The sequence below is a fragment of the Bos indicus x Bos taurus genome, chromosome 8 (assembly GCF_003369695.1).
Source record: "Bos indicus x Bos taurus breed Angus x Brahman F1 hybrid chromosome 8, Bos_hybrid_MaternalHap_v2.0, whole genome shotgun sequence".
In the NCBI taxonomy this organism is placed as follows: Eukaryota; Metazoa; Chordata; class Mammalia; order Artiodactyla; family Bovidae; genus Bos; species Bos indicus x Bos taurus.
In genome coordinates, this window is record NC_040083.1 from 108,224,648 (window position 1) to 108,296,736 (window position 72,089).

Here is a 72,089-nt window from a genome sequence, read left to right on the forward strand (position 1 = left end):
TAAGACAAAGTTACTTGCTTGAACTCTCAATACTTGGCAAATCTGAACCTAAAATGCATTTTTCTTCACGTGTTAGTTAATTTTCTCTTTTTTTCCCCACACCAGCAGTGCTGATCATAAAAAGTCAATATGCCTGTATGGCTCTGTTTATTATAACTAGCACTTCGAATCTCATTGTCTCATTTATGCATACTGTCTATACAAATGTAATAAGTGTTTGCTGTGTGTGTTATACAAGTTGCTAACATTAAGTAGTCTTGGGTAAATCTGTCTAAGAGCAAAAGAGAACCTATGCCTGGGCTCTGATATAAGAATCAAGTCCAACGTAGGTCCCGTACCACCAACAGAGACATTGATAGCAAAAGATGACTTTTTCCCTCTGAGTTCAGACTCAGCTCTTAGACTCAGCAAAAGAGAAAAGGGAATGAAATGATTCCGTAGCACCTTTTGAAAGAGGAGCAGTATTTCTCTCTTTGGATTTTTTGAAGCATCGAAAGAATTCTTAGACACATAGGGGTGACAGGGTCGGCCTGTGGAAGTCCCACGATTGCTTCAGTCTTCTGCACATCTCATAAGTAGAGTTTCTCTCAGAAACCAAGTAGAATGCAAAACAAGCTCAGCAGTCCAGTAAGCTGTCACTAGAGGTGAATTGGCTTCATCCTCATGGACCAGAGCCTGGGGAGGCTACTGGCTCAGCCAGTAAAGAATCTGCCTGCAAAGCAGGAGATGGAAGAGGCATGGGTTCGATCCCTGGGTTGGGAAGGTCCCCTTGAGAAGGAAGTGGCAACCCACTCTAGTAATCTTGCTTGGAGAATCCCATGGACAGAAGAGCCCGATGGGCTACAGTGCACGGGGTCAGAAAAGTCGGACAGAACTGAACGACTAAGCACACACAGTGAGGAAAGCTGAGGGTCAGGACATCTGGATGGTTTCCATATTCTAACACAGTCTTCTCAAAAGGTGTTTTGTACCTTGGATGTCTTGTAATTCACATTTCTGAATTCACCTACTCACTAAGATTTATTTGCAACCCCAAAATCCAGAATTGCAGCATTTTTGCAGTCCTTTGTGGACATGTGCCGAATGGTGTGAAAAAATTGAGTCACCCCACATGGACGTTCCCAGCTGAGCTTGAACACGGGGACACTCTGCCTTCCTGTCTCAGATGTCATAGTGCAAACACATGTACTTTATCATGGTCTATTCAGTGACACATTTTTCTCATTATTGTGGTGTGTGGGGGGGGGTTGGTTAGTGATTTTTGTGTTTAAAATGGCCCCTAAGCATAGTGGTCATGAAGATCTTTTTTGTACAGTTCTTCTGTGTATTCTTGCCACCTCTTCTTAGTATCTTCTGCTTCTATTAGGTCCATACCATTTTTGTCCTTTATTGAGCCCACCTTTGCATGAAATGTTCCCTTGGTATCTCTAATTTTCTTGAAGAGGTCTCTAGTATTTCTCATTGTGTTTTCCTCTATTTCTGTGCATTGATTGCTGAGGAAGGCTTTCTTATCTCTCCTTGCTATTCTTTGGAACTCTGCATTCAGATGCTTATATCTTTCCTTTTCTCCTTTGCTTTTCGCTTCTCTTCTTTTCACAGCTATTTGTAAGGCCTCCCCAGACAGCCATTTTGCTTTTTGCATTTCTTTTCCAGGGGGATGGTCTTGATCCCTGTCTCCTGTACATTGTCATGAACCTCCGTCCATAGTTCATTAGGCACTCTAACTATCAGATCTAGTCCCTTAAATCTATTTCTCACTTCCATTGTATAATCATAAGGGATTTGATTTAGGTCATACCTGAATGGTCTAGTGGTTTTCCCTACTTTCTTCAATGTAAGTCTGAATTTGACAATAAGGAGTTCATGATCTGAGCCACAGTCAGCTCCCAGTCTTGTTTTTGCTGGCTGTATAGAGTTTCTCCATCTTTGGCTGAAAAGAATATAATCAATATGATTTTGGTGTTGACCATTTCGTGATGTCCATGAAAGAGGAGAGTGAAAAACTTGGCTTAAAGCTCAACATTCAGAAAACTAACATCATGGCATCTGGTCCCAATGCTTCATGGGAAATAGATGAGGAAAGAGTGGAAACAGTGTCAGACTTTATTTTTTTGGGATCCAAAATCACCGTGGATGGTGATTGCAGCCATGCAATTAAAAGACAGTTACTCCTTGGAAGGACAGTTATGACCAACCTAGATAGCATATTCAAAAGCAGAGACATTACTTTGCCAACAAAGGTCTGTCTAGTCAAGGCTATGGTTTTTCCAGTGGTCATGTATGGATGTGAGAGTTGGACTGTGAAGAAAGCTGAGTGCTGAAGAATTGATGCTTTTGAACTGTGGTGTTGGAGAAGACTCTTGAGAGTCCCTTGGACTGCAAGGACATCCAACCAGTCCATTCTAAAGGAGATCAGTCCTGGGTGTTCTTTGGAAGGACTGATGCTAAAACTGAAACTCCAGTACTTTGGCTACCTCATGAGAAGAGTTGACTCATTGGAAAAGACCCTGATGCTGGGAGGGATGGGGGCAGGAGGAGAAGAGGATAACAGAGGATGAGATGGCTGGATGGCATCACCGACTCGATGGACATGAGTTTGGGTGAACTCTGGGCTAGCGTTTCTAAGGCATAAGAACGTGCATGTGTTAGATAAGCTTCATTCAGCGTGAGTTACGGTGTTATTATCTGTGAATTCATCAGTAATGAACCAATAATATGTATTAAATCAAGTACACAAGCTACCTAAGATGTCTTTAAATAGAAACACACATATGCAAAGGTTATACATTGATTGATTGATGAAAATGTGTGACCAGGGCTCTCGGGAACCTAACCCTGCGTTTCCCTTAGGTGCAATGGTTCATTATTTGCTAGTCTGTGCTTGTGGAGACTATAGAACATTACTGCCATGGGTAATGAGATCCGTTATGCTACTGTTTTAGGCAAGGGATTTGAACCTTCCTTCTATGATGGTGCTATTTAAAGAATCCTTTAAAATAAATTTAAGTTAGAAAGCATCCTGTTAAAAATAAATAGTACAGATTGTTTGCTATTACAACCAAACTTGAACTCCCTGAAGGAAAAGCTGAAGTTTTTGCATCACCATTCTGCTTTTTTGGGTAACTTGCCCACATATTGAATTAATCACTGAGTCTCCACATACTTTTCTCTAAAGTGACACTACTCACATAGTGAAGTGTTTCTGAGGCAACAAACAGAGGAGCACTTTGAAGGGTATAAGGGCTTCCCTGGTGGCTCAGATGGTGAAGAATCCACCTGCAGTGTGGGATACCTTGGTTTGATCCCTGGGTTGGGACAATCCCCTAGAGAACAGCATGGCAGCCCACTCATGTATTTGCCTGGAGAATCCCATGGACAGACGAACCTGGCAGCCTACTATTGTGGAGTTGCAAAGAGTCGGACACGATTGAGCAACTTTCATATTGAAGCCTATAAACAACCTTCCCAATATGAATGAGGCATCCTCACAATCATTGTTACTGCCTGTTGCTGACAAATTGTGAGGGTTACCTCTGCTACTGCAGTTGCATCTGTCAGAAGAGACAGAGAGAGAGAAAAATGTATTTGATATGCCCCCCACCTTCATTACCCACTAATAATGAAAAAATAATGACCTCTTTCCCCGCGTTGGTGAATATTTTTCCTGTCAACTCTGATATGCTCATAATGTGGGCAGACAGATTATTTATGACCAGGGAAATTAAATATTATTTCATTTCTCCTAATACAATCTGTGGCGTCTCCCAGCTCCCAATTCCTTCCCATTAAGGTTATTGTCTTTTCTGCTCCAATTGGCCGCGTGCTGTTGGGTTGTAACAGCACTGGCAGGATGCTCAGAGCATAATGGAGGTGGAAGAAATGGTGTAATTTGCAAGACTGCCTTTCCCGTCTCTCCTAAATGAAGACATTTGGTCCCTGCGAGTCAAAACCCATTTTGATGAGTCTAGATGCATTTGGACTAATGGGAAAGGACAGTGACGACTGTAATGGGTTTCCTGAACTGGGTTTTCTTACTCAGAATCACAGATTTCAGAATCGGGAGGGTCATTTAAGGCCATCTGTTTCAAGTCTCTAATTTTGCATATGAGGAAGCTGAGAGCTGGGGGCTTACATAATGAAGTCTCTGGTGAGAGAGCACATTTTTCATTGCCAAACCCCATTCCAGTAATTATTCTGGATTTTGATGTATATGTGTTTCAGGGGCCCATGCTTTTTCTAAGCACTGGGAGATACGATTACATTGTGTAAGGCCCAGAGACTGGAATGTTTTCTTCGTGACTGTGTGCCTTTGCTTATTCCATTCCTTCAGGCAGTTCATGGATGGGCTGGGGTTTTGTTGGGTTTGCATGAAAGCTCAACTTTTCCCTCTGCTTGATCTGGCTTCCCTCCCCCACTTTCAAAAGTGTTTACCCTACTCAGTGCCTGCTCCAGGAGAATTTCACCTGTGGCCCAGATGAGGTGAAATGTAAGGTCCTTCCTTCCTTATTCTTATATTTATTTCACACCTCAATGTTCCAAAGTAGATGAAGGCCTAGTATATAAGATACAGTCCCTGCCAGCTTAGAGATCACAGCGTGATAATAAAGATGGACAAGTGGGAACAATGTCGTTAAGCCACAGTTTAATCCAGACTACTCTTATCTTTTGACTGGACTATGCAGTATGGCCTTTGCTTGATTCCATTTCTCATCTTGCTCCCATTTTTCACCCAAATCAAAACCCGAATCTGATTATGTCACTCTCTGGCTTAAGGTCTCTCAGTCAAGCACCACTGCAGCCCAACAAAGCTCTGGTGTCTTATTTAGCCCTGCCTATTTCCCCAATATGGTTTCTTTCTAATTTATTATTCCTTAGTAACACTGAACTGTTTTCATTTTCTCAAAACTATATATTATCCCCCCTCTCAAAGTCTCCATACCTGCTTTTTCTTCCATCTAGGACATTCTTCCTCTGCCTTCTCTGAGAGGCTGACACACTCTCATCCTTGACAGCTTTATTTATTTGCCATCTCCTTAAGGTTTCCAATTGAGTTTTTTAGGTTCTATACTACAAACCCTGGACTTCTCTGGCGGCCCAGAGGTAAAGAATCCACCTGACAATGCAGGAGATGTGAGTTAATCCCTGGATCTGAAAGTGAAGTGAAGTTGCTCAGTCGTGTCTGACTCTGTAGCCCACCAGGCTTCTCCGTCCATGGGATTTTCTAGGCAAGAGTACTGGAGTGGGTTGCCATTTTCTTCTCCAGGAGATCTTCCCGACCCAGGGATTGAACCCGGGACTCCTGCATTGTAGGCAGACGCTTTACTGTCTGAGCCACCACTGGCATCTGGATCTGAAAAGGAAATGGCAATGAACTCTAGTATTCCTGCCTGGGGAATCCCATGGACAGAGGAATCTGGCAGGGTACAGTCCATGAGGTCACAAAGAGTCAGACACAATTTAGCAACTAAACAACAAGAAAAACATACTACAAACCCTAGGTGATGCTGATCACATTGCTAGTCATTATTTATTTGTATATTTATTATAATTATTAAATGGGATTTTTCAATAAAGAACGTGAGCAGGGAATGGCTTTTTCTAATTTACACAGAGGTCCCAGATAGTCTTTGGGAATGCAGAGGGAGTTGCCCTCCTCGACTACCTTCTTTGACCACTGGCTATAACTCAATCCCTTCATAGTGCATATTATCATTTAGTTGTTTATTTACTTGCTTTTTTACTTTCTTGTTTGTCCACTGTATTATATTATAAGCACTTCATGGTTTAAAAGATAATTTTTTTCATCCACAAGTATACTGTCTGCCTTGCAGAGTGCCTGCCAGATAAAAGTACTCAACAAATTTTGCTGCAAAAAATTATTATTGAGTAAGTTAAGGAAAATGAATGGGGGCTGGCATTTGGGCTGAATTGTGAAGTAAGCATAGGATTTAAATACTGCTCCAAAGAGAAGCATTTTTGGTGGTGACAGAGAAAAATCCCTTATCTGTGAAATGGGACAAAAACACCTATGTTAAAGGAATATACTCACGAATGTAAAGTGCTAGCGAAATATTTGACATGGCAACACTCAAAAGCGCTTCTGTTTGCATTGTTCTCTCCTATGGTAAATGTATTAGAAAAGATCCCAATGCTGGGAAAGATTGAAGGCAGAAGGAGAAGGGGCTGACAGAGGATGAGATGGTTGGATGGTATTACCGACTCGATGGACATGAGTTTGAGCAAGCTCCAGGAGTTAGTGATGGACAGGGAAGCCTGATGTGCGGCAGTCCATGGGGTCGCAAAGAGTTGGACACGACTGAGTGACTGAAATGACTGATGGTTAATGTACCATGGAGGTACTGCTTTCATTGATTGCTTTAAAGGTACACAAATAAAAAATACAAAAGTCAGAAGTCTATAATTAGCTTGTCTGGTTTGGGGACTTCTCTGGAATAATTTAGATCTTACAACTTTTGGGTTATCTAGACACCTGGTGATTTGTATTTATATTAAAGCGGTGAAGAAATGGACTTTACAGAAAACTGCACATATTCCATAGCCCAGGATTCTGGGAGGGTGACTGAAAATAGTACCAGTGTTTTTCTTACTTGAAGAATTTTGCTGTCCACACCACTGCCATGATCTGCTAAACAAATGCCCCTGGGAGGCCAAAGGAAGTTGGACAAATTCTACATCACCAACATCAGTGCTCTCTTTAAACTGCACAACTAAAGGAAGAATGTTCAATGGCAAGTTTTCAGCGATTCCCTTTTACATCTCCAGACCTAGGAAGGCATTGGTACCTCAAAAACACTTTTGAAACATCCTCTGTGTTAAGAAGAAAAACATTACCGACTTTAAAATTCTCAAGCTCATGGTGAGGACTAAGTTGAGGTCACTTGTTATTTTCTTCAAAATAACTGATTACCCTTCTATTTCTCACTCTTTTTTTAGGTCAGTGGATTTCTTTTCATATTAAATATATTCTCTTTAAAGAGTGTGGCTTCCAAAGAACAAAAAACACACACACAAAAGAAAAATCACCGAACATCTTAACATCTTCCATCTTTCCATAAGAAAAGAAAATGCTATTGGCAAAGCTTTGGGTTGCAAATGATTTTGGTATTAGAGAAAATGTGGGTGGCAGAATGAAAAACAAACAGAAATTTAAAAGTTATTAGATCACCTCCCCCTTGAATCAGATGGTATTTAGCCTTTTATTTTCATATGATCAGGCCAAATCTCATTTTAAAAGGTTGAAACATAAGAATTTTACTTTTTTACTAAGGCAAAATTTCGTGACATGGTTGAATAAGCCTTTTCCCATAGGTAACTTTCTATCTTAGCTTTCTGGCGGATCTTCAGGGTCCTAACAAATCATTCCGCCTGGAGGCATAGTGCTGTCTGCAGCAACACGGTACTATGAAGTTATAAGTGCCAATTAGGATGTTATTTTCCTTATGACCCAAATTGTCTTCTTCCAGAGGCCACACAGTGAGCCTAATTCACCTACTAAATGGGTAAGGGAGACATAATGAAAAGCAGTCAATTTTTAAATTCAAAATCCCAAGAATTTAATGACCCATCCTGCCTTCTTCCATGGGATAAAGTACAAGGAACCCTAACCAAACCTCTCTGGAGGAGCTATCCCTAGAACTCTAGAAACTATTGAGGTCCATGTATTTTTCAGTTTATTGTACCCACTGACATTGCATGTCTCTTATGGTGACAAAGTGGTTCCTGCTACTTCCTCCTCATCACATCTTATTAGCATAATGTCATCAATGTGATACCAATAGCAATGGCCCCTGTAGTTCTTGTTGTTGTTTAGTCACTAAATTGTGTCTCTTTGTGACCCCATGGACTGCAGCATGCCATGCTTCCCTGTCCTTCACTATCTTCTGAAGTTTGCTCAGATTCATGTCCATTGAGTCAGTGATGCCATCCAACCATCTCATCCTATGCCACAAACTTCTCCTTTTGCCTTCAATCTTTCCAAGCATCAGGGTCTTTTCCAATGAGTTGGCTTTTTGCCTCAGGCGGCCAAAGTATTGGAGTTTCAGCTTCAGCATCAGCTCTTCCAATGAATATTCAGGGTTAATTTCCTTTAGGATTGACTGTTTTGCTGTCCAAGGGACTCTCAAGGGTCTTCTGCAGCACCACAGTTCTAAAGCATCAATTCTTTGGCACTCAGCCTTCTTTACAGTCCAACTGTCACATCCATACATGACTACTGGAAAAACCATAGTTTTGACTATACGGACCTTTGTTAACAAAGTGGTATCATCAATGTGATAACAATAGCAATGGCCACTGTAGCTCTAGCTACTATCTATTGAGTGATAATTACCATGTTCCAGGTTCTGTTCTAATATCTAAAGTATACTAACTAATTTAGAAGTCTCTATAACTAAATGTGTGTATGCTCAGTCACTAAGCTGTATTTGATTCTTTGCAACTCCAAGGATTGTAGCCCACCAGGCTCCTCTGTTCGTGGAATTTTCCAGGCAAGAATATGAAACAGGTTGCCATTTCCTATTCCAGGAGCTCTTTTCAACCTAGGGATTGACCAACACAGGCCTATTCTTTACCACTGAGCCACCTGGTTAGCCCATGACTCCATGAGGTAGATACTATTATCATTCCAACTTTGCAGATGAGGAAATGGAGGCAAAGGATATTAAGGTACTTGCTCAAATTTGCACACTCATTACATGATGAAGTTGAGATATGAAGGCAGATAGTCTGGCTCCAAAGCCTGTATTCCCAAGCTCCTTCCTGTCCCTCTTGCCCAAGATAAGAGGGCAAGTAAGAACAGAGACCGTTTAAAACAACGCAGTGCCTAGTTTTCACATACGAGAACTGTAAAGGTGTTAATTCCGATGTAAATTAACCTCACATCACATTGGCTACTTGGTTGTCATTGACTTTAGTTTTACAGCTACAGAAGAGCAAAGGCTTCTTTGTTTTGCTTTTGCTTTTTGTTTCTATTCATGAAAACCCTTAGATTTCACTCCATGTTTTGAACTGAGAACTTGGAGATCTGCACACTCCTTTAGGTTTCTTTATGGTTTAAAAGCACAATCAAGTGTGGATGCCTCGCCTGCTGCTCCAGCCCTTCACATCCTTTCATGCCCATTACAGCGCAGTTCCCAAGGCGTTGGCTTTGTTTTTTTTTTTTTTTTTAATTGTATACTTCATTCTGGGGACACATAGATGATACTTTAATTAGCTGTTCCAGTGCTTCCTGCCACGGGCCTCCAAGCTCCCTTTTCTGAATTCTAGCAGAACTATGTCTGCCTTCAGCTCAAACTAGGTAAAGTAATCTATCATAAATTTCTCCTTTCTTCTTGGGACCATTGCCCATAATCCACTCCCTGGCACTTATCTCTGTATTAGTCATGGTTTTCTTTGCTGCTAACAGCAGAAAGAGAATGGATACTTTAGGGATAAAAAAAATTTATTGGAAAGATATTGGGTAGCTAATGAAATTAACAATACAGTAATTAATCAGGCTTCTAAAATATGCAGAAACAAAGAGAAAGTAGGCAGCAAGAAATGCAACTGTGGGCTGCACACACTAGAAACTCTGTGCTGCAGCCATTGGAGGGACAGAGATGCTGCCATTTGCTCCTGGATTCTCAGCACACTGCTGTCACAGGATTCTTGGTACTGCTGCCAACATGAATAATCCCTTTGCCATCCCTGCATCTCTGTATCAGTCCCTGAAGAGTCAAAGTCGTGGGAGGGACCATCTGATTTACCCACCCTAAGGGTAGGGGCTGGAGAAGGCAATGGCACCCCACTCCAGTACTCTTGCCTGGAAAATCCCATGGATGGAGGAGCCTGGTAGGCTGCAGTCCATGGAGTTGCTAAGAGTCAGACACAACTGAGCGATTTCGCTTCACTTTTCACTTTCATGCATTGGAGAAGGAAATGGCAACCCACTCCAGTGTTCTTGCCTGGAGAATCCCAGGGAGGGGGGAGCCTGGTGGCTGCTGTCTATGGGGTCACACAGAGTCAGACATGACTGAAGTGACTTAGCATAGCATAAGGGCAGGGGCAGGGGGCCTCGCCCCTTCATTTTTCCATAAAATGACCAATAGACTTGAATGTGGGAGAGTTAAATAAATGGAAAATTTTAGTGGTAAAAAGTAATAAATAAATTTCAAAACTTGTCCACATCAAGAGAAAAATTAGAGTTGAGTAAAAGAAGTTCTTTTAAGAGATGAAGTTAATAAAGATATTAAGGCAACCATCCCACAAAACTCTGCACAATAATTTCTCACAATCCATCATAAACCACAGTCATATCCAAGATGGGACTTTCATTCATTCATTGCAAAAGTACTTACTAAGGCCCCCTTTCTAAGCAACACCATGTTGGGCACCATGGGCGCGGACCTTCACCTCAAGAAACTGACCACATAGCTTATTGGTTTTTGGTGACAGAACAAAATGAAGTCATTGACTGCCTTCAGTTTTATATACATGAAATTGAAACTCATTATGTCTTTTTCTGCTTATAATGCTGGAAAGGGAAATTTATTCATTCTGTACACTTAAATACCAATAGGAAAGACTTTGAGCAAGAAATGCAAGCCCCAAAAGTGGAATATTGATATTGGGTGTGAAGTTAGAGATTTGGGTGTTAGATCTCTTAAAGGGCTACCCTTGTGCTCAGCTGATAAGAATCTGCCTGGAATGCGGGAGACTTGGGTTCTATCCCTGGGTTGGGAAGATCCCCTGGAGAAGGGAAAGGCTACCCACTCTAGTATTCTGGCCTAGAGAACGCAATGTAGTGTGTAGTCCATGGGGTCACAAAGAGTCAGACATGGCTGAGAGACTTTCACTTTTTATCTTTTCTGTTCTTAGACCATGGAAAGTCCTTCAGTAGGTTTGTGAAGCTCAGCTTTACCCTCTTGATATGTTAAATGGGATAACATCTGAGCTTACTTATCTGTTTGACAAAATAAGGTAGGATTCTGCCTCAGTTCAATTCAGTCACTCAGTTGTGCCCAACTCATCACAAAGAGTTGGATTCTGCCTGGTCTGGGCTTAATTTTGGCCCTTCATAATAAACAGACATATTTTAAGAGCAGCAGGTGACAGATATGACAAAATATTTCACAATCAAACTTCTTTCTCTACCCCAAACTATCAGAAAATATCTAGATATCACTTCACTTGTTCAAGTGGTTTCACCTTCTAAAATAAAAATCCAAGTCATTCTTACTGTCTACACACACATTTTTTTAAGTCTTAAGTGGTCAGTCATAAAGATTCTGTTGTAATTGGATACTTGAATGGTTGAAAGTTGAGTTTTCCCTCCTATTATCTCTTTTGTGGGTAATGAATAGTGAGTTCTGATAAGAGCCAACTTTATTATAATTTTCTGTGCTAAGGAAGAATACAAATCCCCTATTCCTCATACTCTCATATAAAAGAAAATTTTCTTTTCCCAGGAAGCAAAATTTGGAAATGTTTCTGATTTCTCTGGACCCTTCCTCTCTCATTATCAAGAGAAGGAGATTTCCTAATTGACAGAATTGAGAGAAGAAATGCAGTGTGATCAGTTCAGAACCTTTGTGAATATCCCTATTCAGAATGTCAAGACAAAGGCTTTATTCACTTGAGTCCTGAACTTATAGGATATGCTAGATCCTGAACTTCTAAGGGGCTGGTATACATTTTAGAGACTAAATAATCAGAAAATTTAGCTGTGGTCACAGATGAGTTTACCAATTCTAATACAACTTTATCTCTAATATTATTAACATTTTGCTGTCCATTTGATTTCTTTGTCTATTTCTTAATGTGGTCACACTCAGGAAATAATAGGATGTTATTTATGGAACCTCTGAAAACTCTGAATGTATTCCTTCTGTGGCAGCAGTTTCATTGCGCAAGTCCTAATCTACTCTGATAGCTTTATTATCAGCACATGCTAAGCATAATTTCTAGAGAGGCAGAGTTCTCACAGGAACATGGAGACTCGTGTATAAGCATTTACTTGTAATGAAAACATTACAGAGTATTTGTTTTTAAATATATGCAATTCATTGTTTTAGTACACACAAATCATTCTCACTTCTTGATAAATATGTTTTGTTCATCTTCTTTTTTTCCTCTAAAGAGAGAAAACCAGCTTTAGCTGTATGTATGACAAATATTAGTGAGTTGACACCACCCTTATGGCAGAAAGTGAAAAGGAACTCAAAAGCCTCTTGATGAAAGTGAAAGTGGAGAGTGAAAAAGTTGGCTTAAAGCTCAACATTCAGAAAACGAAGATCATGGCATCCAGTCCCACCACTTCATGGGAAATAGATGGGGAAACAGTGGAAACAGTGTCAGACTTTATTTTTTCTGGGCTCCAAAATCACTACAGATGGTGACTGCAGCCATGAAATTAAAAGACACTTACTCCTTGGAAGGAAAGTTATGACCAACCTAGATAGCATATTCAAAAGCAGAGACATTACTTTGCCAACAAAGGTTCGTCTAGTCAAGGCTATGGTTTTTCCTGTGGTCATGTATGGATGTGAGAGTTGGACTGTGAAGAAGGCTGAGCACCGAAGAATTGATGCTTTTGAACTCTAGTGTTGGAGAAGACTCTTGAGAGTCCCTTGGACTGCAAGGAGATCCAACCAGTCCATTCTAAAGGAGATCAGTCCTGGGATTTCTTTGGAAGGAATGATGCTAAAGCTGAAACTCCAGTACTTTGGCCACCTCATGCGAAGAGTTGACTCATTGGAAAAGCCTCTGATGCTGGGAGGGATTGGGGGCAGGAGGAGAAGGGGACGACAGAGAATGAGATGGCTGGATGGCATCACTGACTCGATGGATGTGAGTCTCAGTGAACTCCGGGAGTTGGTGATGGACAGGGAGGCCTGGTGTGCTGCGATTCATGGGGTCGCAAAGAGTCGGACACAACTGAGCGACTGATCTGATCTGATCTGATCTTTTAGGGGAGACATATAGAAGATTTAACTAAAATTCCCTCAGAACCCAATATTTGGGGTTGTTTGAGGAGTAAGTTAGACACACTGAAATACCAGATTATGTTGAAAGAGATCCCCAGGATAGTCCATGTTCTGTGGTCTGTCCAATCAAACAATACATTGAAAGGAAGTTTTTTCTTCTACAGTGATTAGATGATATCCTAACATATATTCAACCTATAGACACAAGATTATACACAATATGATGTGATTTTACCATAGTACTATAGTTTAGGTTTCACTGAGTGTGCTGTGCCTGAATAATAAGAGGGAAATTGGTTTTTAGTGATGTTACTTAAGAAGATTGACGGATTATTTGTACATGGGCAGACTAGTCCTTTAATCCCAGGTCATTCTTGGTAAGAACCCAAACCATATCAAATTAACCTCATCCATTCATTCATTTCTTTATTATCCATCCATCCATTTATTCATTTAAAAGCAATACTGTCGGCTAACTGATTTCAGACATTTTTTTTTTTTTCTAGGTACTAGAAATATACAGGCCAACAAAACAGACAGGAATGTACAATACTAGTAGGAAAGACTGGAAGTAAACAAAATGCCGAAGTCAATTTCAGAGAGAAAAACAAAAAAGAAAGAGGTGTATCCGATGATCAGGGGCAGAAAAGTGGTTTTCATCAGAGTGGTCAGGGCCATATTGAGAAAGCATCTGAACAAAGCCTGGAAAAGAAAAGAAGGGAGGCCATGCATATGTGCAGGAAAGGGCATTCCAAAGAAGCAAAACAGACTCTAAGGTTCAGCCTGGAGCACTTCTGCAGTCAAAGAAAGAGTCAGAGGCTGACTTGATTGGAGTCAAGGGAGAGAGAAGGAAGAAGTCAAGTCAGAGAGACAATGAGAGGCCAAGCTATGTGGGACTGTAGGGCCATTATCTTTGAAATTACACAGCTGACATGGAAAGGTACTATTGATTTGAGGCTTGTCCTCTGCTTGATGTGACAGAACAGACTGAGAGGCCTGGGTTCAATCAAGGATAGAAATGGGGAGACCCCTTAGGAAGCTAATGCAATAATGCAAATATGTTGGCTTGAAGCAGATTGGTACCAGTAGATTAGAACCAGATATGGTAAAATGCATCTGGATATACTTGAAATGTCAAGACAACAAAGTTTTCTAAAAAGAATAAAATGGAGGCATGTTTGGATTGGAAAATTTGGTCTAAGCATGAATTAGAGATATCAAATATACAGTTGACTATAGAATGTTTGATTTCAGGAAAAAAATGTATAGGCTGTGGAAACATGCTTGGGTGTATCCAGCCTATAAGTGGGATTAAAACCAAGATACTGCATGTGATCACCCAGTGAGTGAGTTTAGATAGAAGAAAGCCAAGGATATTGTCTGGGGGTACTGGAAGATTAAGAGGTCACAGAGATAAGGAAATGAAACTGAGAAGAAAAAGCCTGTAGTATAAGAGAAAAGACATCTGGAGAGTGTGCTTGCTTAGAGTTAAAGCAGCTAAGGACATTGGGAGAAAATGGAGTATGTCACACAGCGCTCATGGGCCAGCTGAGATGAGTTCTGAGACCGGGCACTGGATTTAGAGATGTGGAAGTTGCTGGTGACTTGACAGGAGCAGTTTTGCTGGAGTTGTCTGTGAAAGGCTTATCAGATTGGGCACAACAGAGAACAGAGGTAGATAAATTGGAGACCATGACTCTATGGCTCCCTCAGGCCCCCTTTCCTTGAAAGTTTGATGTTCCAGTAGTAGGCATCAGTGCTACTCAACAGTGCTACCCAATAAACTTGACGAAATCCCCCTTCAAGCACCCAGGAGAATCACCTCTCCTCCCTGTCTTGAAATTAGGTAAGACTGTTTGTTTTACTTTGGCAAATGAATTGTCAGCAGAAGTGACATGTTTCCATTCTGAGCAGAACCACTAAGATCCAATGTGTGATTATCCATCTCTTTCTCTCTGCTGCCGCCGCCAGTGATGTTCAGTAAAAAAGAGACTTCATCAGCATTAGTCAAATATGAACAGAAACGCTTCACAAGAGTGTGATGTTCATATGTGGGTAACTGAAACATATACTGTGTTGTTTGAAACCACTGAACTTTGGGGGGGTCAATGGTTACTGCAACCTGATCTGCCCAATGTGAATAAGAAGGCAGCATGTGCTTCAGCTCTGCCTCTGCTGTGCTCGATGAAACTGTTCCTAGACTGACCTACTCAACACTTACTGGCAACTCACGAGCTCTCAAAGGATGAGTAGTGTCTGTGTTTCCAATCAGATTAGCAAACTTGGAATAGTAAGAATTAGTCCTTATCCTACCCTAGAGGTAGGAGCCTCCTCTTCTCTGCAGTGAGGTGGTGGGAGATGGCAGCAAAGTGTGCTTTACTTCAGTGTAGCTGCGGGAATAATAAGATGGGACCTGCACATTCCATCTAAGAGTCCACTGAACCTGCTTTCACTTCACATTGGAATTTGGAAATTAATTTTATGCAGAAGAAGAGCAGTCATAAATAATGTTTGATGATTGTTAGCTGTTATTTTAGTTGCAACTATTATTCTAATGTTGCTGTTATTGTTGCTTTTATTGTTATATATCTAGATGGGCATGATGACACTGCATGTCAAAGTAAATTTTACTTAACACAAAATTTTACATTCTACCATTTCATATATACCAGGGTATGCATGGGAAAGCAAACCTGAATTTATTGAATATTTGTTAAATGTCTGTTGCATACTGGGCTTATACTCAGAAGACTGATGCTGGCCAAGCCATGTTGAGGTTCATTCTTCTACTTCAGCTCCTTGAGGCATGGAGTCATTCACATAAGAAAGGAAAGTTCTCCATTAACCCCATTTATCTTTAGAGAGGAATGCAATAGAAGGCCATATTTCCCATTTCAACACACTGATGGTGCTTTTCCTGTAAGATTATGGCTCCCCAACCACGAACCTGCAAGTTGGAAAATTGGACTCCATTGGATTAGGTGATTTGTAAAGGCTGAAGCATTGAGAAATAGAGAGAGAGGTAGACAGATACAGAGAGACAGAGTGAGCAGAGAAAAACAGAAGAAAATTAATACCTATCTTTAAAAGAATAAGTTTATTCCTCTGAAGTATTTTTTCATGGTCCAAGAGAATGTATGTTGCTTATAATACATTGAATTTAAACAATGGCAGTAATACAAGGAAACTGTGGCTGGTGGAAACCCTGAACAGTATGCCAAATGACTCTGCATTCATTCTTGTCCACCTTTTCCTTCCATAAACTGCACCCAGACAGACCATTCAATTCCACAAGCCATTGAGGACTGTGAGATATGACATCATTATACTGCTGTATATATAATTCATCCACCATGTCAGTAAAATGATGATAAATGCTGGACTCACTCACAAGGATCATATTACATATTTCATTTCAAGCCTTTTTTTTAATAATTTTTATTTTTCAAATTTCCATTATAACTTCCATCAGCTGATCAGACTCATAATCATCAAAAATTACTCAGCTTCCCAAATTAAAGTGGCATAGTAAAATCTGGTTGAGACTGGTGCCCAGACTCGGGCTTGTGAGGTTTGTTAATGTACTAATAGAAAAAGGGTTAGTGGAACCAGCATTTATGGAGCCTTAGATTCTTCATCTACAAATTGAGAATAGCAAACTTCCCATACAAGGTGTCTAAAGGATGAGTTCTTTAAAAAAAATAAATTAATAAATAAAATATTTTATTTCCAAAATTCGGTCTCACTAGATACATGAGGCTGGCAGAGATTTTATTTTTTAATCGACAAGCATACATTGAAGAACTATATGCCATAATCTGACCTCTAAGAGTTTTTTCAACCCAACGCAGGAGACAACCAAGAAAATTACAACTAAACATTTCAGTGTGAGCTCTGGAACTGAGGTCAGAAAACTTACTCTGAGAATATCAGGAAAAGAGAACAAATCTGGTCTGAGGCTCTCCTAGAAGGTTTCTCTGAAGGTGGTGGTTTACCTACTGGTTCCTGAAATATGTTTAGAGGATTTCAGTGTCTTCACAAAGGGAGCAGCTTATTCAAAGTCATGGATCTTTGAAAGGGACTGCATTAATTTCCTAGGGTTGCTGTAAAACAACAAAAATCATTGTGTCATAGGTCAGGAAGCTAGAAATCCAAAATTAAGGTTTTGTCAGAGCTCTATTCTTTCCAAAAACTTGAGAGAGATTCTTCCTTCACCTCTTCCAGCTTCTGAAAGTCCCAGGTACTCCTTGGCTTGTGGCAGTATCCCTCTAATCTTGGCCTCCATTTTCACACCTCTCTCTTCACTTGGCATTCTCTTCTGTATGTCTGTCTGTGTCCAAGTTTTCCTCATCATACAAGGACATCAGTCCTATTAAATCAGGGTCCATGGTCATGACCTCATCTTGACTTGATTACATCAACAAAGACCCTAATTACTGACCACATTTACAGGCACCAGGGGTTAGGACTTCAGTTTCTTCTTTTGGACAGGGACATAAATCAACACATTGTATTCATGGAAAGTTTAGTGTGGGATATAGGGAGCATGTTGGGAAAGGAGTGGAAAAGGCTGAAGCCAGATGGTGAGGAATCCAAAATGCCATGTGGAGGAGCCCTTAGGCATGTTTCAGCAGGAGAGTGGATAAGGCAGCTTTCCCTTTGTGAAGATAACTCTTAGGGCATTGAAAAAGTGGATCAAATGGGAAGTGACAGCGTTGCATAAAGGCCATTGAGGTTGTCCAGATGAATAGTAGGGAAGCAAAAGAGAGGCCACAGCTAAGAGGAGTTTCTGGGTGAGGTGACAATTGATCCTATGTGGGAGAATCAAGAGAGGAAGAAATAAAGAATGAGTCTGAGGTTTCCAGCTTTGGGTACTGGGTTGTTGGAGAAGCTACGTTAACCAAGAGATGAACTGTATTCAGTAAACCTGATTTGGAATCAGAATAAGGAGGCAGCAGAACAGTTTAATTTAGTACATGTTGAGTTGACCTGGAACCTGGAAAAAAATAAGCAAAATTTTGAGGAATACAAATGATGAGTTAATTTTGCATTCTTCTATATTTCAAAACTTTGAAGAAATTGCATTCTTATTTATTAATTTAAATTGAAATACAGTTCATTTACAATATTATATTAGTTATGGATGTACAACATAGTGATTCAGAATTCAAAATTTTATAGATTATACTCCATTCTATACTCTTATAGAATATTGACTATACTTCCCTGTTCTATATAGTATATTCTTGTCGCTTATGTATTTTTTGGCTCTTCTAATAGTGAGATCACAGGGTGACAAATCCAAAGTATATGAGTTTTCTATTGCTGCATACTAAATTACCACAAAAACAATACAACTTAGAACACATTTACCGTCTCACAGCTTATGTGGTTCATAAGTCTGGGCATGAATTAGCTAATCCTCTGTTCAGGATCTACCAAGCTAAAATCAAGTCAGGACTGTTATCTCATCCTAATCTCAGTATCCTATTCTATGTTTACTAATTATTGGCAGAATTCAGTTGCTTCTGGTTGTAGGACTGAAGCTCTCAGTTTCTTGAGGCTGCTCACAATTCCATGGCTTGTGGCCTGCTCCACTACAGGCCATTTTGCTACTCTGAAACCAGAAGGAGAACACCTATGCTGCTGTGGATCTCTCCAACTTCTTGATCATCTTTTAAAGTACTCAACTGGTTAGACTGAGTCCACCAAGAATAACCTCCCTTTGATTAATTTGGCCGCTTACAGGTGCTGACTGCATCTGAAACTTCCCTTCACCTTTGTCGTATAATGCAACCTAATCATGGGAATGATATCTCATCATCACAGTTCAGTCAATTCAGTTGCTCAGTCATGTAGCATACCAGGCCTCCCTGTCCATTGCCAACTCCCGAAGTTTACTCAAACTCACGTCCATTGAGTCAGTGATGCCATCCAACCATCTCATCCTCTGTCGTCCCCTTCTCCTCCTGCCTTCAATCTTTCCCAGGGTCTTTTAAAATGAGTCAGCTCTTCACATCAGGGGGCCAAAGTATTGGAGTTTCAGCTTCAACATCAGTCCTTCCAATGAATATTCAGGACTAATTTCCTTTAGGATGGACTGGTTGGATCTCCTTGTAGTCCAAGGGACTCTCAAGAGTCTTCTCCAGCACCACAGTTCAAAAGCATCAATTCTTTGGCATTCATCATCATCACAAGTCCCTCCTAATCACAGGAAAGAAAGGACTTACACAGAGTGTGTATACTTCCTGATGGAAATCTTGAGAGCCATCCTAGAATTCTGCATATAACACAAGGCAACACAGTGAAGAGTTGGTAGAACAAAGACTATAATTTCTATCTTCTGGCTTCAATTTTAATATTATTTTCTAATTTGCTATTTTGCCCCTAGTGATGGCAAATATCTGATTCTCTTTGGGTAATGAAATGTTTATGTAGGGCGATGGTGGTTCTGGACTCACCAACTCTCATCTATATTATTGTACAAAACTTATGGACACGCTTAACCATGACCATGAGTTTTTGTCACATGTTTGCCACCAGAAATAAAGAATCATTTTGTACCACCAAGAATAACCTAACAAAACAAGAAAGTTGACAAATATTTTAGAAATATTTAATGAATTTAAATTGTCTAGGTGTCCTTGATACCTCTCAGTCAATCCCACAACTACAGTCATTAATAATAATGGTGATGATGATGATAATGATTGCTCATAATTTACATTCATCCATTTTCTCGTCAGCCTCATTAACAACCCTGTGGCTTCTATTTAATAATCACAAAATTATTCTCAACTCTGTGTAGGCTCTGTGTGTGTAAAAATCAGTTAATTACAATGTTTATTTTGATCTAGCTCAAAGTCTCCTGGATAGGGATAGGCTACCCATTCCAATGTGCTTGGACTTCCCTGGGGGCTCAGCAGGTAAAGTATCTGCTTGAAATTTGAGAGACCAGGATTTGATCCCTGGGTTGAGAAGATCCCCTGGAGGAGGGCATGGCAACCACTCCAGTATAATTGCCTGGAGAATCCCCATGGACAGAAGAGCCTGGTGGACTATAGGTCTTGGGGTTGCAAAGAGTTGAACACAACTGAGCGACTAAGCACAGCACAGTACAGCTCGAAGTCTAGTTGGTTGAAATATATAGGTCATGCTATTTCATTTAAGAAAAGAAACAAGATTTATAAAGGGAAATTACTGAGTAGAAGCCATACAGGTTATTCAGGAGAAAAGATCACTTATTCTAACTTACAGCCAGCATGCTTCCTCCTGCCTCTTAGCACTGTTTTCGTGATATAGTATTCAAATACATCTATTTATCTTTTAGAATAACACTTTTAGGTAGACATACGTAGTGAAAAGAGAGATAACATTGAATAAAAAATGCACTGATTTCTTCATCGACGCTGCTTTCAGACACTGTGCCTGAAACTCAACACACCCGAGCAAGGAAATGACTGACTTTGTCCAGGATGTTGTGTGGCTCTCTTAGCTATCTCAGTCTGTCTGCAGCAATTTCTGACAATGAAACAAGAGCGACCTTCTCTTTATCTCCATGGACTGGATTGCTCCTGAAGGTCAGAAGAGATTTCCCAGGGAGTAACAGCTGGAAAGAGGACATGATTACCTAACTGCTTTGCAGAGGGAAAACAAACACATTCTGGAATCAGTGAAAGAGAAGTGCTTTTGAGGCCAGGGCAATCAGAGTAGAAATCCAGATGCTTCAGGGAAATCTCCTGAAGAATGACAATACTACCTAAACAGATGCTGCAGAAAGAGCTAAATTGTTTTCAAAATTGCTTACCTCATATTCAGAGGAGAAAACAATACTCAGAAGTGAATAAAATAGCTTTGTGCCAAAAACAACTGCATTGTTCTAGATAAGCTCCTTGGTACTCCTTATTTAGAACATCTTTAAAAATTCCCATGAATCCCATTGTATTTTTATGTCTGACTTCTGATTGGCTTGGGCTTCTGTCATCTGGGTCCCCCATCACAGTAAGCTGGGAAGGTTAAAAAAAAAAAAGAAAAAAAGGCTGAAGTTTTCTATTCTATTATACACAGCATTTGAGAAAGTTTCTTTTTTTTTTTTTCTTTTCATCAAGTTATTCAACTTTGCTAATGATTAGTCACAGGGAGTAAATTGTTGGCTAATTAAATTTGCAGATGGTATTCAACAGTGAACATATAAGAGGATAAAGGAATAATGTAAGAGGCCTCAAAAGCTTTGCATTCTATACGTGAGAGAATGAAAGGGCATGAGTCAGTGTGTGCTATTACAGCTGTCAGATTAAAAAAAGAAAAATCAGAAGGGAGGCTACTTAGAAAAAGAGCTGTTCTACAGCAGTGAGAAGACATTAGTAGGAGGAGCAAGAGGTGGACTGTCAGCTGTGAGATACAGTGAACTATGATTCCTGTTCAGGTTAGTGCCTGGATTCCTTTACAGGAGAATTTCCATGTGTATAATCCTAGAGAGAAAAAACCCCAAACATCATCCCCAAAAGAGTTTCTGCTACTTGGCAGACCACCAAGTCCACATCCTATCTCTGGCCACAACATGGCTTCTGAGTTGGCCATTGGGGTTTCCTTCATTCTTGGAGTAGAAGAAGCTTATTGGCCAATAGTATGTGGCCATCTGCCAGGAAGTGTGCAAAGCTAGGTGATACGGACAGCGTGTATTTCTTCATTATTCATTTTGCTCATGGCAACTAAGGGACACTTGCTTCATGTTAAAATATATACGACTATGGTACAGAACAGAGCATTTGCATGGACTTGGAGCTGGAATGCAGTCAGAGATTTATGCCGGTTTGACCTACATCTCCAGGTCTTCCAGGGTCACTGTTCTTCAATGTTACACATACTTAGGTAGAAAAAGTTAAGAAACTCAATATATTCAAACATGTGCATATCATGATATGAAACATTTATTTTAAAATAGATTACTGTATTAAGTGTTTTTAAAAATTTATTTTATTCAAGTATAGTTGATTTATAATGTTATATTAATTCCAGCTATATGGCAAAGTGATTCAGTTATACATATATATTCTCTTTCATATTCTTTTGCATTATAGTTTATCACAGGATATGAATATAGTTCCTTGTGCTATACAGTAAGACCTCATTATTTATCCATCCTATATATAAAATAGTTTACATGTACTAATTCCAAACTCCTAGTCCCTCCCTCTCTCAACTGCCTCCCCTTGACAACCACATGTATGAAGCATTAATGGAGACCCTGCTCTGTACCACACAGTTCTATTCGGATGGAAAGAGGTACACTAGTGTACAAACAAGTCCCTACTCTCAGGAACTTGTGTTCAAAGTCTGTATTGTATTCATGAAGTCCTTCCCTCATAGCTCAGTTGGTAAAGAATCCAACTGAAATACAGGAGACCCCAGGTTGATGGAAGATCCGCTGCAGAAGGGATAGGCTACCCACTGCAGTATTCTGGCATGGAGAATTCCATGGACTCTATAGTCCGTGGGGTCCCAAAGAGTCAGACACGACTGAGTGACTTTCACTTCACCTATAGTAATTTAACATAATCATATATAATGCATTATTAGTTGCTATTCATTTGTTAGTTTACTTTGCACACATTTAGGGGGTATTCCATATGTTAAACACTATTTAGGCATTAGAACTACAGAAGCAAATATTTGAGACCTGTTCTTTGCCCTACAGTAGCATTAATTCTAACAAGGAAGACTATCAATTAAGCAATCAATTCTAATGCTATGTGGTCATTTTATGCAGGAGAAGTAGAATGTAGTAAGCGATGTTTTGGCAAAGGTTTTCATCTGCCTTGGGATACATAAAAGTCCTCTTGAAGGAAAGACATTTAAGCCTACACTGAACACAAGGACTGTATTTCAGGTAGAGGAATAGCATGAGAGAGGCTGAAATGTGATCAGGAACAGCACTTACGCTAGGGGTACATAATGGCTAGCATGCACCATGAGGAGCAGAAAAGATGAGACTGCAGGCGTAGATCTGATCACGGAGATGCTCTCAGGCCACACCAATGAGGAGGGTCCAAGGCAAGGAGGTAGAAGGTAACTTCTGGTCTGGAGTGGATAATGATTTGCTTGCAGGTTGCCACTGTACTATGGGGAAGAGAAGGATATGATTGTCGTGGGATATTTTGTGAATTCACTTGAAACATCTAAGTGGAGATAATAAGAGAGACAAAAAGGAGCCTGGAAAGCAGGAACAGACTAGACCTTGACCTTTTCGAACAGGGTCTTGTTGATTTTAGACGGTAACTCCCATGGTTGGCAAAGTAATACCCTATTATACTCTGCCCACTGGGCTAGGTTTCCTATTAGGAACTGACATTGAAAGTCTCCCCATTACACCAGGGTGGGGCCGGAGTCTACTCTGTTGTGTCATTAGAGAATCAATCCAACCTTGTCCTGACATTTCTCTGAAGCGCGTTGTTTGTACAAAGGCTTGTGGCCCACTGATGGAAGACCGGAGACTTGAGGCTGGGTCTGCGCACTGTGAACCTAGCGTCCTTTTCTTAACCCAGCCACCCGGCCAAACACGAAAGCCCACCCCATCCTCAGAGTCTGTGGTGAGTGCTACGCTTTATTCTACCTTCAACCGTTAAGAGTGCCCACGTTTTCTCCCCTCTGGGTAATGATGCAAATCCCCATGTGGGAGTTCCTTCTCCCTGCTGAAGGAAGCCAAAGGCCTCCTTGGACAAGAGCCCAGTTTCTCCGCTCCCAAGCATCACTGTCACAAACTGACCAGCCCGGCGGCGCTGCCAGCTCAGAGTGGACAGGCTGACTGACAGGAAGCGCAGATCTGCCGCTCACACCTGTCTATGCAGGCTAGGGGTGGAAAACAGGTGTGCTGGGCCTGTCTGGCACTGACATCTGCTGCCACACCAACATTTCAATCCGCAGCACGTTCCGCCAGCCCTTGTGGCACTCAGACAGTAGGGCAGCCCAGGCTCCAGGGGTGGCTTCCCGGGAGCCAACGGAGACCAGGGGCTGCTGCAGGCAGAGGGGTTCCCAGGTCCATTGCAGCATCTGCCACACCTCCTTCTCTTGCCAGATAATTAGGACACAGTCCAGTTGGGTGACTTTATCCTGCCTGAGGAAGTGACAACTCATACGGGGCTGGCAGAGGAGAGCATTCCATGGTTCATAATGACTATCCAAATCAGCAGAAGCTGTCTGGAGCATCCAAGAAAAGTTGAGTTTCGTGTATTCTTTTCGAGGGAGAGGTGGATGAACAGCAAGGCCAGGTGTGCTTTGAAATGCCAATCTAACTACATAGGCACATGTACACTCATTCAGAGGGATAAGCACACTCATGCAAGCAACTAGACACAAACCTGCCTATTCATATATGGGTTAACTTTGCACAGACCACAAGCACACAGATATATGTGCATTCAAAACATTCATGCTAATATGCACGCTTATAAACGCAGTTATGCAAACTTGCATTAGGATGAACACATGAAAAACACAAATGCATAAATGCATTTTCTACACATGTAGGTGCACACAGACATTGACGTACAAATGCACGTGTGCAGTGCATGCAGGCTGAATTCATAAACACAGGCAAATACAGATACGAATGTATGTGAAAGGACACTTGTACAAACACATGGACTTGCACACATACCCAAATGCACTGTTATTGCAAGGAAGAATTTAAAAAGAAAAGGAGAAAGGATGAAGAACATTTATGTATTGGATTTTTTACCTGTCATCACTCAAATCGCTTTCAAGTGTGTAAAACAGAAGAGAGAGAAAAAAAAATCAATTCTTGATAGGAGAGGTTCAAGGAGCTGTGAAATCAATTATATTTTATTTTCAAATATCATTCAGAGAAGTTTACACTCTTTCAGAAAAGTCTGGTCTCACCAGGGGGCAAAGAACCAGCTGGAAATGGTAATATGAAAGGCACGGCAAAGTTCAAGGCAAAGGCCAGTGCGGAGGTCAGAAATGACACTTTCATCTTTGCTGGCAGGAGAGGGAGGTTGAGAGGGTTTCAAGTGCCCTGATTCAAATAATGGCCACAAGGGCTATCTGATGTGACATCAGTCACCTCATTGATTGCAAAGTTTGACTTGGTCAATTCACATTAAAAAATAAAATTTCATGAGATCTGAAGGGTGTATTGGGAAGCTCTTTTTTTTTTCTTTTTCTTTTTTAATACAAAGAGACAAAATGGCTAGAAGTGAACACATAGCTTGCCCAAAATCATCCTGGAAGAAGGCTCAGGATCTGGGACTGAACCTAGTCAGGTGATTTCCTGGCTCTAAACTTCCTGCTCCTCTCATCAGACATCTGCCTTCAGTGCACCCTCCTTACCAGGCAGAACTTGGATTTCTCAGAGACCTTTATATACTTGCAACAAATTAGCTCATGTAGTGTTGGGGGCATTGAACTACAGACACCGGGCTGAGGGCTGGCAGCTGGCCAGAGATATCAGTAGGGCCTGGCCCAGGTGGCATGTGCCTACGACTAGCACAGTCTGAGCTGGGTGTTTGTGTTTTTTTGTTTGTTTGTTTGTTTGTTTTTTTAAATGAATAGTTTCCTGCCTATGGGATCACCTTTATTCCTAAAATATTCTAAAGTTGCATGGGCCTCTATGACCAGGGCTGGGTTCCAGAATACACTGAGGAATGGTGGGGTGAAAAATATTAAATTAAAAGACCCAGCACATTTTGTAATACAGAAACCATGATAAGCAAATCAGTTCAGCAAAAAGGGAAAGGATTAGGGGGAATGTGGCAGAGAAGGGGACATTGACAAAGTCAGATGTTACCTTCGTAAGTTTCAGTTTTCTCCTGGAAGCTGAACAAAACACTAAATCTGTGTTGCCAGGGGGCTGAAATTAGTGAACGTATCTGAAAATGCCTTGTGAAAGTATAGAACAAATGCCAAGTATGTTACCGTCTGCGCTCTCAGTGAAGGTAAACCTTACCCCAGAGCCTTGCTCTACGTTGTTGCCCCCACTGCGAACGACCTTGCTGTTCACTGAATTGGATTTGAGTTGTCCTTTAAAGATGGGCCAAGTGAGCTGACCTGAGCTGCCGTCTCTCAGAACCATGATTTCCAGCATTTTCCACGCTGCTTCTGGGACACATGAAGGGAGGTTACTCGGTGCCATGAAACAGCAGGTTTTATAATAAAATAAATTTATGAAATTCTACAAAAGGATTTTCCTCTGGTAGAGTCACAAAACACAGAAGTATCGTCAAAAGCATCTTCAGAGTTCTGAGAGGTCTTTTGGGAAACAAACCTGCTCAACTTGGTTAAACATATTTCTGAAATGTTTGTAAATGTTTTCATCTTGGGCCATCCCTGCCTCCCTCACAGTTTTTCTATTACTGTCCTAAAGAGGGATTTTACACAGAACACAAATCTGGGATATGCTCATCCAGTTCAGCGTTCTCATTTTAGAGAGGAAGCATGTGATGAGGGAAGTAGGTTGACCAAGATTGTGTAGCAGATAAAGGATAGAGCTATCATCCCTGATGTTCTTAGTCTTCTCAGAATCCATATTGGGTATAATTTAGTACCTGGCTATATGGTTTCTAATAGTCACATACGGATGTGAGAGTTGGACCATAAAGAAAGCTGAACACTGAAGAAATGATGCTTTTGAACTGTGGTGTTGGAGAAGACTCTTGAGAGTCCCTTGGACAAGGAGATCAAAGCAATCAATCCTAAAGGAAATCGGTCCTGAATATTCATTGGAAGGACTGATGCTGAAGCAGAAGCTCCAATACTTTGGCCACCTGAGGCAAAGAACTGACTCAGTGGAAAAGACCTTGATGCTGGGAAAGATTGAAGGCAGGAGGAGAAGGGGATGACAGAGGATGAGATGGTTGGATGGTATCACCGACTCGATGGACATGAGTTTGAGCAAGCTCCGGGAGTTTTGGTGATGGAAAGGGAATCCTGGCATGCTGCAGTCCACAGCGTCACAAAAAGTCATACACGACTGAGTGACTGAACTGAACAGATACACTGTCTTATTGTGTTGTCCTTTATTTATAAATATGTGTGCATTTTTAAATGATATATGTATAAAATCATTCATCATAGTTCCTGGAACACAATGACTCAGTGAATGTGGGCTCTGTATATATTTGTATGTGTGACTTTCCCAATTAGATCATGAGCTCCTGGGAGTCACAGTGCTTCCACATTTCTGCAAATTTCCATGGCTCATGCAATCCTTCTACACACACCTGAGCTGCCCCGTAACTGCTTTCTCACCTACTGATTGAAAATCAGAGGCAGCCCCAGTTTTACGCCCATTGGAGGAAAGGGGAAAGCCTGACATTAAAGCAATAAAATGAACCATTTCCCCTACAGAGTTAGTCTAACATTAATAAAAGCTTCATGTTGCACTATTATCCTCTCCTCTTATTATTTTCGTGTATTTCATGCTGGATATAAATGTCAGAACACTTTATCTGTCTGAATTTCCATGGGATTTACTGCCACTGAAGGAACACATGCGGTGACTTCTGGCAAGGGAAGCCTTGTCCTTGATGGCCTTCTCTCCCCAGCCCCGTCCAAGGTCCCTCAGTGACTGCAGAGCTGTAGAAACTGGGCAGGGAGCATCGTGTCTGTTGCCATTATTCAGGATGCAAAGCCACTTTTCCTGTTTTCCAATTCTGAGGCATGGGGCAACTTGCTGTTACTCTCTGGACTTCCCTATTGGGAACCATGATTGTACTATATTCAGATCTCTGTTCATTCTTCTCAGGGTCATACAATGCATGGGAGGTTATGCTTAGCCCAGAACCAGGGACATATTCTGGTTCATCTGAACCAGTGATATTTCAATCTGCCATGCACCACAATCATCTGGAAGGCTTTTAAAAACACAAATTGCTGGGCTTCAGCCACAGAGTTTCTCATCACATAGGCCTGGGGAGGGACTGTGAAATGTGCATTTCTAGTAAGTTCCCAGTTGAGGCTGATAGCTGCTGGTGTAAAGCCCTTGCTTTCTCTCTCTCTTTCAGTTCAGTTCAGTTGCTCAGTCATGTTTGACTCTGTGACCCCATGAATTTCAGCATGCCAGGCCTCCCTGTCCATCACCAACTCCCAGAGCTCACTCAAACTCATGTCCATTGAGTCAGTGATGCCATACAGCCATCTCATACTCTGTCATCCCTTTCTCCTCCTGCCCCCAATCCCTCCCAGCATCAGTCTTTTCCAATGAGTCAACTCTTCACATGAGGTGGCCAAAGTACTGGAGTTTCAGCTTTAGCATCATTCCTTCCAAAGAACACCCAGGGCTGATCTCCTCTAGAATGGACTGGTTGGATCTCCTTGCAGTCCAAGGGACTCTCAAGAGTCTTCTCCAACACCACAGTTCAAAAGCATGAATTCTTTGGCGCTCAGCTTTCTTCACAGTCCAAATCTCACATCCATACATGACTACTGGAAAAACCATAGACTTGACGAGACGGACCTTTGTTGGCAAAGTAATGTCTCTGCTACTGCTGGGTTAATTGTATAAATGGTACCAAACAGTATTACTGTTTAAAGCATTAACTCGTTGTTGGATCTGGGCTTTTCTATTACCCATTGCTGAAACACCTGCTGTGCTGATTCCTTGAAATGCCACTAAACACCCTTGCTACTTGGCTTCCCTGTTGGCTCAGATGGTAAAGAATCTGCCTCTAATGTAGGAGACCTGGGTTCAATCCCTGGGTTGGGAAGATCCCCTGGAGGAGGGCATGCAACCCATTCCAGTATTCTTGCCTGGACATTCCCATGGACAGAGGAGCCTGGCAGGCTGCAGTCCATGGGGTCACTCAGAGTTGGACACGACCGAGCAACTAAGTACAGCACAGCACATCCTTGCTACTTAGGGTAGTCTGAGAGTTGGAAGCATCACTGGAGACTAGAATTTCAGGTTCTACTCAGACCACTGAATCAGGATTTGCATTTAACCAGGTCTCCAGGTAATAGATGTGCATATTAAAGTATCAGAAGCCCTGCTTTACAGAGCTGATGATGATTAAAAGAGCTGATGGACAGAAATCAGAATTCCCCATGTTGAATTTGGTTATTGTGTTATACTGACTTTCACATCTCCTTCTAGTAATTTTTTAAATCATTCCTTATTTTAAAATAAAGATTATATCAACCTATGCAAATGTATACAAATGTGAGTTTTTGTTGCTGGTTAACTAGTCTAGAAGGTAATTTTTAACACAGGAGTTAGTCTTCCTAAATATTAATGAGAAGTTAAAGTTCCATTCTGAAAACAGAAGACATTGTGAGTTGAGTGTGAGTGGAGGGAGGTGAGGGACGAATGAGTACACAGGTAAAACGATTATATTTGGAGATTCCTTCACAGGCGTGTACTTTTCTAAGCCTGGCACGTGGCAAGTCGAATGAAAGTAAACCAGCTCGCATCAGGGTGACCCTCATACACAAATGAGTCATTTACTGGAAAAAAGAAATCAAGCAAACAGCACGTGTTGTTATCATTTTAGAAGGGCTTGAAATGCGACTTTGGTTGGAAATAGCATAAAGCATCATTTCTTAGACTGCACTCTTCAGAATCTTATGGAGTAAACTTGGTATCACTTGATTCTGTGGTCAGATGAATTTGGAAAATGTTGGAACATGATGATAAAGACGTAGGCAACTTGTGTACCAGACTGTTTATTACAGTAGGTCCATTTTCAAAAGGCTGTTTCCCCTCCTCTAGAACTTCGCCAAGATGTTCCTAACAAGTTTGTGTGTTTGTACTTTTATCCCCCACTCCCTAAATATTGTCTCCAGGAAGCAGCCACAGTTCTGTTTTCAAAATGCTAATGAATTTGGGTCATTCTCCCACTTAATATGCATCGATGCAGTTTATCTTCATATGTGTATTTTTCTTTCCTCTAACATTGCCAACAAATTCCTTTTTAGCTCTTGTGTATTTTTCTCAGGGTCATGGCTGACAACCTCTCTCATTCTTTCATCTTGTTGAATATGCCAGGATGTTTCTTATCTGGGCTTCCTTACATATTTAAATATCATTTCCTAGATGGGTCATTTCTTAGGCTCCCGCCTTCTCTTAAAACACCCTGTAAATTTCTTTAGGAACAACTTATGATTCATAGTAATCTTTCTATTAGAATAGTTATTTAATATTTATCTCTTCCTCTAGAACAAAACTTTTAAGAGACTGATTTCACTGTCCTATCTTTGTGCCTGGCACACTGTCTGATGCATAGGGGACAATAAATGAATATTTATTTAATAACTGAATAAATTGTGAATCACTAACAGTCATGCATGCAGTTTTTCAGATACATTTGAATGTGGGGACAATTTTTTTGTCTTTCCCAGCCTAGAAGTAATATTCATGGAATATATTTTGAGAAATCCTTTAATGAAGTCAATTTTACTCTTCCTAAGTATGAAAGGGAAACATAAGTTATAACTACATTTCAAGCTCTGACTAGCTGGGTGACCATGGGCAAAGTCAAGCTTGAGACTCACTTGTGGAATGATGAGACTGGATGAAGTAATCTCTACAGTCCTTTAAAGCTCCTGGATTCTGAAGCTCTAATCACACAGAAGGAACACCGCTTTCACTTTGGTCAAGGTGTGAGCTCTCCACGAGTCAGTCAGATCAGACTGACCTCATTTCACTCCAGAATATTTATAGCTTTAGGATGGAAGAACAGGGAAGGGAGTCGATACAGCGTATCTGGCTTTCCACAAGTCATTTCACAAAGTCTTCCTTGATGTCTTTGTAGAAAGGAGTGAGGAATGGGGGGTTGATGGAGATGCGATGGACTGGATTTGTAGCTGGTTGAAAGGTGATCCCCAGGAGTGTTAATTAATGGATCAGTGCAAGCCTTGAGGACAGGGACTGGCGTCCTGCCCTGTTCAACATTTCTATCAATGTCTTGGATGAAGAGTGAGAGCTTGTGATCATCAAATATGTAGGTGATATGATGGTGGGAGTAGGTTAGATGACAGAATCAGAATTCACAGTGGTCTGATCACAGAGAAATGATCTGTATCTAACATAGGGGAAATATAGAAATATGAAAACATAGTCCTAGAAAAGGAAACAAGGACAAAAATTTATTATTAAAAAAATGTGTGTATGAGCATGTATGTATATGTGTGTGTGTGTATACGGGTGTTGTGTGTATATGTGCCTGGTAAACTTTTGGGCATTTAATTAATGATAAAATCAAAATAATAGCTAGACTTATCTCACTGGTGATCATTTTGCAAACATTGTACCATTATATTGTATACCTGAAACTAACATAATGTTATATGCCAATTATAATTCAATGAAAATTAATTTAAAAATCATAATAATAAAATAATGAAAGATGACCACTCAACCTGAATGTCTGCTATAAACTGAAACTTCTCAATTGTAAATCTAGCATATAAAGTGTCAGTTGATAAATATCCCTTATTCATATGGGTTTCTGGGCTTCCTTGGTGGCTCAGATGGTAAGAAGTCCACCTGCAATGCAGGAGACCTGGGTTTAATCCCTGGGTCAGGAAGATCCCCTGGAGAAGGGAATGGCAACCCACTTCAGTATTTTTGCCTGGAGAATCCCATGGTCAGAGAAGTCTGGCAGGCTACAGTCCTATGGTCGCAAAGAGTCAAACACGACTGAGCGATTAACACCTTCAGATGCGGCTCACAGTACTACTTACAATTTTTAAGAAGAAAAGACAAATTAGAACATGATCACAGAAGAGTGATTAAGGTAGTGAGAGAAAGCACTGATGGAATTGAGATTTAGTCAGAAGAAGAGACAACATAATTTGGAGACCAGGGTTATGCTACCTTCCCCTCTGTGATATAAATTTTCAGTACCTGAAACTCTCTCATCATGCACTCATCAAACTGTTTTCATTGCTTGCATCTGCCCTTCATGATGCCCAAGTTTCTGTAAGGGCAGAGTTTGGATCTGTTTGTGAGAGTGTGCTCAGCTGTGTCCGACTGTCTGCGACCTCATGGACTGTAACCTCATGGACTGTAATTCCTCTGTCTGTGGAATTTTCCAGGCAAGAATACTGGAAAGGGATGCCATTTCCTACTCCAGGCAATCTTCCCCACCCAGGGGTCCAGCCTGGGTCTCCTGCATTGGCAGTGGACTCTTTACCACTGCGCCAGCACCACCAAACACCCAGAATCTAGAGCACGAAATCAATGAGTTAATGAATAGGCAGTAATTTTTCTTAAATATCTTTCATATTGTAAGGAAGAACCATTTATGTTTATGCGCTGTAGCTCAATGAAAGAGCAAAGGTTTCAAGTTCAGGTAAAATGTCATCCCATGTAATAATTGTAGGTTTCCAAATACGCCATGAATTATTGGGACAAATAGTGTCCTACCACTGGTGGCCATCAAACTAAATATGGAATTTGAAGGACCATTTGACTGGAACTGCTAGAACCAGGACTCAAATCACACTTTAATGCGGGTGACTTTTAGGTCTCTTAAAACTTATTTTGATTCAGAAATTTGTTGTTCCAGAAAATTTGTTCTGATCCAACAGAATGACAAATTATTTTCTAAATGACCAAGACTAATCCCTTCCTCCTCTTCATTTCTGTAGAACAACCACTCTTCTCTTACATTCTGATCATTTTCTGCTGTATAGAGGTAGTTGCCAATTTGACTTACGACCAGTTCAAATAGAGGGACATTTCCATGTTCAGGAAAATTTATATACCCATCAGTAAAAGGATTTCCTTCTGTGCCACATTTCTGTTAAAACATCTTAGTGAAAATGGCAAGATTAGATGAGACCCTCAGATCTTTTAGATATGCATTTTTTCCCCTGCTTATGAGTAACAGAACTCCTCCTGGTATTTTTTTTTTTCTTACTATACAGATATGTGTAGAAACAAGTGTCAGACCTGTTTTCCTTTTCTGTGCTATTAGAGACTGAAATTTACTTACCCTCAGGGTGTTGTTGAAATAGGGGTGAAAAAACAAAACAGGCACAGGAAAGAAAAGAAAAAGAGGGGAAGTGATTGAAATACACATTAAGACTCCAGAGTGGCAGAAGGAAATCAGGATGACAGTATCTGTCACTGTCACTTCGTCAGGGTTGACAAGTTTGTTTACCAACATGCATCTTCTTGTCTGGCAGAGAAAAAAAAAAAAAGCTCTTCAAGAAATTCTGTTGTTATTCTTTCATATTTCTCTTTGGCATCAGATAGTTTCATCCAGTAATCCTTGGATGATTTAAGAGTAAATGAAAAGCATATGGATTGAAGTCCCCTTGGAATGTTCTTTGATTTTAGACAAGAGGGCAAAAGCTCCTAGTGGAAGGCTCTGCCAAAATTGTGCTTGATTTGCAAAGATTAGACATCATCTATGAATCTCTCTTACTGCGGTTCCACCTCCCCCATAATCCCATCACTGGCTCTGTTTTAATTTAACAATGTTTGGTAGTGATTACTTTGCCTACAGCACTGACCTTTGTGCCACATTGAACCAGATGGACTTCCTATCCTTAGAAAGTAGTATTTATTAAATATCATTAATAAAAGTCAGTACTCTAAGCCCTTTGTAGGTACCACTGTATTTAATGTTTACAATGACCTGATGAGAAAGGTGCCATGATATTCTCAGCTGTGCCATGATAGTCCCATTTCCCCTCATGATATTCCTGTTTTTCCGATGAAGAAACTGAGGCAGAGAGGAATTGATTCAACTTTAGAGAGCTGGGAAACATGTCAATTTGGGAATTGAACCCTGGCAATCTGGCTCCAGCATTCTTCCATGTAACATCTATACATCTCTGTTTCTCTACAGGACACTCCAGACCCTTACTCTCAGCCCAGAGCCAGCACGCTGCCTTGTATTCTCAAGGCTGCCCTGTAAGGATGTTCTTCCAGCAGTTTTATAGGTGATACAGCTGGTCTCAGAGGCAGTTTGGAAAGCATGTATCAAATTCACAGACCTCATGAATGGCAGGACTCAGGATTTGAATTCAGATTTCATCTAACACCTGCCTCAGGCTATTCTGTGCAACAAGTGGCCCCAGAATTAACCACATCAGAATTGCCTGCGGTGGGGAGGTGGGGCTGTGTTGGTTAAAAAAAAAAAAAAGTCCAGATTTCAAATGATCTTTGTAACTATTGAATGAGTATCTCTGAAGTAGGGCTTCCGAATCTTTATTTTTAAAAAGTGATCAGGTAATTTTTGACCCACAAATTTGAATTCCTCATGCAGCCACTAAAAGTCTCTTGTAACCAGTGTTATTGGGCAATTTAAAAGGAGACAGAAGATGAACAGGTATTGAGTGTGAACTGACAGAGAAATGAAACAACTTCAAAAATACAAATTAGAAAATCAGGTGATTCTGTAAACAGTCCATTTCTAGATTCACTGCAGAGCTGTGGTTGGTTATTGATTCTGGAGGCTTCTAGGGGCTTGGGGGCACGGGAAGCAGGAGATAGGTCAGCGTGGTAGGAACAAAGAGCACGACGCTGGGGTCAGTCCCTGCCTGTCACTCTTGTGTGTCCTTGACTCTGGGTGGGTTATGTGTTCTCTCTACATTTTAAATACTCTGTAAAATTTTGCCTCCTTGATTATTTCATATGAGAATTAAGTGAGCTACACATCTAAAGCAGCTGACATACAGTAGGTATTCAGTGGTCTCTCATTTATTTTCTGTCTTATGATACTTCAAAACCAGTCATATTTGTGAGACAGATTCAATTGTTACTTTCTTTCTACCCACTCCTGCATTAAACTAGCCGTAATGAATTTCCAGTTTGTCAATTACTTCCATTCCTCTAGACCATAAAACTGTCTCTTTAGGGAAGCATTGATTTGTTAAGGTGAAGTTCATTGTAAATGGTAGTGATGACTTACCAGACACATGCACTTTCACTGGAGAAAGATGAAGGCATACAGGATCATACCAAAGGAATGAATGTCTAATGGAAAAAAAAATTCTGAGAAATTTGCAGTAGGAATGTTTGGGGACAGAATTTCTTCAAGAATATCATTTAAATTCTAAATTCTGTTGTATGTGCTTAGTCACTTAGTTGTGACCAACTCTTTCTGACCCTTTGAACTATAGACAGCCAGGCTCCTCTGTCCACACGGTTTTCCAGGTAAGAATACTGGAGTGGGTTGCTATTTCCTTCTTCAGGGGATCTTCCCCACCCAGGGACTGAGCCTACATGTCCTGTTTCTCCTGCATTGCAGGCGGATTCTTTACCTGCTGAACCACCAGTTCAGTTCAGTTCAGTCACTCAGTCGTGTCTGACTCTTTGCAACCCCATCGACTGCAGCACACCAGGCTTCCTGTCCAACACCAACTCCCGGAGTTTACTCAAACTAACATCCACTGCGTTGGTGATGCCATCCAACCATCTGATCCTCTGTCATCCCCTTCTCCTCCCACCTTCAATCTTTCCCAGCATCAGAGTCTTTTCCAATGAGTTGGTTCTTTGCATCAGGTGGCCAAAGTATTGGAGTTTCAGGTTCAGCATCAGTCCTTCCAATGAACACCCAAGACTGTTCGGATGGACTATTAGGATGGACTGGTTTGATCTCCTTGCAGTCCAAGGGACTCTCAAGAGTCTTCTCCAATATCACAGTTCAAAAACATCAATTCTCAGTGCTCAGCTTTCTTAACAGTCCAACTCTCACATCCATACCATCAGACACTACTATATTCTGTTACCTAGTCTATTTGAAATACCAGTTCATAAATCATATCTTCTTTTTTTTTTTTTTTTTGGTGGAAACATAAAATTGTCAAGTTACAAATTTAGAGGTCATTTGGAACAACTCTCAGGCAATGCTTCTCCCTGGAGGAAAGACAGCAACATGTTCATGTTACATAGTATACTACAGCGCTCATCTGTTACTCAGTAAACACAATGTGATAGAAAGCCAAACACCATTTTGCAGATGAGAAAAGTAAGGTTCAGAGAGACACTTGCCAAGGTTGCTCAAATCACCCAAGACAAGGACTTGAATCTAAATGCTAAACTCTTTCTCCTTTATTCCCCTCCCTAAGCTATAGTACTTCCCAATTCCAGGCAGGCAAATGATTACGGATGAATTCCTTTCTCTATCTTTTTCAATCTCTCTTTTTAGAAACTTTTAATTAGTCCCCGGCTCTCTGCCATTATTAGTATTTGTTATTAAGTATTAAGAGCCATCCTTGTTCCCTTCTCCTCTCCTGTTCCCCTCCCCAAGCTTCCTACTCTGAGGCCTCTGGTTTTAATTGTTACATTTTTTCACCAGTGATCAGTGGAGCTTCCCTAATGATCTCAACTCATTTGGAGGGTTTACAGCTCCAGCACAGAACTCCAATAAAAGGAAAAGAGAAGCTTCGCTGGGATCCCCCGAGGCTTTGCTTCTGCCAAGAACAAAATCCTTTGCTGCTAGCTACTCCTCCCCTACCCCAAGGCTTCACTCTGGGTGGCAGGACTTCCCTCTCCTACTTGGTGGAGCTGTTCCTCTTTCCATACTCCCATCCTTGATCCCACCTCCTCCTCACTTTCCCAAGGTATCAGTTTGAGATGTGTGCACATAGTAGGCAGGCACCTGATTACTATTTGTTGAAAGATGCAAGAAGGAAGGATGAAAGTTTGATTTATGGGCCACTAAACCGTGCCAGAAAATACGCAAAGTTCTTAAAGAACACTGGTGCTCACAACCATGTGGAAGTAGTTTTATACTTAAGGAGACAGGCACAGAGTGCTGCTAAAATACTCTCTGTGGTCAGACACATAGCGGGACTCGTTCAGTCATTCAGTTGTGTCCGACTTTTTGCAACCCCATGGACTGCAGCACACTAGGCTTCCCTGTCCTTCACTATCTCCCAGAGTTTTCTCAGATTCATGTACATTGAGTTGGTGATGCCATCCAACCATCTCATCCTCTCTTAACAACTGACATTACTGAGCCTTTCAGTTCAGCTCAGTTCAGTCACTCAGTCGTGTCCGACTTTTTGCAACCCCATGAATTGCAGCACGCCAGGCCTCCCTGTCCATCACCAACTGCTGGAGTTTACTCAAACTCATGTCCATCAAGTCAGTGATGCCATCCAGCCATCTCATCCTCTTGTCCACTTCTCCTCCTGCCCCCAATCCCTCCCAGCATCAGGGTCTTCCCCAACGAGTCAACTCTTCTTATACCAAGCATATAAATATAAATATTCCTATAAATATCAATGCAACCCTGTCATGCACTTGCTCTTATTATCCTCATTTTTCAGATGGGAACATAAGTGGGCAAGCCAGGGTTCTAACCTAGGTGCTCCAGCTCCAGAGGGTGGGTCCTTGATCTTCACATCATAGTACTGTGATATTAGGATATATCTCCCAAGAGCTAAGCTTGATTGTTAAGCATTTAAACCCTCAAAGGTTTTGTCAACCTTGTATCTAATTTAATCTTTATAAAAACAATTGATGATATGGGAGAAAATAATACTCTTATTCATCTTGGATTTGGGGAAGAATTGAGGACAAGAGGGAATTATAGCCCTTCCTTCTAAATCCCTCCAAGGATAGATGCAGGTCAAAACTCAAGCCCATTATGGCGAAAGGTGATGGACCAAGTGACTGCAGAGTTTACTTACATCCTTCTACCCTGGCAGTGCCACGTGCTAGTGATTTTACAAGGTTTAGGCTGTTTAGTATCTCTGAGCCCTGGTATTTATTTTCTGCAAAACAAAGATGAGAATGCCTGTGCCACAGGATTTGCGTCTGAATATTATTAGATATTTTGTTGCTAAAATATGGCAGACATATTATGCAGTTGGCTTTCCTTCCCAGGCTCATCATAGATATTTTGTGTCAAGGTGAGCCCCTCCAACAACCTGGGCATGGAGGTCCCCAGCTCATATACCTGAGACTGGCCCTTCTTATCTTACTGTTTCATGTTGCTCATCCACCAAGGAGAGAGATGAGAAAAGCCATCATGCATGAACTGACTTCTCTATGCTGACACATGGCTGTCCTGCCTCTCTTACTCCTGGATAAAAGCCAAACTGTGGCACCTATCGAGACAGTGACCCCAATCATTCAGACCCCTTAGAAGCTCAAAGTTGGGAAGAGCTAAGATTTAAATCCCTTGTCTTAAAGAGAAGGGAAAACAGATGCATGCAAGGGAGAAGAATCACTCATGTTCACATTGTTTGAAATGGCAAAACTGGGACTAAAACTCAACTCTGAACGAAATCATATGTTTTTATCTTAGGCTACTGCAAAGAGTCAGACATGACTGAGCGACTGAACTGAACTGAACTGCAGTGATTACTTGGAGAATAGATACTGGTTTCTAAGTCAGGGAGACCTAAACAAGGAACTTTGAAGGTGTTGTTATACCTCCCCAGTAAAATTGTTCACACCAGGAACAGGGGCTTCCAAAACTGGCCAGGGGGTCGCACCAGCTGACAGTGATAGAGCCCATCAGTGCCCTGTCTGATTAATGAAGAACATCTAATAAACACGAGGAGAAAGGCCAAGGATTCTAATGTTTAATTATCTGCCCGATGATTGAAAGTCTAATTTCATTTGCTTGTGCTTGTTTGTCGAGGTGCCTATATTTGCCAGCAAGGAAAGAGCTTCGGAGTGCAGGGACTTAATGCAGATGAATTCATTAAGGCGCTTATTAATCTTCACATCCTAGTAGCTTAATATTCAATCAGTTATCAACTTCTTTCAATTCCAGACATGGAACCAGGAAACCAGGAGAACAGTATTATGCATTTGTCATTTCAGTCCAAACTTAACTATGTATTTATTGATCATCAATTATAATCCAAAGGATTCATTAATTTACTTTATTTTATTTTGGAATTGGACACAGTTGTCTATAGTTCATATGGATGTGCAAAAGGCCAAAGGCATATATTTTTAGCAATATGGCAGACTAGAGGGCAACAAAAGTCTCAGTACACAAAATTTAGTCAACTAAATTTAAATAAAAAAGCAAATATTAATGTTTAATGTTTTAAGTGCCTTAAAAAAATCAGAGAAAATAAATGAGGTCAAAGACTGTATGAAAGTATGGGCACAAATAGATAAACGAGAGCATCCCACACAAGTTTCGGCTGAGCGCTCCTGCCAGTTACTGGGGGGGCCTCCATCCAGAGTTGTAAGGGCACTTTTGAAACAAAGGAAAGGAGAAAGCCCGGAGACTAGACTGTGAGGTCAGGCAGATCAACTACATTAAGCCAAGACCCCAAATGGCAACGCTATCACTGAATGAACTGAATGAGGAAAAATGCCCACAAGGGTGAAGTGAGGTTCGGAGACATGAGACCTATATTGATGTCTGAATTCTGTTCATCAAAGCTCATAAATCAGAAGGGATGTGACCACAGTTAAGTTTTATAAATGTGCTTCAGGGGATTTATTTTTTATGGAGAGGTGAATAGGTTAATTCATTTTATATTAACTTAAATAGGCATATGTTATCATTTCTCAGCTAATCATTAAAAGACCAGTAGAGTATACAGCTTCCAAATTAGTGAAGAAGAAATACTAACTCATTACAAAAGATAGAAGAAAAGAAACAGAAAGCTGGAATAGAAAGAAAGCACACAATAAAAATGTTACAAAGCCACCCATATCAGTAATCATAATCAATGCAAAGAGATTACTTTCTGCATTTAAAAGATGAACCTGTGGCGGATTCATTTTGATATTTGGCAAAACTAATACAATTATGTAAAGTTTAAAAATAAAATAAAATAAAAAAAAAAAAAAGATGAAAGTGTATAAAAAAGTAACGTCTACCCACAGACAATTTACCAGAGAAAACCTAAAACACAAATGTACAGCTTGAAAAAAAAAATAGAAAAATATAATAGGAAAATGCCAGTCTTAGAGTTGGCATCTCTATTCAATTTTCAGATAATCTGAAGACTAACATTAAAAAACGATCTTTAGAAGAGGTAAAGAGGGTTGTACTATAGAGAAAATAAATTCAACTTGTTAAAATTATGTTAAAATTTTAAACTTGTATTAACTTAATAATACAGTTTCTAACTATGTGAAAAAAAATATGGATCAAGCAAAAAATGACAAATTCACATCACAGTGAGAAATTGTAATATCTTTCTCAATAATTAAGAGAGAATATAGTTGACTCAAATGATATAAGTAGCAAGACTGATTAGTGGAATACTGCTCCAACAATATTTTGTGGACAATTTTAGTGGGTTGTGGATAACTTTCTTCATCAAAAACATTTCTCAATAAGTTTCACAAAATTAACATTTTACTAAACTTTCCAACCAAAATAAAATTGTTAGATGTCAATGTAAAACAGATAACAGAAGTAAATATAATTAGATGAATATATATGGATGCATACTCATACATACACATCAGGAAAAATCAGGTTTATATACATATTCAGAATTTTAGGATGACTCTCTAAGTTACTTATAGATCAAGTGAGAAATTATAATGGACATTAGGAAATATTTAGATCAATACTACTATGAAAATATCAAAGTTTGTGTTATAACTGAAATGATACCTCAAAGGAGTTTACAGGTTCAAATTTTTATATTCAAAAGCAAAAGAAGCAAAAGGTAATTAAAAATTTAGTAAAAGAACAGCAGGAAAATCTAAAGTGTTCAGGATTTAGTAATAAAGGCAAAGGTGAGTATGTGTGATGTGTGTCTGTGTGTGAGAGAGAGGGAATGGGAGAAAAAAGCATAGATCACACTGTTAAAAAAGGAGACATAACTATGGTTTCAAAAATGATTAATAGAAATAATAGGCGTAGTAAACAAACATTCTAATAAATGGAAAATTATTTACGTATACAAAACGCTCAAAAATACAGATTACTAAATCTTGCACAATAAAAGGTAGAAAACCTGAATGATCTTTCTAAACATGAATGACATTGAAGCAACCCTTTTATCTATGCCCATAAACAGAACAACTGGATGAGTTGATTTTCAAGTAAATTGTATAAAGTGTCTAAGAAACCAATAATTCCAACCTATAAAATATCTTTGAGAAAATAAAATAAAGGGGGAGATTACTTTCCAACCTTTTTTGGAGGATCATACAACCTCATAACCAAAACCGCACAAAAGGATATATAATAAGAACTCTAGTAAGAAAAGAATAAGTATATAATAGACCACTGCTATTCATGAGCACGTAAAAGTTCTAAATAAAATTTTAGTAAACAGCATTCAACAATGAATAAAAATACCAATGCATCATGGTTAATATGAGATTGTTCTAGGTATGATTAATGTTGGGAAATCTATCAATGCATTTAATTGTATTAATTGGCCAAGTACGGAATTTAAATTTGAATCATACAATAAAAACTTTTTCAATAAAACTTGGCAACCATTTATAACAAAAACCTGTACTGAACTATGATTAAGCAAGAACTTTCTTAACTGCATAAAGGAGAGCTTAAAGAAGTCTACCAGAGAAACAGAATAACAAGAAAAATACACATATAAGGAAATGTAGTATATTGGAAAAGGAAAAAAAAAAAGACTGGCAAAGAAGATTAGTAGAAAAATTATAGTCTATTTAATAAGTGGTGCTGCTGTCTAAAGCAGTTCTCCCCATGGGAAAAAATAAAAAGGGAATTTCATCCTGCATCAAAAACAAAAATAATTTCCAAGTAATTTAAATACTTAAGTATGATAACTAAATCAATAAAACTTTTCAAAAATAAGGATAATATTTTTATGTCAACAGATGCGGGTTCTAAAACAACCCACCAAAGAACAAAGCATAAATAAAATCAGCAATTTGACTTCTGTTCAATTCAGTTCACTTGTTCAGTCGTGTCTGACTCTTTGCAATCCCATAGACTGCAGCACACCAGGGTTTCCTGTCCATCATCAACTCCCACGGCTTACTCAAACTCATGTCCATTGAGTCCGTGATACCATCCAAACATCTCATCCTCTGTCGTCCCCTTCTCCTCCCGCCTTCAGTTTTTCTCAACATCAAGGTCTTTTCAAATGGGTCAGTTCTTCCCATCAGGTGGCCAAAGTATTGGGGTTTCAGCTACAGCATCAGTCCTTGTAATGAATATTCAGGACTGTTTCCTTTAGGATGACCTGGTTGGATCTCCTTGCCATTCAAGGGACTCTCAAGAGTCTTCTCAAACACCACAGTTCAAAAGAACCAGTTCTATGGGGCTCAGTTTTCTTTATAGTCCAACTCTCACATCTATACATGACTACTGGAAAAACCATAGCCTTGAGTAGATGGACCTTTGTTGGCAAAGTAATGTCTCTACTTTAAACATGCGTCTAGGTTGGCGTAGCTTTTCTTCCAAGGAGGAAACTTCTTTTAATTTCATGGCTTCAGTCACCATCTGCAGTGATTTTGGAGCCCCCCAAAATAAAGTCTCTCACTCTTTCCACTGTTCCCCATCTATTTGCCTTGAAGTGATGGGACCAGATGCCATGGTCTTAGTTTTAAGCCAACTTTTTCACTCTCCTCTTTCAATTTCATCAAGAGGCTCTTTAGTTCTTCTTCACTTTCTGCCATAAGGGTGGTGTCATCTGCATACTTGAGGTTATTGGTATTTCTCCTGGCAATCTTGATTCCAGCTTGTGCTTCATCCAGTCCAGCATTTCTCATGATGTACTCTGCATATAAGTTAATTAAGCAGGGTGACAATATGCAGCCTTGACATACTCGTTTCCTGATTTGGAATCCATCTGTTGTTCCATGTCCAGTTCTAACTGTTGCTTCTTGACTTGCAAACAGGTTTCTCAGGAAGCAGGTCAGGTGGTCTGGTATTCCCATCTCTTTCGGAATTTTCCACAGCTTCTTGTGATCCACACAGTCAAAGGTTTTGGCATAGTCAATAAAGCAGAAGTAGATTTTTTTCTGGAACTCTCTTCCTTTTTTTCGATGATCCAGCAGATCTTGGCAATTTGATCTCTGGTTCCTCTGCCTTTTATAAATCCAGCTTGAACATCTGAAATTTCATGGCTCATGTACTGTTGAAGCCTGGCTTTGAGAATTTTGAGCATTATTTTACTAGTGTGTGAGATGAGTGCAATTGTGTGGTAATGTCAACATTCTTTGGCATTGTATTTCTTTGAGATGAAATGAAAACGGACCTTTTCCAGTCCTGTGGCCACTGCTGAGTTTTCCAAATATGCTGGCATATTGAGTGCAGCACTTTCACAGCATCATCTTTCAGGATTTGAAATAGCTCAACTGGAATTCCATCACCTCTATTAGCTTTGTTTGTAGTGATGCTTTCTAAGGCCCACTTGACTTCACATTCCAGGATGTCTGGCTCTAGGTGAGTGATCACACCATCATGGTTATCTGGGTCATGAAGATCTTTTTTGTGCAGTTCTTCTGTGTATTCTTGCCACCTCTTCTTAATATCTTCTGCTTCTGTTAGGCCCATACCATTTCTGTCCTTTATTGTGCATGAAATGTCCCCTTGGCAACTCTAATTTTTATGAAGAGATCTCTAGTTTTTCCCATTCTATTGTTTTCCTATATTTCTTTGCATTGACCACTCAGGAAGGCTTTCTTATCTCTCCTTGCTATTCTTTGGAACTCTGCATTCAAATAAGCCTATCTTTTCTTTTTTCCTTTGCCTTTCATGTCTTTTTCTTTTCTCAGCTATTTGTAAGTCCTCCTCAGAAAACCATTTTGCCTTTTTGCATTTCTTTTTCTTGGGGATGGTCTTGATCACTGCCTCCTGTACAATGTTATGAACCTCTGTCCATATTTTTCAGGCATTCCATCAGATCCAATCCCTTGAATCTATTTGTTACTTCCACTGTATAATCATAAGAGATTTTATTTAGGTCATACTTGAATTGTCCAGTGGTTTTCCCTACTTTCTTCAATTTGAGTCTGAATTTGGCAATAAGAAGTTCATGATCTGAGCTGCACAGTGCTGAAGCAGTGGCTGTGTAGCACTGGAGTGACTTTGAGAAAATAAACCACTTCCGGTGGCAATGGAAAAACCTCAGCAAGATGGTAGGAGGGGCAAAATCACATTTAGAATCTAACCCCATACCCGCCAGAAATGCTCAGAAGGCTCAAACAAACCTATGCACACTACGACCCAGAGACCCCACATAGACTGGGACAAAACTGTGTTTGAGTGTCTCCCGTGGAGGTATGGGTCAGTAGTGGACTGTTGCAGGGGTAGGAGCTCTGGGTGCAGTAGACCTGGATATGGCATAAGCCCTCTTGGAGGAGGTCACCATGAATCCCACCATAGAGCCACCAGAACTTCCACAGGACTGGGGAAACAGACTCTAGAATGGCACAAACAAAACCTTGTGTGCACCAGGACCCAGGAGAAAGGAGCAGTGACCCCACAAGATACTGACCCAGACTTGCCCAAGAGTGTCCAGGAGTTGTGGCAGAGCTGTGGGTCAGTGGTCACCTGCTGCAGGGTTGAGGGTGCTGAGTGCAGCAGTGTGTGCATAGGACCTTTCGATGGAGGTCGCTGTTATCTTCATTATCTCCACCATAGTTTGGCCTCAAGTCAAATAACAGGGAGGGAACACAGCCCCACCCATCAACAGAAAATTGGAATAAAGATTTACTGAGCATAGCTCTGCCTTCTCAGGACAAGATCCAGTTTCCCCCTTAGTTGGTCTCTCCCATCAGGAAGCTTCCATAAGCCTTTTATCCTTCTCCATCAGAGGGCAGACAGACTGAAAACCATGATCTCAGAAAACTAACCAATGATCACATGGACCACAGCCTTGTCTAACTCAGTGAAACTATGAGCCATGCCATATAGGGCCACTCAATATGGACATGTCATGGTGGAGACTTCTGACAAAACGATGTCCACTGGAGAAGGGAATGGCAAACCACTTTAGTATTCTTGCCTTGAAAGCCCCATGAACAGTATGAAAAGGCAAAAAGATAGGCCATTGAAAGGTGAACTCCCCAGGTCGGTAGGTGCCCAATATGTTACTGGAGATCAGTGGAGAAATAACTACAGAAAGAATGAAAAGATGGAGCCAAAGCAAAAACAGCCCACATGTGGATATGACTGCTGGTGGAAGCAAAGTTTGATGCTGTAAAGAGCAATAATGCATAGGAACCTGAAATGTTAGGTCCATCAGTTCAGTTCAGTCACTCAGTCATGTCTGACTCTTTGCAACCCCATGAATTGCAGCACGCCAGGCCTCCCTGTCCATCACCAACTCCCGGAGTTCACCCAAACTCATGTCCATCGAGTCAGTGATGCCATTCAGCCATCTCATCCTCTGTCGTCCCCTTCTCCTCCTGCCCCCAATCCCTCCCAGAATCAGGGTCTTTTCCAATGAGTCAGCTCTTTGCATCAGGTGGCCAAAGTATTGGAGTTTCAGCTTTAGCATCAGTCCTTCCAAAGAACACCCAGGACTGATCTCCTCTAGAATGGACTGGTTGGATGTCCTTGCAGTCCAAGGGACTCTCAAGAGTCTTCTCCAACACCACAGTTCAAAAGCATGAATTCTTTGGCGCTCAGCTTTCTTCACAGTCCAACTCTCACATCCATACATGACCACTGGAAAAACCATAGACTTGACTAGATGGACCTTTGTTGGTAAAGTAATGTCTCTGCTTTTTAATATGCTATCTAGGTTAGTCATAACTTTCCTTCCAAGGAGTAAGCATCTTTTAATTTCATGGCTGCAATCACCATCTGCAGTGATTTTGGAGCCCCAAAAAATAAAGTCTGACACTGTTTCCACTGTTTAGTGGATCTATTTCCTATGAAGTGATGGGACCAGATGCCACCATCTTAGTTTTCTGAATGTTGAGCTTTAAGCCAACTTTTTCACTCTCCTCTTTCACTTTCATCAGGAGGCTTTTTAGTTCCTCTTCACGTTCTGCCATAAGAGTGGTGCCATCTGCATATCTGAGGTTATTGATATTTCTCTTGGCAGTCTTGATTCCAGCTTGTGCTTCTTCCAGCAAATTGGAAGTGGTCAAACAGGAGGTGGCAAGAGTGAACACCGACATTTTAGGAATCAGCAAACTAATATGGACTGGAATGGGTTAATTTAAATCAGATGACCATTTTATCTACTACTGTGGGCAAGAATCCCTTAGAAGAAATGGAGTAGCCATCATAGTCAACAAAAGAGTCCGAAATGCAGTACTTGGATGCAATCTCAAAAACAACAGAATGATCTCTGTTTGTTTCCAAGGCAAACCATTCAATATCACGGTAATCCAAGTCTATGTTATGACCAGTAACGCTGAAGAAGCTGAAGTTGAACATTTCTATGAATCCTACAAGACCTTCTAGAACTAATACCCCCAAAAAGTATCCTTTTCATTATAGGGGACTGGAATGCAAAAGTAGGAAGTCAGGAAACACCTGGAGTAACAGGTAAATTTGGCCTTGGAGTACAGAATGAAGTAGGGCAAAGGCTAGTAGAGTTTTGCCAAGAGAATGCACTGGTCATAGCAAACACCCTCTTCCAATAACACAAGAGAAGACTCTACACATGGACATCACCAGATGGCCAACACTGAAATTATATTGATTGTATTCTTTGCAGCCAATGATTGAAAACTGCTATACAGTCAGCAAAAACAAGGCTGGGACTTGACTCTGGCTCAGATAATGACTTTTGTTATATTACATCTATTCGTTGTTAGACCCAATAAAGAGATGAAAAGACAAGCCACAAACTGAGAGAAAACATTTGTGACCATGTAAGTGACAGAAATTTAACTTGCAGAATGGATAAATATTTTTAATAAAACAATAACAAGTCCCAGCACAATTGAAAAAGGGAAAAATGTAGAAAGACATGATCTTGCTTTTCAGTACAAAGGAAAATGTCACTGCCCCTTGACATTTGAAAAGATATTGACCATATAAGGAATAAAATGTAGATGCAATGAGCTGTTTTTTCATAGCTACAAGTTTAACAAAATCTAAGTTTATCAGGAGACCTGGGTTTGATCCCTGGGTTTGGAAGATTCCCCTGAGGAGGGAATCGCAGCCCTCTCCAGTATTCTTTCATGGAGAATCCCTATGGACAGAGGACCCTGGTGGTCAACAGTCCTTGGAGTCACAAAGAGTCAGACATGACAGAGTGACTAAGCACAGCATACAGCTCAAGAAATTTATCAATACCAAAAGTTACCAAGGATGCAAAACGGAAATAGTTCTCATGCTCATTAGATGCCTGTATCTATGGCATTTTATGAAAGCAACACAGAAGCAGTATTAAAAATATACTTAACTTTTCACCCAAAATGTCTTACATGGGGTCTTTCCCACAAAAATAAAGACTTAGGATCAAGATATCTATGGAAACAGATATTTACTGGAGCATTATTCAAAAGGGCAGAAAGGAGTTAACAAAGTGACAAATAGGGGAAATGATGAAATAAATTATAGTACATTTATACCAAGGGACTCTTTTATAGCTATTAAAAATAATGGATTAGAACTATGCTACCTGATAAAGAGAATTATATAAGGTATAATTGATTAGAAAACTTGAAGTGGGAAATATGTATAATAAGAAAAATAATCTGTAAGATAAGTTCCCATTTTGTAAGGTAAAATTGGCAAAAATCCCCATTTGTTCTTGCATACACACAGACACAGTGTATATTAGCATGTGTATACTGTGTCCTGTATGTAAGCATGAGCAAAACGTGAAGGCTATCTCACATGTTGTTATGTATGCTGCCTTGTCAGAGGGAATGAGGTGGTGGTGAGGGGGGAACAGGGCTAGACAAATGAAGAAAGACTGCACAAAAATGATGTAACTGATTTATGTAAAATAATACCTGCTTGTATATACAGATGAAGTACTTTTAAAAACCCCACAAGTAGTATAAATCTATATTGAGTAACTTGTACCATTTTGTGATGGATTCCAAAGTTGAGGTGGGTGGAATCAAGTTGCAGACTAACATATAATAGCATTCTGTGTGTGAAGGAAATTTCCATATATGTATATATATATACATATATATAATACATGTATTTCAAGGAGAAAGGCATGTAAGAATATATCAGTTCAGTTTAGTCACTCAGTCATGTCTGACTCTTTGCGATCCCATGGACCGCAGCATGCCAGGCTTCCCTGTGCATCACCAACTCCCAGAGCTGGCTCAAACTCATGTCCACCTAGTCGGTGATGCAATCCAACCATCTGTAAATGTTGATTACTTGGCATGGTAGAGGTGACAATGGTGGTGAAGAGTAGAGATGAGTAGAAGGGCAATGACTCCATCTGTCTTTATGCATCTATGCACTGCATTGCATCACTTCTCACAATAAGGATTTATGTATCCATTACCTACTACTGTGTAACAAACCACCCCAAACTAAGTGGTTTAAAAGAAAAGAACACTTATTCTTTTTATGATTCTGTGGGTTTGCTGGTAAGTCTTCTGCTCTGGACTGGTTTAGGTGGCTCAACTAGGCAATCTCATGTGTCTGAAGAGTTGGTTTGGTATTGATGTGATGGAGATCAATTGACCACGTGTGGATCACCACTTGGCAAGCTAGCTTAGATCAACATCATCATAGTCATGGGGCTCCCAAGAGCAACAACAATGCAAGCTCCAGTAAGGAAGCACTTCATAAGCCTCTGCTCTTGACATATATTAATATTATGTTGCCAAAGCAAGTCACAGAGTCCAAAAAGGAGTCCTAACAAGGGCACAGATAGAAAAATAATTTGTAGGCACTTTTACAACCTATCACAATGTATTTGCAAACTTATTGTCACTATCATTTTATTCATTTCAGTTCTCTCCCATTGAAAGCACGCTGATTAAGGCACTCGCTATCTTTCTTTTTTTCCCCCTGCATCATATTGCTTATCTGATCTTAGTTATTTACACCCTTGCCAGTGAAAGGGCTGGAGTGAAACCACTGGACCACCAAACAATTCCCAAGGCACTCATTATCTTTTAAGCATAGACTTTCTGACAAGGATCCTTCATGAATTATTTCTTATTCTCTTCTGTGCCACCCTACATTGCTCATTTTCTATATTCTCTATTCACCATTGGAGTGTGGTCAAGGAATCTATAATTCCTAGTTTCCATAGATAATCCTGGTTTATGCTTGTTTCCTTATCAGGTTTAGAATTTGGTGTGGATCTTTAAGAATTTTCTAACAAAATAGTATTACTTATTGTTTCATTTAAACAAGCCAGAATAGGTTTGGGAGACATCCAGGACTTTGCACTTCTTGTTTCTGTTCGGGTCTTATCTAAAAACCTGTGAGATGCTTGTATAGTGAACCAGATATTCACCTTGGGTGTGTGTGTGCTCGGTGGCTCAGTCACATCCGACAGTTTGTGATCCCTTGGCTGTAGTCTGCCAGGCTCCTCTGTTCATGGGATTTTCCAGGCGAGAATACTGGAGTGGCATTGCCATTCCCTTCTCTGGGGATCTTGCTGACTCAGGGATTGAACCCGAGTCTTTTCCGTCTCCTGCACTAGCAGAGAGATTCTTTACCACTTGAGTCACCTTAACAACTGCCTATACATGGAAAATGACCAGAAATAACCCGTCCCTCTTTTTCAGATCATTTCTAGGTGTCATATGTGGCTCAGCTGGTAAAGAAACCGCTGCAATGTTGGAGACCTAGGTTTGATCCCTGGGTTGGGAAAATCCCCTGAAGAAGGGAAAGGTTACCCACTCCAGTTTTCTGGCCTAGAGAATTACAGACAGTATAGTCCATGGGACGGCAAAGAGTCGGGCACGACTGAGCGACTTTTTCACTTTCAGAGCCTTGACGCACTTAGATTTCGTGTTAGTGTTAGCCTGCTGGAGGAAGGGCGCGTGCTGCCCCTGCTGGCCATTTGGTGTACTAGCCACTGGTGCCGTAGCCTCCACCATGGCGCCCAAGGGAAATTGAAATGCCCAGGTCAGTGGGCATATACAGGGAAATACATCAGGAAATAGGGACTAACCATCTCTTTGACCACAATCAAAATAGCAGTTCTTTCCCAATATTTATTGATTTTAATGTCTGGTAATCTTGTTTCTTTTTGATAAATCTTGTTGAACACAAAGAGCTTTAAAAAGTGAATGCTTAATTAAAAATTAATACTGAATTCCAGTTACTAAAGAAGGTTGATGATGAATGCTGTCTTCAAAAAATATTTTTCAACATTTACCATATCTGCTATGAAAAGCATAGCAAATCACTAGCTATGGAAACACTGAATCACAAATATGATGAAGAAAAGTCAGATATCCTTCAAGTTAGGAGCTGATTTATGAAGAATGTTTCCCCAAACAACTAGTTAACTCAGGAGACTATAGAAGCTAATTTCCATATCTATCTTAAAACATGACTTTCTTTTGAGACCGTATGCTGATTTTACTTTCTCTCATTTTTATTTGGAGTTTTCTCCTGCAAGTAACAAAAAGTGAAGTGATAGTCTTTCCATTAATATAAGAAAGCTTTATGCACATATAAATTAAGTTAGTTTTATATTGGAATCAATAGATGCTATCAATAGAAAACTATTTAATTTTAATAATGATTTGATTTTTAAAAAATTCTTTTTAAAATCAAAAGGAAAATTTGAGAAGTCATTGGTCTAATGTTACAGAGAAGGCAAGGGCACCCCACTCCAGTACTCTTGCCTGGAAAATCTCATGGATGGAGGAGCCTGGTAGGCTGCAGTCCATGGGGTCACTAAGAGTTGGACACAACTGAGTGAAGTCACTTTCATGCATTGGAGAAGGAAATGGCAGTCCACTCCAGTGTTCTTGCCTGGAGAATCCCAGGGACGGGGGAGCCTGGTGGGCTGCCATCTATGGGGTCGCACAGAGTCGGACACCACTGAAGTGACTTAGTAGCAGCAACAGCGGTCAAATATTAAGCAGCTGACATTTGAGGGAATGATGTTGTAAATTCAGGTGGAAGTACAATATTGAAATAGTTTCCGTTGTGATAATATGAATACAAACTTTGATGGAGCAGATGATGATAAAAACTTATGGTTTTACTAATTTTATGGGGAAGAAATGTACAAGGAATTGTTACTGATGCCCTTTATAATCCATAATCATGTCCATTCAAGCAGTTTAAAAAATTCATTAGACTAGCAATGCCTACTTTCTTCTTGCTGCTCATGATAAATCAGATTTTAGAAATATTTCAGCTTTGAAAGAACTATTTTATAAATCAATCTGTTTTAAAATGATAGTAAACTATTTTATTTTTCAGATGCATCCTCTAAATTTTGGATGTATAGTGTTAAAAATTGTTAACAATATATTCAATGTAATGAGTGTGAAAAAGTCTTCAGATTTTTAACTTTTAGAAAGTTGAATATATATTCTGTATTGAAAATGTTGAAGTTCAATTTCAAAAAATTGAAAAATGTATTCTGTCCTGGAATGGAGTGACATTGAGAAAGTCCTCTAGTTTGCAGCAATTTGATTTAGTGAAGTGTTAAAAAGAATCATATATAGAGAAATATCTTTGACAAGTTTTTGTCTTGTAGAAGTGTTTACCATAGTAAGATTCTCTAAATGGAGGGGGAAAGAAAATAACTGTGAAAATATCTAGTTGAGATATGTATTCATCTTACTACACAACATATAAGAGTATACTCCATTAACAGAATTTGCTGTTGGTTTAGTTATCTCATATCCACAGAGAGAATATTTCCTCAACTAAAATGATCACGTATAGAGATAAGAGTCCATAGACGATAGCAACAACTTTAAATGTGTTAGCCATGGCATGAAACTTTGAAAAAGATAACAAATAATTTTATGAATAAATTAGTAAGATCACAATGAAAAGAGACCATTACCCAGGGAGGAAAAAAGAAACAAACAACAGCAACTCAGTATTAGAAAGAGATATTGCTAAGAAACTGATTAGAGTATATGAACGTGTGCTGAAAACAAATATTCTCCTTGTTGAATTTTAACATTCAGATAATTAAATATAGCATGATTTTATAATATTTAGAGATTATTTTATGTCTTTGAAATTAGTTTTAAATAATATCCAGTTATATGAACACTGATAGAGTAAAATTGGCCAGTCAATAAACATAGACATTACTAAGCTTCGTATGAAATTTTATGTTAATAAGCTTTATTTGTTAGAGTAATTTTAAGTTCACAGCAAAAGAATAGGGTTCTCATATGGCCATTATATTCCCACATGTGCACAACTTCCCCATTATCAACATCCCCCACCAGAGTGGTAAATTTGCTACAATCAGTAAACCTACATGGACATTCATTATCACCCAAGGTCCACAGTGGTTTACTACAGAGTTCACTGTGGGTGGTGTACATTCTGTGAGTTTGGAAAAAAGCATCATGATGTGTATCCACCATCATAGTATCATACAGAATTTTCTCACTTTCCTAAAATCCTCTGTGTTTGGCTAATCCTCATTTGCCCTCTCCAGCCCTGGCAAGTATTGATCTTTTTACTGTCTTCATAGTTTTTGCCTTTTCCTGAATGTCACATGTGCTGTGTTTAGTCACTCAATTGTGTCCGACTCTTTGTGACCCCATGGTCTGTTCATGGGAATTCTCTAGGCAAGAATACTGAAGTGCGTTGCCATGCCCTCCTCCAGGGGATCTCCCCAACACAGGGATCGAACCCAGGTCTCCTGCACTGCAGGAAGATTCTTTACTGTCTGAGCTACCAGAGAAGCCCTTAGTTATATGTATTTAAGGTTTCTTCCTCATTTGATGACTTGTGAGTTCATTTCTTTTTAATACTGAGTAATATTCCACTGTCTGGATGGATATACCATGATTTATGTATCCAGTCACCTCCTAGAGAACATCATGGTTGCTCTAATTCTTGACAATTATGAGGAAAGCTGCTTTAAATTACCTGTGTGCAGAGTTTTGTGTGATGGTTTCAACTCTTGTGGATAAATAATGAAAAACAAGATTTATGGATTGTATGGTTAGAGTATATTTAGTTTTATAAAGAAGTGCCAAACTGTTTTCCAAAGTTGTAATCCTACCAGAAACGACCGAGAGAAAAGTTGTTGTTTCTCAACATCCTTGTCAGCATTTGGTATTGTCAGCATTTTAGATTTTTGTCATTTTAGTAGTGGTATCTCACTGTTTTAATTTGCATTTCCCTGGTGACTTATGATGCGGACTATCTCTTATTTGCCATCTGTGTGCCTTTTTTGATAAGGTGTTTGTTTAGGGCTTTTGTCCATTTTTAAATTGAGTTTTTATTGTTGAGTTTTAAAAGTTCATCGTATATATTTAATGAGAGTCCTTTATTTTCTCCAAGTTCGTGATTTTTCTTCTCAGCATTTCTGCATTGTCTTTTGCAGAACAGACATTTTTAGTTTTGATGATGTCCAACTTATCAGTGATTTCTCTCATCAGTGATGCCTCTGGTGTTGCACCCACGGGGCCATCACCATGCACAAGGTCATCTAGGTTTCTCTTATGCTATCCTCAAGGAGAATTTACAGGTTTGCACTTTAGAGCTACGATTCATTAGGTGTTACTTGTGCCTGTTGGTCAAGTCTGTTTCTAGATCTATTTCTTCACATGTGACTGTCAGTTCTAGCTCCTTTTGTGCAAAAGACTATCTTTGCTCGATTGTATAGTTTTGCTTCTTTGTCCAAGATCAGTTGACTATATTTTCCACTGATCTGTCTATTCTTTTCAATAAAGCACTATCTTGATTATTTTAACTTTATAGTAAGACAAGTCAGTTTATCAGGCCTCTGACTTTATTCTTCTTCAATATTGAATTGGGTTTTGCCGTCCCTGAGTGGTGCATTGGTAAAGAATCTGCCTACCAATACAGGAGATGTAAAAGATGTGGGTTCAATCCTTGGGTCAGGAAGATCCCCTAGAGTAGGAAAAGGCAACCCACTCCAGTATTCTTGCCTGGAAAATTCCATGGACAGAGGAGCCTGGCTGTCTAAAGTCCATAGGATTGCAAAAAGTCGGACAGGGCTGACCACACATGCTCCTCCTCCTCCTCCTTTGCCGTTCCATATAAACTTTAGAATCTTTTTGTCCATATCCATAAAATAACTTGCTGGAATTTTGATTAACATTGTGTTGAATCTATGCATCAATTTTGGGAAGATATCTTGAAAACATTGAGACTTCCTACTCATAAAATATTACTTATTTAGTTATTATTTTATATCTTTCATCAGAATTTTGTAGCTTTTCTCATGTAGATCTTGAATACATTTTGTTAGATATATACCTAAATATTTCATTTTGGAAAATTCTAATATAAATGGTTTTTAATTTTAAGTTCCAGTTGTTTATTGCAGGTATTTAGGAGAACAATTAACTTTTGTATGTTACCCTTATATTCTATAACTTTGCTATAGTCACTTATTAATTCCAAGATTTATTTTTCTGTTTTAAAGTTCTTTTGACTCTTCTGCTTAGATGATTGGGTCCCCTGTGGATGAGGACAATTGTATTTCTCCTTCCCCATCTGTATAGTTTATTTCCTTTTCTTATTGCATTATCTAGGTTTTACAGTACAATGATGAAAAGTAGTAGTGGGAGGGGATATCTGCCTTGTTCCTATCTTTGTAGAAAAGCTTCATGTTTATCACCATGAAGTATGATGTCGGCTACAGGTTCTTTATAGATGTTGTGTATTAAATTGAGAAAGTACCTTTCTATTCCTCATTAGCTGAGATTTTTTTTTTATCATGAATGTCAGATTCATGATAAAAATGTTAACGTGTTAGATATAATCTAGGGTGTTAGATTTTGTAAAAATGCCTTTCTGCATCAGTTGATATGAATATTGGCTTCTGAATGTTGAAGTAGCCTTGTATACCTGGGATAAATCAACCTGCTCAAGATGTATAATTCTTTTCATATGCTGTTGGATTCAGTTTGTCAGTTTTCTGTTGAACACTTTATATGACTTTAATTATTTTAACTTCTCTTTATTACTCAAAAGTTTTAAGTTTGAATATTAAATTTAAAATGTGTCACCCTAAGCATAGTAGAAAAGAGTAAGCTTTAGAAATAGCAAACTTGCATTCTTATTCCAGCTCTGACACTTGCATTATAAAATCAAGAAATTATTCTTTTGCTCTTGAAGGCTCATTATTTTCATTGGCAAAATTCAGTCATTTAATAGTCAACCACTTACTGCCTATTACATGACAGATGATGTTCTAGGTGGAGAAGATAAACAATAGTTAAGACAGACAAAAATCCCTGTTCTCATGAAACTAAAATACTAGAGGACTGAAAATAAGCAATAAACATACTAATAATATAAAATATGTATCTTATAGCATTAAACAGAAAGACAAAATAGCAAAAGTCAGTGAGAAAGCATAGGAAATTTGAGGGTAAGGAAGATTGCAATTGTAAGAAGGGTGACTGAGGACAGACTTATTTCTTCAGATTATAATTTGAGTGTAAAAACAAGGATGTTGAGGTGCAACATGTGTGGATGTCCGGGAAGTCAACGATTCCCAGTACAGGAGAAACCAGGCAAGCGCTTGAGGCAGGAACTTACCCAGTCTCCTTGAGGAAGATCAAGAGAGCCAGTGTGACTGGAGCTGAATGAAAGGAAAGACAGGGGAGATGAGATCGGACAGGAAGTGAGGAGGCTATGATCGTGTGGTCTCTTGGAGGTTATGGTAAATGGTTTGATTTTTACTTTGTCAGGTGAATGCAGAAGTGGCATGGGTATGACTTACACTTCCACAGGACCACTCCAGTCTGTTTGGTAAAACAGACTCAAGACAGCAAGCATGAAACAGAAACAGCGTGTATTATCTTAGAGACCATGGGGGCTGGGCACATGTTGGCAAGTGTACTGGTGGTGAGAAGGGGATGGATTCTGAGTAATTCTGGTGGCAACACAAAAATATGAGCTGCTTAATTAGATGTGAGCTTGAGAGAAGGAGAAGAATCAAGGGTAACTCCAAGTTTTCGATCTGGACAAATCAAGGACAATGTGAGTAACACTTATTACACAGGGTTATGGAGATTCAGTGAGAAGATGTAGATAAAAGGCTTGATTTATCCTTCTGCCCTTATTTCAGAACCTTATTTCATTAAGATGTGTGTATTATTTGTACTAGTTTTTCACTATGTAGGGAAATTCAAAAGATGACACCACTAGTCTTGATTTGTTTTTAAGCCTTTTGTTGAAAAAAGAAATGGAACCCAGGCAGGTGGAGTCTGATGAGGGCTGAGGCTGAGGAAAGAGCTTGAGTTCGTGATTCAGATTCAGCAGATGTATGCGGAGTGCCTACTTGGGTCTAAAATGGTACTATACATGTAGACATGCTATCTCATTGGATCCTCACACAAACCCCATAAAAAACAAACAAACAAACAAAACCCTTGGAATGTTCATAGCAAAACCCTTTGAGGGTCATGTTATAATCCCCACCTCACTGAGAAACTGAGACTTAGGGAAGTTTACGTGGCTTATCCAGTGTCTCGGAAAAGCAGACTGTGACTTAAAGAAAGTCTTGCTGTATTCTACCACCTGTCTTTGTGGAAACTAAATCTTCACCTGAATCTGTTCATCTCTCAACTCACTTTAAGAAACACAATTGATTGGTATGCAGAAGTACTTTTGTTCTACATTTTCCATCTGGGCCACTTCTTTCCCACTTTTATATCCTAACAATGCTGAACCAGTTATGTATGTTTTAAACTTTAATACCACCCCCTGATTTTTTGTGTACCTTTTTTCTTCTCTATGGAATGTCCTCTCTTTACACATCAGGAAAACTTCTGCTTGACAGAAGCTTAAGGAATATATTTTTCTATAAATTCTCTGATTCCCCCAAGTGGAATTAAAAGTGTGTACCTAGTTCCCTGCTTCATACCACAGAGGAGCAATTGCCATATTGTACAGTGTAGGAATACACTTGTCTCTATGGCAAGGATATAAGCTTGCTAGGGACAAGAGTTTTGTTTTATTTGTCTCTGAATTTCCATCGGAGAAGGCAATGGCACCCCACTCCAGTACTCTTGCCTGGAAAATCCCATGGATGGAGGAGCCTGGTGGGCCACAGTCCATGGGGTCGCAAAGAGTCGGACACGACTGAGCGACTTCACTTTCACTTTCCACTTTCCTGCATTGGAGAAGGAAATGGCAACCCACTCCAATGTTCTTGCCTGGAGAATCCCAGGGACAGGGGAGCCTGGTGGGCTGCCGTCTATGGGGTCGCACAGAGTCGGACACGACTGAAGTGACTTAGCAGAATTTCCATGCCTGAGTCACTTCCAAGAACACAGACTTACAGCGAGGGCATGTTGATGTATAAATGGATGAACTGCTCAAAATTCATACAGTGTGCATGAAATGACATCACAGAAGCTTTCCTTGAAACTTTAGGCTAGACAGTGGGAAAAAAAAAAATATTGGGGCCTGATGTTGCCTGTCTCTGCCAAGTAGTCATTCTGAAACAGCTGAGTCTAGACTTCAAGGTCATCTTTGAAGGGGTCATTGCTTTCTCCCAGGGGTGAGGAAACCTTAGAACACGTTAAGTGAAATGACAATGACCCCGCACCCTCCCCTACACTCAGTCCCTGTGGAGAATTTCCCTCTGCACCGTGGGCTGGCATCACAAGAGGCCTGGTGCTCCCTGCTCTGAGAACTCACTCTGTGCTGGAGCAGTCCTCCAGCGAGCACTGCCCTTGGCTATTCTAACCCAGAGCTGCATCTGACAGTAAATACTTCTGATATTTCAAAACCCACTCACTGAGGTGGCAGATTTGCTACAGGGAACTTCACGGTAAAGAGTTGCTACTCTTTTTTTTTGACAAATGTATAGAGTATATTAGCTTTTCCTGCTCAAATTTATGGTGTAATAAAGCGTACTGTGCCCCAGCCCTATTAGGAGAGCAGAAGTAAAGGGCTCCTCTTGCTGGCTACTGATAAATCCGACCCGATTCTTACCATAAGCAGAAGGGTGATTGACATTTAAAAGAGCAGAGTGGAGGAAAGGACCCAGTCCAGGATGGTGAGAGATGAGAGAAACGACTCCTTAGAGGTGCGATGCAAGGACCTGGAAGGCCCCATATTTCTCCAGTTACAATTTATGCCTTCAGGTTGTCACTCGATCATGGCTCATGTTTAGTTTGTCATGCACGCGTGCAAGCCTGCAGGTCACGGAGGCTCCAGTCTGAAGCTGGAAGGAAATCCAAGGGGCAAAATTTTGCCTCTGACTTGCCTCTGTATCCCCAGTGAAAATTTACATGTAGGAATTGAAGAAAGGGATATGTATAGTTTGGAGCTTTGAGGAAAGAAAATCAATATTGGGCAAGGTTTTCCATGGGCTGAGAAACCTAGGGCTTTTAGCAAGGATATATTAAAGGAAGGCTCCTCGTGCCTGGAAAAAAAAAAAACTCTCTTAGAATCAAAAGTCAATTTCTTCCTCATGGCAAACATCAAACCCACTTAGATACTTAATAAATACTTTTGAATGAATCAGAAAAGCATATCATCATTTGTGTTAACAACAAAAATAACAGCTAATATTTGTGAAACTATGGAGTACTTTTCAATTGCCAAGTACTTCATATTTGTTAAGTACTTGGATGCACTCAGACTGATTAAGGTCATTTTGTATCTTTCCTTCATCAATCCTGAACATTTAGACTACAGGGTAGTGTTTCATTCTCATCTTACAGGGGTGAAAACTGAAATTCAAAGAAGCAAAATTATTTTCTAAAAGCCACACAGTGGGAAAAAGAGGGGACAATCAGCATACACAGATTTCAAGTCAGTTTCGGTCAGTGACAGCTTGTTCTAATCCAGAAATATTGTCAAGACGTTAATTAGTTATCTAATACATTTTTGTTTAAATAAGTTTATTAAAGATAATTAATATGTGGTTATTATAAATAGCCAAACCACTTACATATAAAAAGAAATAAATTAACATCATCTGAAATCCACCATCCAGAGATAACCAATTAATGTTTGGGTGAGCAGTCCATCAAACATTTCTCTATGGATATGTACAGAATTATGCACAAGATTTTATGTAAATGGAATAATATCGAACATACTGTTCTAAAACCTGTTTTATTTTTCACTCAGCAATATGTCATGGGCATCTTTCCATGTCAATAAATATAGATTTGCATCATCATTTTTAATTGCAGCATAATTAGAAATCACAATATTTTAGAGAGGAAAAAAATGGCAAAAACTGTCTACTCCAACCTTTTGTCCAGTCTAGAAATAGTATATATAACTTCCCTGGCTGAAAATCACACAGATTTTGCTGCATATTTTCATTCAAAGATAATAATTCTAATAGCAAGAGAGTTAAGCCAAACTCCCCTTATCTGTAACTTTCACATACTAGAATGTATGTCTATACTATTAAACCCTGTTATCATCCCTGATTTCTGCTTCCTCAGTCAAGTGTTCTCTAAATTACACATCCCCAGCTCTTTCTTCTTCATGAGTCAGAACTTCCAAACTTTTACCTACCTCAATTCTCTTCCCCAGTAACTCTAACAAGTTAAAGAGCAGAGCACACAGTGGTTCAAGCAGCACATAACTTACTGATACTTTTGCATTCCAGTCATTTGGACACCTTTATTAATTGATAGCTCAAATGGTAAAGAATCTGCCTGCAAAGTGGGAGACCCAGGTTCGATCCCTGGGTCAGGAAGATCCCCTGGAGAAGGGAATGGCAACCCAGTCTGGTATTCTTGCCTTGAGAATTCCATGAACAGAGGAGCCTGGCAGGCTACAGTCCATGGGGTCGCAAAGAGTTGGACACAACTGAGTGACTAACACTTTCAATTTTCTTTCTTTTTCCAAGACAGTCTAATGCTGAAGGTTTTGGAGAGATGAGCAGAGGGATGGGGTCCTCCATCAGCACCAGAGTCAGTACTACAGATGTACATGGAACTTTTTTCAGGAGGCCTTAAAGAATGGCTGAGAAGTGATCTTTTTAAACAACTATTCAGATATGTAAAGGCAGCATGGTGGAACAAAATATTTAAATATTCTTATTCATTAAAAGCTCAATGCTCTGAAATTAAGAAAAAACCTAAAGATATTATGGAAACTTCCATGAAAGTTGACCCAGTAGCATTCAATACCATCTTACTCAACAATTTAAAAAATTATTTTTCATAATTAGCTGGAGGCCCATATGTCTGCAGAGGCTTACTCAGTGTCATACGGAAAGGAAGAGGGAAGATTGTATCTCCCAGAACACATATGCAAATTAGTGCTACCAGCAAGTAACAAAGTGATGAAACTTTCATTAAACACTTGGTCAGGTAGCTTATATGGAGGGAGATTAACTAAACTTGAGGGACTGGGCCTCAAAGTCAGGGACAAATTTCTCTTTTCAGAAGTAATATGAAAAGTTGCTGTTGAGTTTTGTTATTATCTTGAAGACAGCTGAGAGTCTGGCTTGAGTAATTAAAATGCTAATTGGAAATTCACCATTCATCAGAGGAAATTGCAATGAGTCAATTTTCTTTTCTTTCTTTTTTGCTTTTTTTTTTCCTAAGTGTTTTCTCTGGTGATGGCAGATGTTGAGGTTGTGAATTCATTGTGTGTCCTACATGTAGAGAAATCTTCTATTCAAGCTGAGCTTTTCTTCTCCTGTATTTTTGTTGATTGTCTACTTAAATTAACCTTTCCTAATGAGATGGAGATTCGTTGGCTATGTCTGTAATTTACTGCCTGTGAAATTAGTTAGTCTGGATAATTCATCCCATGGGTGACAAGGATGAGATCACAGACGGAACCACCAGGTGAGAATGGAGACCATAAAAATGCCCTCTGCTATTGCGCCCGCAGCCTGCTGTTAGCAGAATGCACACGATGAGCACAGTCTTTAGGTAACCCCAATTTATCACCAGCCCATCTGGATTTGGAGCCCAGCACATCCCATCTGGAGCTTATGCTCAGTCACTCGGTTGTATCCAACTCTTTGCAACCCCAAGGACTGTAGCCTGTAAGGCTCCACTGTCCATGGAATTTTCCAGGCAAGAATACTGGAGTGGGATGCCATTCCTTACTCCAAGGGATCTTCCCAACTCAGGGATTGAACCCATGTCTCTTGTGTCTTCCTCACTGGCAGGCAGATTCTTTACCACGTGCCACCTTGGGAGCTTAGCTGGATCGTATTGGCCACTTAGAGTATAAAACCACAAGATGTCAGTATTGGTGCACAGTAATTGTAATAAAACTTCCTTCTTGGCCAACTCACAAAACCTAGCTTAGAGAAAGATGTAGACAAGCAATGTAAAAGTAGAGTATTTAAGTTGTTAATCATTTATTTTTGTTGAGTAGAAGCTGACTTATTCTAGAGATAATTATCTCAACTTATTTTCTGAATCTCTGTATAAAGACTTTGGGGACAGCATTATTACTGAATTTGCCAAATTTTTTTTGTAAGAATTTCTGAATAAATACTCTTTGAGGTTTGAGAAGAAAGAAAGAAAGTCTGATAGGCAAATATATTTGTAAAATGCTACTTTTAATTATTTATCTGCCACAAGGATTCTTTGAATTTATAATGGATTTATGTCTTACAAGTCTTCAAGATGGGATAAAGGTATACATTATTATCAACATTAGTTGGCCATGTTATTAAAAGAAATCACTTTCTCAAAAGAATACTTTGTAAATACTGGCTGCTAGAAACTTCTTTTTTTATAAATAATGAACTCAATGTTATATGACCAACTGACAAGCTCAATACTACCTTCAACTTAAAGGCACAATTTTGTCCAATTCTCCCACCCATGTTCTTATGAAGTATCTGTATGCAACACTTAAAATGCTAATACTGTGGCTAGAAATGGAAATTGGGTTAAAATAAAATGTCTGGAGGCTGCTAGAGGACTGACGTTAAAGCACTTATCTTTGTTGTGCTAACTTGAAACTCAGGTAAGAAAAATGTGAGCATTGCCAGAAAATTCTGCAAAGTGAACTCACAAGCAACAGGTGCCTGGTCCAAAAAAATTCTGGTAGAGATAAACGACAGACTGCCTAACACCCAGAAAGAAAACCTAGAGGAGTTTATTTGTGAAATTAAGGCATTTTATAACAAGCGTCTATGTGGAAGAATTAGAAAGCCACAATCATATCCAGGACAACATGCATATTCAAACATGTGAGAAAATTGTAAGATTTCACCTCAAACTGGTCCCTAGGCTAAATGCAAGCCACTGCCTATTAGCCCCAGCAGAACCGATTAGCAAAGGTATTTGGTTTTGTTTGTTTTGTGTGTGTGTGATTCTTTTTTTTTTTTTTTTTTAACTCCTGGCCCTCAAGAAAATCTTTATTTTTTTTTTTTTAACCTCTTGGCCCTCAGGGAAATCTCTGTCAAATTAATCGCTGAATATGAGTGAAAGAAACAGAGACCTAAACGACCATACATGATAAGGAATACAGTCTTCATAAAAGTAGTTTGGAAAAGTCACTAAATAATGGATTGCTGTAGCATTTCACAGGAAAAATCATAGAAATGAAGACAAAAACTCAGGAAAAGGGAGTTTGATTTTCAGAGTTACAACATTACGATATTCAAATGTTCAGTTTTCAAAAAGTCAAAAGGCATATTGAAAAAAAAAAAAAAAAAAAGCAAACAGGAGAGTATAGCTCATTGAAAGAAACAAAATAAATTTGCTGAAACCAATGGCTAGGAAGCCCAGACATAGGATACTAAATTAAAAAAAAAAAAAATAGCTATCTAAATATGATCAAAGATCTAAAGGAAAACATAGACAAAGAAATGAAGAAAAATTAGAAAAATCATGTAGAAAAATTAAAAAATATATATAAAGAGCTACCAACCTATAGAATTAAATAACAGCAGTGCTCAGAGCAAAATGTATAGCTATATATACTTATTTTAAAAGAGAAAAAATAATCTCAAAATCAATAACCTAAATTTACACTTTGAGGAACAAAAAAAAGAAAAAGCAAACTAAACCTAAAATTATTAGAAGGAAGAAAATAATAATATTATAGCAGAGATAAATAAGATAAAGGATAGAAAGACAATAGAGAATCAGTAAAAGCAAAATTTTGTTCTTTAAAACAATCAGCAAATTGGACAGACTTGTACTTAGCCTGACAGAGACACAGAGAGAGAAAGGCAGATCACCAAAATCAGGATGAAAGTTGGAGATTATCACAAACCATAAATAAAAGGGATTATATGACAATACTACAAATAATTTAATGCCAGCAAATCAGATATCTTCAATTAAATGAACAGTTTTCTAGAAATATGCAAATAATCTAAGTTCATTTAAAAAGATATAGAAAATCTCAACAGATTTATAACCACTTAAGAGAGTGAATCAGTATTCAAAACTTTGAAACAAAGAATGGTCCAAAATCCAATGGCTTAAATGGTGAATTCTATCAAACATTTAAATAATTAATACCATTCCTTCACAAGGTCTTCCTAAAGCATTAAAGAAAACAGGAGTGAAAACTTCTTGGCTCATAGTAGCAGCATTTACTGTGATACCAAAGCTAGATAAAGATATCACAAGGAAAGGTAAGTACAGACCAATATTCCTTATTATTTTATAAATAAAAATCCTCACAAAATGCTAGAAAAAAAATCAAATAGTTTATCAAAAATATCCATCATGACCAAAATGGGATTTATTTCAGTAATGCAAAAGTGGTTCAATATAAGAAAATAAATCAAAGTTATATATCATATTTTTAGAAAGAGAGGGAAAAAACGATCATCTCAATTGATACAGAAAAGGCATTTGACAAACTCTAACATTTTCTCATGATAAAAACAGTCTGAAAACTAGGAATATAAGAGGACTTCCTCAACAAGATAAAGGCATTTTTAATAAACCACAGCAAACCTCATACTTAATGATGAAAGATTGAAAATATTCCCTCTAAGATCAGGAATCAAGGTAAGGATAACCACTGTACAACTTCTATATAACATTGCTCTAGAAGTTTTAGAGCAATTAGGCAAGAAATGAATAAATAAACCAAATGCATTCAGATTGGAAAGGAAAAAACTAAAACTATCTCTAGTCAGAGATCACATGATCTGATATTTGAAAAAATCTCCAAGAATTCATAAGTAAGCTACTAGAACTATTTAAACACATTCAGCAAAGTTCAAGAGTACAAGAAAATCAAGATGCAAAAATCATTTGTGTTTATGAACATCATGAATGAACAATTCAAAAAAGAAATTAAGAAATTTTATTTATGATGGTATCTAAAAGAATAAAATGCCTGGAGATAATGTAACCAAAAAAGTTGAAAGACTTCCATAGATGTGTTTATGTTAAGTCATTTCAGTCATGTCTGACTCTTGTGACCCCATGTACTATAGCCCTCCAGGCTCCTCTGCCCATGGGATTCTCTAGGCAAGAATACTAGAGTGGGTAGTTATTTCCTTCTCCAGGGGATCTTCCCAACCCAGGGATTGAACCCAAGTCTCCTGCATTGCAGGCATAATTCATAGATAATGCATTATCATATATTGAGTACCTATTAAGCATTTTATTAAAGATTATCTCATTGTTACATCATTCTATTTTCAAGGATGAAATCAGAACCATACATACATGGTTTAGGCAGCTACTAAGAAAATTCACTCTGCTGTTCCTTGGTCCAGCGTTGGGGGAAAAAAAGACACAGTGAAAACTTAATTGGTTTAGGTACACAGTCTGTGGGATACCAACACACAGAGCCATTGTTGTTGATTCTAGAGGATCATGGACTTAGGGGATCATAAATATTTTGGAATCAAAGACTAGTAGACTTATAAACCATTGCATTAAACCTCACTGAATAGCACTGAGAATCAGCTCTTGAGATCACCAAGTTCCCGCTGAATATATCTGGTAAAAGAGCATCTCTTGGCACATCCAATTTCTGCCCTGGATAGGTGTGAAAGGTTAAAAAAAAAAAAGTTTATGGATTTATTAACCTAAAATAGGTCCCCTTGGAAATTCCCTGGAAGCCCAGTGATTAGGACTCCACACTCTCACCACCAAGGGCCCAGGTTTAATCCCTGGTCAGGGAACTAAGATCCTGCATGCAGTGCAGTCAAAAAAATAAAAAGTAAAACAAACAACAACAGAAAAATAGGTCCCATTGAACTACCTTGACCCTAGTTCAATCTCTTGTAGTCACACAAGAGAAAATCATTCCATCTCTGAATGATGAAAGACTGCACAGTAGACATGTGCCTTCTCTATTTTACCTTGGCTTCTAATCTATTAATGTGGAGTTTGTCTTTCCTCCTGCTCCTTGCATCTCCCTCACTTCCTGCCCCCAACTTTTCTTTCTTCTCCTGTTAGCAAAACATGAAAGCACACAATCTCATAGGTGTAGGTGCAAGCAGAGTAAATCTGAAGTTCTGGAAACTGTTTGTTTATATTTAAGTTTGATTTCATGTAATGAGACTACTTTAAATGTATTAGACGGGAAGGACCCTAAAGAACTCAGTCAACTTTGTGAATTTTATTCCCAGGGAATGCAATGATGATTTTTCATGTTGTCTCTGAAAAGCCATGCATGGCAGAAGTGCTTTTTTTCCCCCCGCTCCTTGTCATTTTGTCCAGATAGTTTCTACTTTCCATTCTGAATTCAGGGCATGTTGCTGCCTTATGCTTTTGGAAGGATAACGCTAAAAAGAAAAGAAAAAAAAAATGCAGTGGAGCAGTGAGGCAGAGAGAGAGACTGTGGAATCAGTTGGAATGGTCTGTTCACAGGGGACCAGCAGGAAGATGTTGGGCAAGGAGAGAAGTGGGTCTTTTTGAAAGGAGAGATACTTATTAAAAATTCTATCAACTAGATACCCAAGGAGCTTCACTCTAGGGGAAAATGGAGAACTCACTTATGGAAGTCAATTCAACTTTATTACTGGTCCCAGTAGAGGCAGATGGAAGAATAAGTCAGCGGAGGCAGATGGATAAAATTTATAGTGAAAAATCTGGGAGGCAATGATGTAAGTCAGGAGAAACACGTTCTTATGCTGCCTGTTGCACTGAAATATCTGAGTGACCTTGGGCAAGTTGCTTTCTTTCTCTGTACCTGATTTTTTCCTACTTTTTAAATGACCGGACAATTCAAACACCACCATTGATTTTAACATTGTTAAATGTTGAACATTTAACATCCCTGATTGTAAACATTCATATACATGAAAAAAAAAAAAAAAAAAACCCCAAACCAAAAAGCTGCAGTGGTAGAATTTGATCTCTCAGTTTCACAGCAAACTTTTAGAAAGTATTTCAGATATTTTGGGGACATGCCATTCTCCCAATTACCTGAGCGCAGGGATGCATGATGCTGCCTTTAGTCACTGACTGACATTAATCATGTCAGCTCCTTTTTCTACAAGAATGACTGCTTTAATGGGAAACTCCAGCCACTGTCAACATGCCAAGGGGTGTGAAGGAGGAAGGGTAGATGAATGGGAGGGTGTTATTAAAAAGGAAATGATGGATGAGAAAATCAAGCTCCAGTACGCTGAGAGGGGGATGGGGTTGGTATGGACGTTCGAGTGTGGCTTCAAGTAACCCAACCCATTGTCTCTGGAGAATACTTTAAAATGTTCAGCAGAAAATCGAGGCTTCTCTGATCTACTTACCTTCATGCACACCTCTTCAGCCACGGAGACTGTAGAGTGTCATGATTAAGAGAGTAAGCTATGCTCTGTCTGGTTTTGAGTTTTGTCTTTACTACTTTCTAACTGTATTAACTCCATTTTCTCAACTAAACGTCAGAGATAATAGGAGTGCCTATTCCATAGGACCATTAGGATGATTTAACAAGATAATACTCATAAAGTGATTAACATAGGGTCTGATAATATTAAGCCATTATAAAGTGAGTTACTCTTGCCACACTTTAATTCTGCTAATTTACAAGTCTCACGTACACCCTTTCATTTAGCTCTCACAAAACTCTCCAGCGTAGGACAGGAATTACTGCCATACTGCACATGAGAAAACTACAGCTCAGTAGCATTGGGAGTTAGATCAGTTCTGAAGCTGTGGCAAGGATGAAAGAGCATCTGTCTCACGGGTCAGCATGTGAGTTTTCATTGTTGTTTAGTTGCTAAGTCAGTCGTGTCTGACCCTCTTGCAATCCTATGGACTGTAGCCCTCCGGGCTCCTCTGTCCATGGGATTTCCCAGGCAAGAATACTGGAGTGGGTTGCCATTTCCTTCTCCAGGGGATCTTCCTGACCCAGGAATCAAACCTGTGTCTCCTGCCAGTTAAACACCAACAGCGTGTCATACAATCTATTTTGTGCTTTAGTAGCGACTGTCAGCTCTCAAGACAGCTTAATGATACAGGCTTGCTTGTATGAAGATAACTAAGGCTTAGGAAAGCAAATGACTTACTTAACAGTGCTGGCCAGCTAGGGAAATAACCAGAGTTTGAATCAGATTCTGGGACACTAAGTTCAGTTTTCCTCGCATCTTGATCTGAGTGCTTCTCGCATCATGCAATTAATCTATTGCCTGGTATTTACTGACAATAGACACATTTACAGGATGTTTTGTAAGATGAGCCACTTACCATTGTACTAACACACCCAAACCACATAGGTATTATCTGCAGCAGTGGTTCTCAAAGGAAGTTTTCTCCAGAACTACTTATGACTAAGTCTTGGTTAGACTAGCTGTCCCGTAGTGTATCCTACTGGGGAAGATAGCGTGAAGATACACTTATGACATATACTGTAAGCCTTGAATGCAGAAACACAAACCTGAGATCATATTCCATGACATATGCTATGACAGTTATATTAGGGAAAAAATTATGCTTAATTTTTTTTTTTTTTAATCTGTGAGAGAAAAACAATATGACCTCTCCGGATCGTTGTGAAGATTATATAATAGGAATTAAACAGTGCTTACTAAATGGTAGCTTTGACCAAGAATAGTGTGCTTTACATTGCAGATTTGAACTTAGAAATTCTTATAATGTCCTTTTATATAGAAATGTTTCTTAGATAGTTGCAATCAATATTGAAATCGACAAGGAAAAACTAATTCAGTAAATATGTATTGTTCTTTTACCTTAAGTAACACACTGATTGACATTTTCCGTACACTGTGGAGAAGTTCCATGGAGGTTTCACTTCAGACGCTAACAATATGAGGCTATAGCAGAAGACACACAACACATTACAAGGCATATGGTATACATGAAGTTTAAAACTAGCTTTTATCCCTCTGTACTTTCAAAAGGCAAAATGTTAACCTTGGACAGAAATTGTCCCAAGGGATGTATAATTTTAATGCAGCCTGTGCATAAGCTAAAGAACTTTTAAATTTCTCTTAACATCAATTATCACCCTCAATTAATTTTTGTTGAGTATTCACTAAGACATGGGAATATATGAATGCAAGAATAACTGCAGAGGCCCATTGGTATCACTGTGCTGTCCAGTGGAATTTTCTCTGATGCTAGAAATCTTCTCTGTGCTGGCTCATATTGAATATAATCTGTACAGCTGAAAAAATAAAAATGTATGAGATTGCTAGTTAATTTTAAATGGCTATATGTAGCTAGTGGACATTGTCTTGAACAGCACAGGTAACAAGGAGATGGCATTGTTCCCAAAGTCAGGTGACTTGGTCTCAAGTCTTGACCACACCACTGGTACGGATATATATATATATATATATATATATATATATATATATATTTATATATATAATATATATCACTCTTATTGAAATGTCTTCTCTTTTGGTTTGTCTGAGGTTAAGTACCCTATTCATAGAATGTTAGAGTTAGTTGAGGACTATAACTCCATAGCACTGAAGCCACCAGGACTGATCCCTGTGCTCATGGCAGGCATCACTAATCAATCTCACACTTCTTTGCACTGAGCCAGATGTGGCAGTCATCTCCTTCTCCATATGATGTTCCAACAGGCACCTCCCAATACAGTGCAGTTGGCATGTGAGAACGAGCTTAACGTACATTTTCTATACTAAATATCCTCTATGCTGCTGCTGCTGCTAAGTCACTTCAGTCGTGTCCGACTCTGTGTGACCCCATAGATGGCAGCCCATCAGGCTCTCCCATTCCTGGGATTCTTGAAGCAAGAACACTGGAGTGGGTTGCCATTTCCTTCTCCAAAATACCCTCTATGGTCCCTTCTAATTCCAAATTATTTGGTTGAGTAAAAATTTTCTGGCATATTAAGAGGAATAGAATCTCATTTAAAAAGGATATGGCTGTTCTTCTTGAAATCAAACTGAAAAATAACTATGATTCTATCATCTATGAATTTCCCTAAATTTGAACTGATTTGTCTACCATGTGGTAGAGGGAACTGTGGAGTTAAAATCCGAACAACTGAGTACTAGGCCCGACTCCTGTGAGTATTTGCTGTGCAAAATCAGCAGCCATTCGAGGTACTTGAGCCTCAGTTTTCCTTCTGTAAAATCAGTTCAGTTCAGTTCATTCGCTCAGTCGTGCCTGACTCTGCAACCCCATGGACTGCAGCACGCCATATTTCTGTAAAATACGGAGAGATAAATGATCTATTGTATCAGCTGTCCTTGCACTGGCAGTAAACTACTTAACGGAGGTGAAAAACCCCACTATTGATTTGCTGGTGGTGAAGTGTGGCCACACAGTGGTGTTGGTTAGTATGGGTGGTCTTTTGCCAAAGAGTACAGCACACATTTATTTGAATTAGAATTATGGCTGTATTACCTTCAAAAGACAGTATGGATGAGAAAGGTTATCTGTGAGGATTGTCATCTATGCATGTACACACACACACACACACACACACACACATGCACACACACTTTAACATACACTTGCTGTGAGAGATTTTACATTAAGCCCAGAGACAGAGGCATGAGATTATGAAATCTGATAAACGGAAGAGAGCCTGAAGGTCATCTGTTACAGGTTGCATTCCCCAGGAAGCAGACTCTGAGATGGAGACTAGCACACACAAGGTTAGTTAGAGTCTCCTGGCATCAGCAACTGTGGAAGGGAAGAAAGGGCAGTAGCACTGGAACTGAGAACAGGGAAAAGTCAGCCCATCACTCAGCAATGGGACGCCGCAGCCAACACCGTGGGATGCTCTAGCGACAGTATGGACTTTAGATCTGCCTTGAGTGGGAGCACAAGAACCAGACCTTTTCTCCTCCTAATCAGTCATTGGCTGTAGGCCGTTTCAGGAAGAAAGTACAGCCTTTGGGGAGGATGCTCTCTTCTGTCGTGGCAGCTAAGGACTGTCTTCTGTCCTGCAGATCTGGGAGAATGATTCCTTTATGTCTGATGTGGAAGGGAAGTGGATAGCTCTTTGCAGTACCCATCAAACCATCCAATTCACCAGTTTCAACTTTTAAAGTATTGAAAGTAAAGACTGAGTTATAAATTGACAATTAAATTAAATTCTTGGAAACAGATTTCTTGTGTCTACTAGGTTGGTTGGTTGGTTTAGTTGTGTCTGATTTTTGCAACCCCATAGACTGTAGCTGGCCAAGCTCCTCTGTTAATGGGATTTCCAAGGCAAGAATACTGGAGTGGGTTGCCACTTCATTCTTCAGGGCATCTTCCTGACCCAGGGATCCAACCCACATCTCCCATATTGCAGGTAGATTGTTGACTGCTGAGACACCAGGGAAGCCTTGGGTCTACTAGGACTAGAACACAAATTGTCATGGCCCCGAACATTGCTTACCCATCTGCTCACACTTCTAACTTCACTGTACAGAGTACTTAAAGGCAACACTGATTCTGGTCATGTGCGCTGAGTCCTCAGCATTGATTGTACTTTTAGTATGGTTAATGAATCACAACTTGACACCATTAGTTGGGCTCGGATGATTAGACCAAGCTGACTGGGCCCTCTGCCCACTGCTGTCACTTCATCTGTTTACCTCTTATTGACTTTGTGGTTCATTTTCTTAAGCAGTTATTCCAAATGGTGTCTCTATTCCACAACCACTGGTGCCTCTTATCCTGTCCATTTCAGCAACACCACTCCAAAAAGTAAGTCGTAAACATCAGCCCTACACAAAAAGGCCAGAATCTACCTTCAGAAGTTGCCTCATCGGTGACAATTATCAGTATAAAAAAATTTTGAGCAGGTTTTTTAGACTGTGGAATTATTTTGGGCTGGATAATTGTTTTCTGTGTGCAGCTGTGCTTTGCACTGTAGGCTGTCTATCGGCACGCCTTGCCTCTATCAGCAAGGTGAGAATAACACCTACCTCTAATTTTGACAATAAAAATACGTCTCCAGACCTTACTGAATGTCTTCGGGTATTTCTGAATCACCTCTGGTTGAGAACCACTCGTACAGGGATCTTTAGACGTAATACTTCTTATTTCAGGGAAAAACATCTCTTCTCTCTTCCAGAGCTCTCTTACTCCATCCTCTCTCACCACCTTTCTGTGTACCTGTTTCCCTCATGTATTTTAAAGAAAATTTTAAGAGTGTATTTTTAGGAAAAGATCCCACATCCCCTTGAAATTCCTTTCACTACCTGCCCTTCATTCCCTTCACTACCTTCCTCCATCTCATTTCTTCTCTTTCTCTTCAGAGTTCAACCTTGAATGCATATGTTTTCTTTCCACTTTTGCATTTTTACTACATGTGTGTCAAACAATGGAAAGTGTGCTTTATGCGTTTTGATAAATGCTAATAAGTTTATTTATATATATATATATATATATATATATATATATATATATATATCACACTGAATATGCCCCTGTCTCATCCAACTGCTAGGTGAGAAAGATCTTCAAACTTACTATGCAGCCGACTAGCAAAATGACCAACCAAATTAACACAAAGTGACCGTTTCCCCAAATTTTGGCAACATAAATTAATGTCAGCTAGAAAAAACATTCCTGCTTGATGAATGATTTTTTTTTAATTGAAGGCTAACATGCATAGAGTACTGTATAGGCATAAAAGTCGCTGATTATACTTACGAGGCTTAAGGATTTTTTACAATGATGTATACCTGTGTAACCATCAACTATCACAAAAGAGAGCATTTGCAATACCCCATGGTTCCTTTGTGACCTTTTCTGGTCTCTTTGATATTTTATTGCTTCTGTTAATGAGTTAGCTCAAGCTTAGTGATTTAAGCAATGCACACTTACTGTTTTACAGTCAGAAGTTCAACACCAGT